The following is a 72,089-nucleotide window of genomic DNA, read 5'->3' on the forward strand; positions in this document are numbered from 1 at the left end:
AGCGGCCCGGACCGACATTACGCGTACGCTTACGCGAGACTGGTTCTAACGATGTGCTTTGCACACAGGTGGCTGGCGGGTGTCAGTTTCTCCAACTTTAGTTGAACCAAGTGTGGCTACGCCCGGTCCTTGCGAAGGTTAAAACAGCACCAACTTGACAAACTATCATTGTGGTTTTGATGCGTAGGTAAGAACGGTTCTTGCTAAGCCCGTAGCAGCCACGTAAAACTTGCAACAACAAAGTAGAGGACGTCTAACTTGTTTTTGCAGGGCATGTTGTGATGTGATATGGTCAAAACATGATGCTAAATTTTATTGTATGAGATGATCATGTTTTGTAACCGAGTTATCGGCAACTGGCAGGAGCCATATGGTTGTCGCTTTATTGTATGCAATGCAATTACGCTGTAATGCTTTACTTTATCACTAAGCGGTAGCGATAGTCGTGGAAGCATAAGATTGGCGAGACGACAACGATGCTACGATGGTGATCAAGGTGTCGCGCCGGTGACGATGGTGATCATGAAGGTGCTTCGGAGATGGAGATCACAAGCACAAGATGATGATGGCCATATCATATCACTTATATTGATTGCATGTGATGTTTATCTTTTATGCATCTTATCTTGCTTTGATTGACGGTAGCATTATAAGATGATCCCCCACTAAATTATCAAAGTATAAGTGTTCTCCCTGAGTATGCACCGTTGCGAAAGTTCTTCGTGCTGAGACACCACATGATGATCAGGTGTGATAGGCTCTACGTTCAAATACAACGGGTGCAAAACAGTTGCACACGCGGAATACTCAGGTTTAACTTGACGAGCCTAGCATATAACAGATATGGCCTGGGAACACGGAGACCGAAAGGTCGAGCGTGAATCATATAGTATATGATCAACATATTGATGTTCACCATTGATACTACTCCATCTCACGTGATGATCGGACATGATTTAGTTGATTTGGATCACGTGATCACTTAGAGGATTAGAGGGATATCTTTCTAAGTGGGAGTTCTTAAGTAATATGATTAATTGAACTTAAATTTATCATGAACTTAGTACCTGATAGTATCTTACTTGTCTATGTTTGATTGTAGATAGATGGCTCGTGCTGTTGTTCCATTGAATTTTAATGCGTTCCTTGAGAAAGCAAAGTTGAAAGATGATGGTAGCAATTACACGGACTGGGTCCGTAACTTGAGGATTATCCTCATTGCTGCACAGAAGAATTATGTCCTGGAAGCACCGCTAAGTGCCAAGCCTGCTGCAGGAGCGACACCAGATGTTATGAACGTCTGGCAGAGCAAAGCTGATGACTACTCGATAGTTCAGTGTGCCATGCTTTACGGCTTAGAACCGGGTGTTCAACGACGTTTTGAACGTCATGGAGCATATGAGATGTTCCAGGAGTTGAAGTTAATATTTCAAGAAAATGCCCGGATTGAGAGATATGAAGTCTCCAATAAGTTCTATAGCTGCAAGATGGAGGAGAATAGTTCTGTCAGTGAACATATACTCAAAATGTCTGGGTATCATAATCACTTGACTCAACTGGAGGTTAATCTTCCTGTTGATAGTGTCATTGACAGAGTTCTTCAATCACTGCCACCAAGCTACAAAAGCTTCGTGATGAACTATAATATGCAAGGGATGAATAAAACTATTCCTGAGCTCTTCGCGATGCTAAAAGCCGCGGAGGTAGAAATCAAGAAGGAGCATCAAGTGTTGATGGTCAATAAGACCACCAGTTTCAAGAAAAAGGGCAAAGGGAAGAACAAAGGGAACTTCAAGAAGAACAGCAAACAAGTTGTTGCTCAGGAGAAGAAGCCCAAGTCTGGACCTAAGCCTGAGACTGAGTGCTTCTACTGCAAGCAGACTGGTCACTGGAAGCGGAACTGCCCCAAGTATTTGGCGGATAAGAAGGATGGCAAAGTGAACAAAGGTATATGTGATATACATGTTATTGATGTGTGCCTTACTAATGCTCGCAGTAGCACCTGGGTATTTGATATTGGTTCTGTTGCTAACATTTGCAACTCGAAACAGGGGCTACGGATTAAGCGAAGATTGGCTAAGGACGAGGTGACGATGCGCGTGGGTAATGGTTCCAAAGTCGATGTGATCGCGGTCGGCACACTACCTCTACATCTACCTTCGGGATTAGTATTAGACCTAAATAATTGTTATTTGGTGCCAGCGTTGAGCATGAACACTATATCTGGATCTTGTTTGATGCGAGACGGTTATTCATTTAAATCAGAGAATAATGGTTGTTCTATTTATATGAGTAATATCTTTTATGGTCATGCACCCTTGAAGAGTGGTCTATTTTTGATGAATCTCGATAGTAGTGATACACATATTCATAATGTTGAAATCAAAAGATGCAGAGTTGATAATGATAGTGCAACTTATTTGTGGCACTGCCGTTTAGGTCATATCGGTGTAAAGCGCATGAAGAAACTCCATACTAATGGACTTTTGGAACTACTTGATTATGAATCACTTGGTACTTGCGAACCGTGTCTCATGGGTAAGATGACTAAAACGCCGTTCTCCGGTACTATGGAGAGAGCAACAGATTTTTTGGAAATCATACATACAAATGTATGTGGTCCAATGAATGTTGAGGCTCGTGGCGGATATCGTTATTTTCTCACCTTCACAGATGATTTAAGCAGATATGGGTATATCTACTTAATGAAACATAAGTCTGAAACATTTGAAAAGTTCAAAGAATTTTAGAGTGAAGTTGAAAATCATCGTAACAAGAAAATAAAGTTTCTACGATCTGATCGTGGAGGAGAATATTTGAGTTACGAGTTTGGTCTTGTAGCGACCAGGCCTCAAACGGTCTGATCTCTGTGCTCCGGTGTCATCCCTGGATCAGTAATGCTGACACCACACAGTACTCGGAGGATTTATAGCAGAATAGAAATCACACACTTATTACATCGAGTATCTCAAAAGAGAACTTATTACAATAAATATGGCTTAAGGACATTTAATAACGATAACAGCGGAAGGCTTGGAAGATAAGTGAGTCCATCAACTCCAACGGCATCACTGAGTATAGAACCACGACCTAAAAACTCCTTAATCCTCGTCTGAAAAGTCTGCAACATTAACGTTGCAGCCCGAAACGGGTCAGCACATGAAATATGCTGGCAAGGTAACACATAGAGAATAATGGAATGAAACAGCTATACTACATGCATATTTGGCTGGTGGAAAGCTCTATGGTTACTATTTTGCGAAAAGCCAATTTTTCCCTATTACAAAGGAATAAATTTAATTACTAACATGGTGGTTGTTAAACATTGAGAATGGTTGACAGTATTCTCAATCCCAATTAAGCATCATCATTAAAACCCAACAAAATTAATTTAGAGTAACATGTTGAGATTCACATGATAATCCAAGTACTAGATACTCAAGATGTCCATAATCGGGGACACGGCTAATCATGATTAGTTTATTACACTCTGCAGAGGTTTGCGCACTTTTCCCCACAAGACTCGATCGCCTCCGTTTGGTTTCTCGCACTACATGATGTTTGAGAAGACTGATGACCGAGACATAGTCTTTCCGAAGCGCTAGCACCTTACGATCGGGTCGACCGTACCACCTACATCCCCTAAATCTGCTAGTCTACCACTGTAAGAGTTCGCACAACTTAGTCAACTATGCTAGAGCCCATAATAGCTTGTGGCTGCACACGGAAGTTTCTAGTATGAATAGTCTCATGATCCCTTTGAGCCTGGGTGGCGGTCCAAAAGAAAACAGGCAAGTCCTGAAATACCCAGGTGCCTCAATCCACCCAGATGTGTGTTTAAGTTGCCACCTTAGATAAACCATTAATTAACAATCTCACATCTGTCATGGATATCACTCACCCAATCCACGTCTACTAGTATAGCATGGCATAACAAGCAAACGTAGAAGTAACTCCCAAAGGTTTGATAATAAACAGGTAATAGGGTCTACCTCATCTACTTCCCATCCCACAATTTAATTAGATCCTAATCATGCAATGTGTGAGGATAGATCTAATGCAATAAAACTGGGTAGTAGAAAAGGTATGATCAAAGTGTTACTTGCCTTGCTGATGATCCGGGAAACCTAACGATTCGAAGTAACAAGCGGCGCACTCCGGGTATTCTATCGCAGACAAACAAACAAGCATACAATAAGTACTCATCTAATGCATAGGTAAAACTCAAATAAGAGATCTAACCAGAAGGTTCAACTTAAGAACTCCGGTTGGCAAAAAGAATCAAATCGAACGAAGCAACGAAAGTCAAACGGCGAAAGAAAACAACTTCGTTCTAGTAATCTAGATCTATGGAAAATTTTACAGTAGCAAAATCTTGTTTAAGTTGGTTAAACCGATAGAGGGTTTCGAGACGAAACTCTAGGCGCTTGAATCACCTGATTCCGATAAACGAGCGAAAAGTTATACTAAAACGAAAATCGGATCAGGAATCGCGATCAGAAAAATCGCGGATTTAATCCGAGAAAAAGAAAAACTACGAACGCTCGCTAGAACGAACGGACGAACGCTCGCTATTTAAATAAACCGGACAAACCGATCTATTTAAAAAAACCAAAACTAAAAAAAACGACGAAAACCGATTTTTTTTAAACGATGGCACGGAAGTCGAGGCGGCGGCGAAATCCGGCGGGCGGCGGCGCGGCGGCGGCGGGCGGCGGCGCGGCGGCGGCTGGGGCGAGGTCGGGTGGCTGGGCTAGGGTTTCCCCCGGGTGGGCTGCCCCGGCTTATATACCCTAGTCGGGCCGGAGTCCTAGTCGGACACGGCCCGTTAGGTCGGTTCGTTTTTTTTAAATAATTCCGCTCGGAAGAAAAATAACAAGAAATACTAAACGGACTCCAAAGTTCCGAAATAAATTTTCACGGGCTTCTAAAATCAAGCCGCACAAGGTGAACATTTATTTGGGACCTAAATGCAATTTTGAAAAACGCACATTTTTCCTAAATTCAAATAAAACACCGAAAAACTCCGAAATAAAATCTTATTTGATTTTACTATTGAATCCTCAATATTTCTTTATTTTGGGAAAGTCATTTTATTCCCTCTCTCATATTTTTGTAATAGAAATAATTGATGATAAAATAAATAAAATCAAATGATCCTGTTCTCAAAATTTGAGAAAACTCAAATATGAAAATAACGAAATCCCCAACTCTCTCCGTGGGTCATTGAGTTGCGTAGAATTTCTAGGATCAACCAAAATGCAAAATAAAATATGATATGCATTGATGATCTAATGTATAACATTCCAAATTGAAAATTTGGGATGTTACAAACCTACCCCCCTTAAGATGAATCTCGCCCTTGAGATTCGGGTTGAATAGAAAATAGGTGAGGGTGGTCCTTGAGAAAATCTTCCTCTCGCTCCCAGGTGGCTTCATCCTCTGTGTGGTGGCTCCATTGAACTTTGCAAAACTTGATAACCTTATTGCGGGTAACTCAGCTGGCAATTCGAGGATCTTAACTGGTTTCTCCTTGTAGGTCAAATCGTTATCCAACTGAATTGTTTCCAATGGCACTGTGTCTCTCAAAGGTATGTCAGCCATCTCCGCATGACACTTCTTTAACTGAGAAACGTGGAACACATCATGAACTCCTGACAATCCTTCGGGCAATTCCAACTTGTAGGCCACTTCTCCCATACGTTCCAAAACTCTATATGGTCCTACAAATCGTGGCGCTAACTTCCCTTTAACTCCAAAACGCTTTGTTCCTCGAAGTGGAGATACTCGAAGATAAGCTCTATCTCCAACTTCGTAAACTGTCTCCTTACGTTTAGAATCTGCATAACTTTTCTGTCTGGACTGGGCTACCTGAGCCTATCGCGAATCAACTTCACCTTCTGTTCAGACTCTTTAATCAAGTCAGGTCCAAACAACTGGCGGTCTCCAACTTCGTCCCACGATAACGGTGTCCTGCACCTCCTTCCGTACAAAGCTTTGAAAGGGGCCATCTTTAAACTGGTTTGGTAACTATTGTTGTAAGAGAACTCTGCGTATGGCAAATTATCGTCCCAACTAGATCTGTAATCTAGCGCACAAGCTCTCAGCATATCCTCCAAAATCTGATTGACTCTCTCGGTCTGTCCATCTGTCTGTGGATGAAAAGCTGTATTGAATTCTAGCCTGGTACCCAAAGTTTCGTGCAACTGCTTCCAGAACTTTGAGGTAAACTGGGTTCCTCTATCTGATACGATACTCCTTGGGATTCCATGCAAACATAGGATCCTGGTCATGTATATCTTTGCCAACTTAGCACTGGTGTAAGTGGTCTTTACTGGGGTGAAATGAGCTACTTTCGTCAACCGATCAACTACAACCCAAATCGAGTCATAGCCTGAATGTGTTCTGGGCAATCCCGTGATAAAATCCATACCTAACTTATCCCACTTCCATTCGGGTATCGGCAATGGTTGCAACAATCCTGCTGGCTTCTGATGCTCTACCTTTACTCTCTGACATACGTCACAAATTGCTACATACTCCGCAATGTCCTTCTTCATTCCGGTCCACCAGAAAATATCCTTCAAATCCAAATACATCTTGGTATTTCCTAGGTGAATCGAATACGGTGAATCATGTGCCTCTTGCAAAATCAACTTCCTGATCTCCGGGTCATTGGGCACGTAAACGCGGTCTTCAAACCATAGGGTGTCGTGCTCATCCTCACGAAATCCTTTAGCTTTTCCTTTGCTCAGTTTCTCCTTTATAGCGGCAATCTCTTTGTCAGCTTTCTGAGCTTCTCTGATTCTATCCATCAAAGTTGAATGAATCTCCAATGCTGCTATGTAGCCTCTCGGAACTATTTCCAAACATAGTTCACAAAGATTTTCTGCTAACTCCTTGGGTATTTCTCCCGTCATTAACGTATTGACTTGGCTCTTATGGCTTAATGCGTCAGCTACTACATTAGCCTTTCCGGGGTGATAATGCAATTTCATATCATAATTCTTGATAAGCTCCAACCATCTCCTTTGTCTGAGATTCAACTCCTTCTGGGTGAAAATGTACTTCAAACTCTTATGATCCGTGTACACCTCACAATGATTTCCAATGAGGAAATGTCTCCATGTTTTCAATGCATGCACTACGGCTGCTAATTCCAAATCATGCATAGCATAATTCAACTCATGAGGTTTCAGTTGTCTTGAGGCATATGAAACAAATCTCCCTTCCGGCATAAGCACTGCTCCAAGTCCTTGACGTGAAGCGTCGCAATACACCTCATAATCTTTGGTCTGGTCTGGCAAAATCAACACTGGTGAGGTAACCAAATGTTTCTTCAACTCCTGGAAACTAGCCTCACATTCCTCTGTCCATATGAACTTGGTATATTTCTTCAGCAACTCCGTCATAGGCTTCGCAATCTTTGAGAAATTCTCAATAAATCTCCGGTAGTATCCTGCGAGTCCAAGAAAACTCCGAATCTCTCCAACTGTTGTTGGGGCTTCCCACTTGGTCATGGTATCAACTTTAGTGGGATCAACTGCTATACCTTCTCCATATATAACGTGTCCGAGGAATCCTACTTCCTTCAACCAAAACTCACATTTGCTGAACTTGGCGTATAATTGATGTTCTCTGAGCTTTCCATGTACCAAACGCAAATGCTTCTTATGTTCCTCTTCATTCATCGAATAAACCAGAATATCATCAATGAACACTACGACGAACTTATCCAAGAACTCCATAAACACTTTGTTCATCATGTTCATAAAATATGCGGGTGCGTTAGTCAGACCAAATGACATAACGGTATACTCATACAGCCCATACCTGGTGGTAAAAGCTGTCTTCAGAATATCCTGTTCTCGAATCTTCAACTGGTGGTATCCTGATCGCAGATCGATCTTGGAAAATACCTTAGCTCCTTGCAATCGATCAAACAGATCGTTGATCATTGGTAGTGGGTACTTGTTCTTGATCGTTACTTCATTCAATCCTCGATAATCAACAACCATCCTTAACGATCCCCTTCTTCTCCACTAGAAGTACTGGCGATCCCCAAGTCGAAGAACTTGGGCGAATATATCCCTTATCCAGTAACTCCTTAATCTGCTTCTTAATTTCCACCAAATCCTTTGTTGGCATCATATATGGTCTCTTTGATATTGGCCCTGTGCCTGGCAATAGCTCAATCAAAAACTCAATATCTCTATCCGGTGGCATGCCTGGCAACTCCTCTAGAAATACTTCAGGGAAATCCCTTACCACTGGTACTTCCTCCTGCACAACTCCTGTTAGGAAATTTACTTGAGTCCTCTTTGGCACATGCTGGGATACATACTTGATCCTTATCCCTTCTGGGGTGGTAAGCAAAATCGACTTACTAGCACATTCTATATTCCCTTCATACTTTGATAACCAATCCATGCCTAATATCACATCCAATCCTTGGGATTCCAATACTATTAGGTCTGAGGGAAAAACATAGTTACCAATCCTTAATGGTAACCGATCACACCATAGACTAGCCACATACTCTGCTCCGGGCGAGGTTACTAACATGGGTGACCTAAGGGCTTGGGTTGGTAGGTTATACTTATCCACAAATCCCCTTGAGATGTATGAATGCGATGCACCAGTATCAAAAAGAACGAGTGCAGTAAATGACTTAACCAAAAACTTACCTATTACTGCATCAGGCTGAGCTTCAACCTCCTCCATGCTAATGTGGTTCACTGTCCCCTGTTGAAAGGGTTTGGCTTCTTCCCAGAACTTCCATTGCCATTTTGGCCTTCAGGACATTCATTGGCATAATTCCAGTCTTCTGACACTTAAAGCAAGTGACTTGGCTTAGGTCCTTCTTGGCTGGGGTTGATGGGTTGGTGCGGTTCTGGCCGTTGCTTCCTCCATTGCCATTACCATTGTTGGTGCCATTGTGATTGTGCGAGCTACCTCCTCCATGGGTATGCTGAAAATGTCATCCCGGTCTAGGGGTAAAACGTGGCTTCTGCTGAGCTCCTGAATTGTACTTTCCTTGTCCATACTTCCTCTTGCGATTCTCAATTTGCTGCTGCTTCCCTTCAATCATAAGAGCATGATCTACCAACTCCTGGTAGTTGTTGAAAGTGGCTACCATCAACTGCATGCTCAACTCATCATTCAGTCCTTCCAGAAACTTCTCCTGCTTAGCTGCATCCGTAGCAACGTCATCTGGTGCATAACGTGCTAACTTACTAAATTCCTCCACATACTGGCCAACTGTCCTTCCTCCTTGGCGCAAGTTGTGAAACTCACGCTTCTTCATGGCCATAGCTCCTGCTGAAACATGGGCAGTACGAAAAGCCTACTGAAACTGATCCCATGTGACAGTGTCTACTGGGAAAGTGGCTGTGAAATTCTCCCACCATGATGCTGCGGGTCCTTCTAGCTGATGTGCGGCAAACTTCACCTTCTCCGCATCTGTGCATCCTGCTGTGGTCAACTCCCTAGCTGTCTTGCGGAGCCAATCATCTGCTACTATCGGCTCGGTGCTACTGGAAAACACCGGCGGATTCAGCCTAAGAAAACGGGCTAAGTGGTCAACAGGTGGTGGTGGTGGTGGTGGGTTGTTGTTGTTGTTCCCTTGATTCTGATTCTGGACTAGCAAATGCATCAATGTGTTCTGCTGCTGGATCAACTGGGTGAGCTCCGGTGGAAAGGCAAATCTGGGGTCACGTCTCGGAGGCATCTGAGGGTTTAGAAAAGATGAGATATAAGAATAGAGGGGGTCTAAAGAGAAAACACTACCCATATGCACATGAGGCAAAAGCAAACAATTCACTTCAATCAATCAAACAAGGCATACAATTGATCTAACTATCGCAAAAGTGCTCGGACTACTATATTTACATGGTGGACTACTACTAGTAATGGGGTGGTCTACTAGAAATATTCTTCGGTTGCAGACTCCATGATATCTGCTCCAGCTTCATCAACATAGTCATCATCGCTACTATATGGTTCCGAGCTGGTGCCGTCGATGATGATGTAGTCTTCCGGGCTAATCCCCTGGGGTTCTTCGTCTTCATCTACTGGCGTAGGGCCTCCCATAAATATTCCAATCTTCTTGATCAGGTCGTCATTCTTCTCCACCAATACTTCAATTTCCTCTTCATAATCTTCACGTGTAGCCTTTAGTTCTTCTTCCAGTTCCTTGATTCTTGTCTTAGCCTTCTTCAGATCTATCATGTCGGCGCACATCTGGTTCTCCTGTCGTCGAATGTGCTGATTTAACTCCTGGATAAAAGCTGCGATTGACCTATCCTTCCTAGTGCTGATCATCTCCCAGTGCTCATCTCGGCGCCCACAAATCTGGTAGATAGTATCCTTGAGATCCTTGCGGTAGACTTCTCTAATGCGTCCCATGGCGATGTGAGCTGCCATGCTCTTTCCTAGACTCCAAGTTGGTGCATCAAAAGAAAACTCTATGGGCTCAGTGACTGGCATGAACGTCCTTCCTGGAACTTGAACTTGAATCATCCAGCGCTCTTCTTCAGGTAAAGTGGCGTTGTAGGTTCCCGTGAAGCTTGGTACTCCTATGTTCAGGTATCTAGTGACTTCCTTCAAGTGTCGTCCAAAGGGTGTATCTTCATCCGGTTGTGTGAACTTGTTCCTTGCATCCGCCATCCTAAAGAGTAAAAAAGATGAGAAGTCGGAAGAGAAGAGAATGGATAGTGATCTAGGTCTCTAACTTAGTGGTCGTGTCCTACAGTCAGCGTGTGCTCTGATACCATCTTTGTAGCGACCAGACCTCAAACGGTCTGATCTCTGTGCTCCGGTGTCATCCCTGAATCAGTAATGCTAACACCACACAGTACTCGGAGGATTTATAGCAGAGTAGCAATCACACACTATTACATCGAGTGTCTCAAAAGAGAACTTATTACAATAAATATGGCTTAAGGCCATCTAATAACAATAACAGCGGAAGGCTTGGAAGATAAGTGAGTCCATCAACTTCAACGGCATCACTGAGTATAGAACCACGACCTAAAAACTCCTTAATCCTCATCTGAAAAGTCTACAACATTAACGTTGCAGCCCGAAACGGGTCAGCACATGGAATATGCTAGCAAGGTAACACATAGAGAATAATGGAATGAAACAGCTATACTACATGCATATTTGGCTGGTGGAAAGCTCTATGGTTACTGTTTTGTGAAAAGCCAATTTTTTCCTACTACAAAGGAATAAATTTAATTACTAACATGGTGGTTGTTAAACATTGAGAATGGTTGATAGCATTCTCAATCCCAATTAAGCATCATCATTAAAACCCAACAAAATTAATTTAGAGTAACATGTTGAGATTCACATGATAATCCAAGTACTAGATACTCAAGATGTCCATAACCGGGGACACGGCTAATCATGATTAGTTTATTACACTCTGCAGAGGTTTGCGCACTTTTTCCCACAAGACTCGATCGCCTCCGTTTGGTTTCTCGCACTACATGATGTTTGAGAAGACTGATGACCGAGACATAGTCTTTCAGAAGCGCTAGCACCTTACGATCGGGTAGACCGTACCACCTACATCCCCTAAATCTGCTAGTCTACCATTATAAGAGTTCGCACAACTTAGTCAACTATGCTAGAGCCCATAATAGCTTGTGGCTGCACACGGAAGTTTCTAGTATGAATAGTCTCATGATCCCTTTGAGCCTGGGTGGCGGTCCAAAAGAAAACAGGCAAGTCCTGGAATACCCAGGTGCCTCAATCCACCCAGATGTGTGTTTAAGTTGCCACCTTAGATAAACCATTAATTAACAATCTCACATCTGTCATGGATATCACTCACCCAATCCACGTCTACTAGCATAGCATGGCATAACAAGCAAACGTAGAAGTAACTCCCAAAGGTTTGATAATAAACAGGTAATAGGGTCTACCTCATCTACTTCCCATCCCACAATTTAATTAGATCCTAATCATGCAATGTGTGAGGATAGATCTAATGCAATAAAACTGGGTAGTAGAAAAGGTATGATCAAAATGTTACTTGCCTTGCTGATGATCCGGGAAACCTAACGATTCGAAGTAACAAGCGGCGCACTCCGGGTATTCTATCGTAGACAAACAAACAAGCATACAATAAGTACTCATCTAATGCACAGGTAAAACTCAAATAAGAGATCTAACCAGAAGGTTCAACTTAAGAACTCTGGTTGGCAAAAAGAATCAAATCGAACGAAGCAACGAAAGTCAAACAGCGAAAAAAAACAACTTCGTTCTAGTAATATGGATCTAGGGCAAATTTTACAGTAGCAAAATCTTGTTTAAGTTGGTTAAACGGATAGAGGGTTTCGAGACGAAACTCTAGGCGCTTGAATCGCCTGATTCCGATAAACGAGCGAAAAGTTATACTAAAATGAAAATCGAATCAGGAATCGCGATCAGAAAAATCGCGGATTTAATCCGAGAAAAAAGAAAAACTATGAACGCTCGCTAGAACGAACGAACGGACGAACGCTCGCTATTTAAATAAACTAGAAAAACCGATCTATTTAAAAAAACGAAACTAAAAAACCGACGAAAACCGATTTTTTTTAAACGATGGCACGGAAGTCGAGGCGGCGGCGAACCTCGGCGGCGAAATCCGGCGGGCGGCGGCGGCGGGCGGCGGCGGCGAGGCGGCGGCGCGGGTGGCGGCTGGGGCGGGGTCGGGTGGCTGGGCTAGGGTTTCCCCCGGGTGGGCTGCCCCGGCTTATATACCCTAGTCGGGCCGGAGTCCTAGTCAGACACGGCCCGTTAGGTCGGTTCGTTTTTTTTTAAATAATTCCGCTCGGAAGAAAAATAACAAGAAATACTAAACGGACTCCAAAAATTCCGAAATAAATTTTCACGGGCTTCTAAAATCAAGCCGCACAAGGTGAACATTTATTTGGGACCTAAATGCAATTTTGAAAAACGCACATTTTTCCTAAATTCAAATAAAACACCGAAAAACTCCGAAATAAAATCTTATTTGATTTTATTATTGAGTCCTCAATATTTCTTTATTTTGGGAAAGTCATTTTATTCCCTCTCCCATATTTTTGTAATAGAAATAATTGATGATAAAATAAATAAAATCAAATGATCCTATTCTCAAAATTTGAGAAAACTCAAATATGAAAATAACGAAATCCCCAACTCTCTCCGTGGGTCATTGAGTTGCGTAGAATTTCTAGGATCAACCAAAATACAAAATAAAATATGATATGCATTGATGATCTAATGTATAACATTCCAAATTGAAAATTTGGGATGTTACAGGTCTACATTTGAAACAATGCGGAATAGTTTCGCAACTCAAGCCACCCGGAACACCACAGCGTAATGGTGTGTCTGAACGTCGTAATCGTACTTTATTAGATATGGTGCGATCTATGATGTCTCTTACTGATTTACCGTTATCATTTTGGGGTTATGCTTTAGAGACGGCTGCATTCACGTTAAATAGGACACCATCGAAATCCGTTGAGACGACGCCTTATGAACTGTGGTTTGGCAAGAAACCAAAGTTGTCGTTTCTGAAAGTTTGGGGCTGCGATGCTTATGTGAAAAAGCTTCAACCTGGTAAGCTCGAACCCAAATCGGAGAAATGTGTCTTCATAGGATACCCAAAGGAGACTGTTGGGTACACCTTCTATCACAGGTCTGAAGGCAAAACTTTTGTTGCTAAATTCGGAGTTTTTCTAGAGAAGGAGTTTCTCTCGAAAGAAGTGAGTGGGAGAAAAGTACAAGTTGATGTGGTAATTGTACCTGCTCCCTTATTGGAAAGTAGTACATCACAGAAACCGGTTTCTGTGACACCTACACCAATTAGTGATGAAGCTAATGATAATGATCATGAAACTTCATATCAAGTTACTACCGAACCTCGTAGATCAACCAGAGTAAGATCCGCACCAGAGTGGTACGGTAATCATGTTCTGGAAGTCATGCTACTAGATCATGATGAACCTACGAACTATGAAGAAGCGATGGTGAGCCCAGATTCCGCAAAATGGCTAGAAGCCATGAAATCTGAGATGGGATCCGTGTATGAGAACAAAGTGTGGACTTTGGTTGACTTGCCCGTTGATCGGCAAGCAATTGAGAATAAATGGATCCTCAAGAAGAAGACTGACGCTGACGGCAATGTTACTGTCTACAAAGCTCGACTTGTTGCAAAAGGTTTTCGACAAGTTCAAGGGATTGACTACGATGAGACCTTCTCACCCGTAGCGATGCTTAAGTCTGTCCGAATCATGTTAGCAATTGCCGCATTTATGATTATGAAATTTGGAAAATGGATGTCAAAAATGCATTCCTAAATGGATTTCTGGAAGAAGAGTTGTATATGATGCAACCAGAAGGTTTTGTCGATCCAAAGGGAGCTAACAAAGTGTGCAAGCTCCAGCGATCCATTTATGGACTGGTGCAAGCCTCTCGGAGTTGGAATAAATGCTTTGATAGTGTGATCAAAGCATTTGGTTTTGTACAGACTTTTGGAGAAGCCTGTATTTACAAGAAAGTGAGTGGGAGCTCTGTAGCATTTCTGATATTATATGTGGATGGCATATTATTGATTGGAAATGATATAGAATTTCTGGATAGCATAAAGGGATACTTGAATAAGAGTTTTTCAATGAAATACCTTGGTGAAGCTGCTTACATATTGGGCATTAAGATCTATAGAGATAGATCAAGACGCTTAATTGGACTTTCACAAAGCACATACCTTGACAAGGTTTTGAAGAAGTTTAAAATGGATCAAGCAAAGAAAGGGTTCTTGCCTGTGTTACAAGGTGTGAAGTTGAGTAAGACTCAATGTCCGACCACCGCAGAAGATAGAGAGAAAATGAAAGATGTTCCCTATGCTTCAGCCATAGGCTCTATCATGTATGCAATGATGTGTACCAGACCTGATGTGTGCCTTGTTATAAGTCTAGCAGGGAGGTACCAAAGTAATCCAGGAGTGGATCACTGGACAATGGTCAAGAACATCCTGAAATACCTGAAAAGGACTAAGGATATGTTTCTCGTATATGGAGGTGACAAAGAGCTCATCGTAAATGGTTACGTTGATGCAAGCTTGACACTGATCCGGACGATTCTAAATTGCAAACGGGATACGTGTTTTTACTGAATGGTGGAGCTGTCAGTTGGTGTCGTTCTAAACAAAGCGTCGTGGCAGGATCTACATGTGAAGCGGAGTACATAGCTGCTTAGGAAGCAGCAAATGAAGGAGTCTGGATGAAGGAGTTCATATCCTATCTAGGTGTCATACCTAGTGCATCGGGTCCAATGAAAATCTTTTGTGACAATACTGGTGCAATTGCCTTGGCGAAGGAATCCAGATTTCACAAGAGAACCAAACACATCAAGAGACGCTTCAATTCCATTCGGGATTTAGTCCAAGTGGGAGACATAGAAATTTGCAAGATACATACGGATCTGAATGTTGCAGACCCGCTGACTAAGCCTCTTCCACGAGCAAAACATGATCAACACCAAGGCTCCACGGGTGTTAGAATCATTACTGTGTAATATATATTATTGACTCTAGTGCAAGTGGGAGACTGAAGGAAATATGCCCTAGAGGCAATAATAAAGTTATTATTTATTTCCTTATATCATGATAAATGTTTATTATTCATGCTAGAATTGTATTAACCGGAAACATAATACATGTGTGAATACATAGACAAAAACAGAGAGTCACTAGTATGCCTCTACTTGACTAGCTCGTTAATCAAAGATGGTTATGTTTCCTAACCATAGACATGAGTTGTCATTTGATTAACGGGATCACATCATTAGGAGAATGATGTGATTGACTTGACCCATTCAGTTAGCTTAGCACTTGATTGTTTAGTTTGTTGCTATTGCTTTCTTCATAACTTATACATGTTCCTATGACTATGAGATTATGCAACTCCCATTTACCGGGGGGACACTTTGTGTTCTACCAAACGTCACAACATAACTGGGTGATTATAAAGGTGCTCTACAGGTGTCTCCGAAGGTACTTGTTGGGTTGGCGTATTTCGAGATTAGGATTTGTCACTCTGATTGTCGGAGAGGTATCTCTGGGCACTCTCGGTAATGCACATCACTCAAGCCTTGCAAGCATTGCAACTAATAAGTTAGTTGCAGGATGATGTATTACGGAACGAGTAAAGAGACTTGCCGGTAATGAGATTGAAGTAGGTATTGAGATACCGACGGTCGAATCTCGGGCAAGTAACATACCGATGACAAAGGGAATAACGTATGTTGTTATGCGGTCTGACCGATAAAGATCTTCGTAGAATATGTAGGAGCCAATATGAGCATCCAGGTTCCGCTATTGGTTATTGACCGGAGAAGTGTCTCGGTCATGTCTACATAGTTCTCGAACCCGTAGGGTCCGCACGCTTAAAGTTCGGTGACGATCGTAATTAGGGTTTTTGTGTTTTGATGTACCGAAGGTTGTTTGGAGTCCCGGATGTGATCACGGACATGACGAGGAGTCTCGAAATGGTCGAGACATAAAGATTGATATGTTGGAAGCCTATATTTGGATATCAGAAACGTTCCGGGTGAAATCGGGATTTTACCGGAGTACCGGGGGGTTATCGGAACCCCCCCCCCCCGGGGGGGTTATTGGGCCTACATGGGCCATAAGGGAGAAGAGGAGGGCCGGCCAGGGCAGGCTGCGCGCCCCCTCCCCCCTAGTCCGAATAGGACAAGGAAGGGGGGCGGCGCCCCCCTTTCCTCTTTCTCCCTTCCTCCTTCCTTTTCCAACAAGGCAAGAGGGGGGGTCCTACTCCCGGTTGGAGTAGGACTCCTCCAGGCGCACCCATAGGGCCGGCCGCACCTCCCCCTCGAGGGACGTCACCGAGTTGAACGTGTGCAGAACTCGGAGGTGCCGTACGTTCGGTACTTGGATCGGTCGGATCGGGAAGACGTACGACTACTTCCTCTACGTTGTGTCAACACTTCCGTTGCCGGTCTACGAGGGTACGTAGACAACACTCTCCCCTCTCGTTGCTATGCATCACCATGATCTTGCCTGTGCGTAGGAATTTTTTTTGAAATTACTACGTTCCCCAACACCCGCATGAAGCGCCGTCGACGCCGGAGGAAGCTCCGGCCGCCACGCACGTCCTGCAATGTCCCCGAGTGCGGGATCCCAAGATCCGCCGCCACAAGGACCCACCATCTGGCCCGTCATCCCCAGCGAAGGGGACGCCGCCACCGCCATGTTCGGATCCAGGCCGGAGTCGCCGCCGCCTCCGCCAAGACCGGATCCGGGTTGGACGCCGCCGCCGCCATCGGCCACGCCCAACCCCACCTCCATCCTATGTCCATCTCACCCCGCACCACCACAAACGCCTCTAGCAGGGGCCCACTGCGCTGCCATGGATCGAGGAAGAGGCCGCACCTCCGCGGATCTGGCGCCCTCGCTGCCTTACAGCCAGGGAAGGAGGAGCAGCCCTCCGCCGCCGTCGCCGAACGTGCGGGCTCTGCCCGTTGGTGTCCTCGGCGACGATGGAGGGGGAGGAGGGATGGGATCGAGGCGGCTGGGGGCTAGGGTTCCCCCCCCCCCCCGATCGTCCTGGAGGGGCAAGCGACGAGGGGGTATGAGCGAGCGAGGGGTACCCTTTTTTCTTGCATCGAACATGTTTCCTTTTTTCCTTTTAGCATCGGATGTGTGTGCCTTTTTTCTTTTTCTTTTTCTTTTTCACAGAACATATTTTTCTTGAAAAAGATCTGATCTATTATAAATGCACATCGAAAATACAAAGCATCTCAAACATAATAAAAATTACATCAAGATTTCAAGAACACTGAACAATCACGACTACGGTCAGAACGAGTCGTCGACGCTCCCCTACCGGAGCCGGCTTGACCTTGTTGATGACAACTGGCAAGTCTTCGTGCATGTGCCCTTAAAGACCAGCGCCCTGGAGTCGCAGTCATCATCGATGAACCCTTGCATAGATCTGAAGTACCTGACATCAAATCTCGTCACATGACTAGAAACCCTAACCTCACTGATCCGAGGAGACGACAGGAATCTACGGAGCTCTGTTTACTACTTTCAAACGAATGGACTCGAGGAGGATCGAAACCCAGAAGACAAGCTAGAAGAAGAAGCGCCATCATCCCCGAGCACCGCACCAGCGAGGAATAAAAAAACCTAACCTAAATTGCTAACCAGAGAGAAGGCAGTGGGATTCCATTCCCAGCCACCGCCGTCGGAGCGGCAATCAGAGGGGAGGCAAATCCATGGGCTCGCCGGTGAAGCCTGGAGGGAAGAGTTTTCCCTAGCCGCCTAGGAATAGGGTAGGAAGCGAGAGGGAGTCGTCATCAAACATGTTTCTTAGGTGGGAGGGGATGCCAAATGGGGATACGGCCCTAGGCGACCGTTTGAATTTTCTCTATTATTACGGGATGGGTACAAAATATACCCCATAGTTAGAAATTTCAATAGATAGAGGTCGAGTTTTGCTCTCGTGCCAGCTTAGTCACAGCAAATGTTAAAAGAAACTAATAATAACTAGGGGCATGAAAAACTAGGGAAAGAATACAAATTCACTAATAAAGCTATGTGAATCCATTTTCCTTTCTCTTTGTTTAGATTTTTTTGTAATATTCATAAAATAATTTTATAAAATTTTGCTTTCCTGCAATTAATTTTGATATTGTTTGCTTTTTAGTTTCAACATGTAATCTTTCTGTGCAATTTTTGTTCAAACTAGTTGACTTAAGGGACTAAACTTTCCTATTAAGCAATAGTCGATACACCAAAAATATTATTATTTTCACTCATATAATAAAATGGTCTCTTACGTTATATTATTCATTTACTTATGATGAGTAGCCATAATTTTCTGCATGTTGCTTGAATTGCTAAAATGCCTTGTGTGCATGGTCTTTTGTAGTGTACATGTGCTAGGAACACATTTATCATTTCTGTGGAGCTCGCCTGAGAATGTATTTAACCATGAAACTTTACAAAACAAGTACAGTATGCATCCATAGATATGTGTATATATTTTTCCAGAACTTTTTGAAACCCCAAAAAAACAGATTTTTTTATTTTTTTCAAAAATCGGACTCGATGATATCGGGAGCCAAGTGCAGTTTCCCATATATCCACCATTACTATTTGCGCGATGCAATATACAAAATTAAATATATTGTTTGCATGCCCACACAATCTTAGGTTAGCCATAGCGCGAGTAACATAAGAGTAGGTACAATAGCATGCTTATAACTCGCTTACATGACGATTTGACTATGTGGAGAAGAGAGGTATAAAAAAGTAATAGGAGTGTGGGCTCTCATGCAAGAGTCCGGCTATACGTGTACTTTTAAAAAAAAGGCATACGCTCGACTTTATAAATAAAGCCACCAGGCAGAGTCCACATGCATGACAGCACCATAACAATACAATAAATGTGAAGAAGAGAAAAGGAAAAGGTTAAAAAAAATACTAATGTAATAGCCAACCTATGATACCTACATTGTTACCTGCATCACATATTAATAACATAGACTAGTGTCACGAAACTAATCTAAATTATTAGTGTCGTAGACCATTTGTAGAGTTACATGTAGCCGCATTCTCCCGCTTCGTTCTCTTTTCTCCACCCCACTAAAGAAATCAAGGTGGCGTCTCTTTACAGACAGCCTCATATCTTGACTTGTCCCTAAATGACATCCAAGGTATTTAAATAAAAGTTTATATCTACTACTGTACAATGCCTTGCTTTACCTTTCTTGCGTGCAACCAATTTGGGCATCCTTTCCAAGATGGCCCATGCCCCCATAATTATCATCAGTTGTTTAACATTTACAATAAACTAACCTATCTTACGATCCTAGCCAATCGGGGGGTATCTTTCCCCTTCCATTTCTTTGCTAATTTAAGGAAGTTGAGCAACTAAAGGAAAGACAAGTTGCAGAGGCACCAGCAGAAGACTCCTCTCCCCCTTCCTCTTCCTCTCACCCCCTCCAATCAGCCTATCTGGGAAACCTGGGAACTTTCTCCTTCCAGAGCTCCGGCAGCTAGATCCACCCAGCTTATCTATTTCCATCGCCCTCTTGCTCTGCACCGGGTAGCTTAGCTTGTCCTCTGCGTGTGGGAGGTAGTTGAAGATGGGGCGCGGCAAGATAGTGATCCGGCGGATCGACAACTCCACGAGCCGGCAGGTGACGTTCTCGAAGCGGAGGAACGGGATCTTCAAGAAGGCCAAGGAGCTGGGTATTCTCTGCGATGCCGAGGTCGGTCTCGTCATCTTCTCCAGCACCGGCCGCCTCTATGAGTACGCCAGCTCCAGGTCAATGGATTCCATTGCTTCAGTTTGCTTTCCCATTTTAGTAGAAATACGCGCTACTTTGATCATGAAAACTAGATGCTTGTTTTGTTGATTAGCTTCTGGTGCCTGTGATTTCACCTTTGAAAGCTTATTTAAATTTTTGAGAAAACTTTTCGAAAATATGTTTGTGCTTATCTGCAAAGGCCACCAACCATCAAGAGTACAGCTACAACATATGCGTACAGCGGCCTTGAGTAAGAAGAATACTATGGCAAATTGTTTCCTTTTAGGATCAGCTTAAAAAATTGCACATCTTTTCTTTATTCTATTTACCCTCTATCTAGCATCTTTATGTATTACTGTTCTCCATGCATTTCTAAGCTTGATCCTAGCTACACACTCAAATGAAGAGAATACGTATCTCCTCGTCAAAATGAAGTAATATAGATCTAGGGTTTTCTGGTATTATGCGGGAAACATGTTCACCTCAAACATCACATGAGTACAGTAATTGTTTGTAAATCACATAAGAGTCTGTTCTTATTGGTGTGTATGTGTTCTTTTTTGTGGGTCCTTATTGGTGTGTTGTTCGATCAAATTCTTGCAGCATGAAGTCAGTGATAGATCGATATGGCCGAGCCAAGGAGGAGCAGCAACTTGTTGCAAACCCCAACTCGGAGCTTAAGGTAAGCCTTGTAGACCTTAGATAAACAATTTTTCGTCATGTAAAGCTGCTGCTGTTTCCTACTGGTTCATTAGTTATATTGGTTTTCAGTAGTTTACCTCTTTACTACAATAATCCCCCCCCCCCCCTCTTTGCGCGTCAGTCTCACTAGTTACAACAAAGTAAAAGTTTTTAAACAGGCTCAGGAAACAAGTTAGATAAGACACAAACAGCAAGGTAAATTGTCTTTCTAGCATCCATAAACTGCATGCAAGAACAAGAGAGCAAATGCTGCTACAGTTAGGATGTAAATTCAGGGATCAAAATACTAAATTAAACTAAAAGGACGTTCATCAATATTCATGCATGTATGAGTTGGCAATGAGTTGGTGTCTACTGCGGTTAGTTTTATCTTTAATTTTCTTAGTGAATAGATGCAATGTGTACTTTTGCTTTTCATTTGTACAGAAGTGTTGTATGTGTGCGCGCGAGATAAGGTGTCTTGGTCATGCTGAGCGTTCAGCTATAACTACGATGCAAACGCCAGCTTAGGCATTATTTCGTTGGCGGTAGAGATTTATATATATATATAGTTAAGGAAGTTCAAAATGTGTGCACCCAGTACATTTGAAGAATGGGTAGTTATATAAGAAGCTCAGAATGTATGCGCGCAGTAGACAGTTTCAATAATGGGTAGTTATGTTACTTGTTCGTCACTACGGCCTTCATAATCATGTTGTGAATTACAACAACTAGCTAATTAAAGCGATAGAGGTAAATCAAATGGTACATAGTGCCACGGACCAAGTTCAACAGAATCGTGGGTATATACATAGCTATATGGAAAAAGGAAATATACAAAGTAAGGGACTTATTCCTTCTCAAGATTGCTTGAAATAGCTAGGGCGCCACTTCAAGCATGTCTAAACTGGACAGAGTTATAGCAAGTTAATTACGAGTCTGCTGAATAGTCAACAGTTGCTATGTTTGGACCATTATTGCATGTAGTAAGAATGATGTTTCATGCTACTTGGGTGTTCTGATTCCCTTTAGCGGAAAATTAGTACTAGATGCAAATCGTTGATGGCCAGGACATCTGGCTTGTTATTACATTTCTGAGGAATTGGAATTGGAGAATGTACTCCCTCCATTCCAATGAATAAGGTGTCATGCTTCCCAAAATTTAACTTTGACCATAAATTAGATTAATAATGTATATTTTTGTGACTTAAAAAATATACTATTAAAAACTTCTTTTCAATATGAATTCAACAGTATGCTCTTTATCACATATAATCCACATGTGGTTTGTCTAATTTATGGTCAAAGTTGAATTTTGAGATGTTGTGCGCCTTGTTCACTGGAATGGAGCGAGTAATTGTATAGGGAACTGGGCTTAGATCTAAGAAAAAGATGAGGTGACATTGTAATAAAGGATCAAAGAGGAGATTCTAGTACCATATTATGATGCAATGTCATAGCGCATCAAACGAGATAATGAAATAAGAAATACATCATATCCACAACTTTGTATTGGGATTTTTCAAAGGAATAAGTGAATTGGCAATATGATACTAGTGTATAATACTATCATATTTCATACACTAGTACCATGATGTTGTGCCTTGTGAGTGGCCTTAGCTCTCGGTTGATGGGTGTGGGAGTATATTGGTTGCGGTACTGAGCTCGAATGCTCTTTTGTTCGATCGAGATATCTGGTCTTCTTTTAAATTGATGCATACTCTTCTCTTTTCTTATAGAATCTCGTCAACATTGGTCAGGGAGCTTCCGTTGATTTTATTAAGACTAGTTTGGTTTATGAGGGAAACTAGACCAAAACCATACAAAAACGGTCGACTAGAGTGCAACCATGTAAAACCCTGACAATGGACAACGGTACTTAGCCTAGGCCTAAGGCACCAACCAATAGGAGACAATAGAAGAATATGCCGATTGGAGGCACTAACATCCCTTGAAGCGCACCTGCCAACCACAAGCTGGCATCCATGATCAAATGCAACATTTGCCCTGACAGATATCTTTGGGAACTCCTCCATGGTGACAGTGGGCGCTATTGTCGTCAGCATTGACCCACGTCGAGACAAGGGGTTCACCCAGAGTACTCGCAACCCCACTGGACCGAACCCCGGGGAAGGGTTTCAACCACGTCAGCCGCCACAACAGTTGTCCAGCCCCGGTTGGCCATGGTCAAATGGAGAAGGTGGGAGCTCTTCAACAAATGAACCCAAGGAGGAAGACATACAAGCGCCATCATGCTTGACGCTATAGTTCATTGGGACAAGGCTCTTGCCCATAACTTTTCATCCTTCCACCACATTTGCATTTAATGGCAAGCCCATGCCGGATAGATCGAAGAGTGCATCCTTGTTGCTATCACCACAACACCACATCATCTTGGAGACCAACATGTGTCGACTTACTTCCTACTTATGCCCATAAAAACAGAATAGCTGACATGTCGTGGCGAGATCTCATTTTCTGAGCATGTTTAGTCACTAGCATCCAAATATAACAAGATTGAGGTTGCTTGGTGATGAATCTCTTGCTATTGTGCTACAAAAGATAATCTCCTCCACACTCAAAACTCTCTCAAGAGGGGGCTTTGGATTGGAAAGTTGGAGTGGAAAGAAAGGAGGATGATTAGAGCTCAACGGAGTGGCTTGAAAAGTTGGTGTAGAAGTCCATTTGAACTCGGCATGAGGAGGAGTAGTTCTCTCGAAAAAATGGGCTTTGAATAAGTTGCTTCAAGTGAACTTATGGTACCAGTGGAGTATGTGTAGGCTCGACCCAAAAATGTGATTGTCGCGGACTTTTTAGCAAAGCTTGGAATCACCGAATAAAAGTAGAGGAGGTAACTTCCAAATAGTTCTGAGGGTCCGACCAAAAGTCGTTGAGAGGCTCCGATTGACCAATGGCTCACTTGCACATGCTTCTGGAAGACGTTTGAAAATTCCAATAGAAAACATTCACACATTTCAATGGTGGGTTGGGTTGAGAGTGCATCCTAATCTCACTCTAAGGCATGATTAATTAAGATTTTTGTGGCTACGACGTAGATCTTGCATGTGAATAATTTGGGAGATCAGTCAAGGTTACTTAATCCGCCGCAAAATCTATCTTCCCATCCTATCTCCAATTTACTCTTCATGTCCCATTAGCACAGCGGGTGCACATTCAATCTTTTTTAAACATTACAAAGAGCAACACCACGTACATATATATTTTACCAAAAATAATTATCAATCGTACTCGTCATTGGACTAGAGACCTCCATAGCCTCAAGAATGAATGACTTACATGGGAAACAGAAGACAAGAACAGAGTATGAATGAGATATACCATGATATTAACAATTAAGATATCTCAAAATAAATCCACATACAAACCAATAAATCGAACCAAAAGAGATTGGGCAGCCATGTATGGTCGATGGAGAACTTGATGTTGCTGATTTCGGTTCTCTGTCCATTTGTGTGGTGGTGAAATGGAGACTACATATATCTTGGTGGCAAGACTTCTATATGTTATCTCCCACTCTTCTCTCTCGTTGTTTGTTTGATTTTATATCTCAATGCAGAGACAGACAAAATTTGAAGTATTGGGGCACAAACCAAGGCAAGATAGCGTGGTCCTTGTATAATTGGACCATGACAACCAATTGGACCATAGATCAACTCTTTAGCTAGTGTGCCTGATGTGCCGCTTGTGACTTCTTCTTCTTGAGCTCCCTATGGGTGAATTAATTGATTGCCGTGTCTTCATGAGACATCAATTGTTGACATCTTAGGAATAAATGTACATAAAAAACTTATGTTATGAGATATAGTAATAAAAAGTAGATAAGGTGCAAAACCCCACATGAAAATATGCAAGGAAAATGCATATGTCAACATCCACCTACATGATTCATTGACATACCTCACTTATCCATTCATCTTCCTCACCTCTAACTGGCTAAATCATATTTGGATACCATTTTTGATAACATAAATGGCAATTCTTCATACCCACACACATCGCAACACCCTTGATACTGGTCCAAGTAAACTTAATCTTAGTGCCATTTCCGACCTTTGCCCTAATGATGATGAGCTAAACCTCATTCATTTCTTTTCTAGAATACTCAGCTCTTTTCTTCACTTAAAATGGTGTCTTCTTCCATTGGGTTTAGCTCACCGGCCAAGTAGCACTGCATATTCGGCCAGCCTGGAAGCCCAATATCCCAATGACAACCATCGATAAAATAGAAGATTCACTTATCTCTAGTCGTCATCTTTTTACGAACATATCAATCCTGTCACTCTTGAACCCTGGTGCCACCACTTTTTTCTCTAGCAAAGATCTAAATAATTACTTCAATGTAAAGTGTGCAAGACTTTGAATTTGTTGGAACATATGGAGTAGGAATACAACTCACTCTACTAAGACAGCAATCCTAAAAATACACCCAAGTGCATTCACTAGGCAAAATATGTTCTACACTAGTCAAGGTCGTCGATTAAACCTCCCATGTTTCTGAGCCTGAGATACAAGATACACACAATTATTTTCACATATGATTCTATATGTACATGTACATCCTTTAATTGTAGTGTATCCCACCCGGAAGATTTTTAATGAGGAGAGAAAACTACTTATTGTTTAAATTTGATAAAGAACATCCATAAAAGCTTGTGAATCGAAAGTTGTTGTGGTCAAGTTTTAATGTCTTATGAGATTACAATAAATATTCTAAAAATATACATAATATTATTTGGATGTACCAACTTAAGTGATCTAAAACCACAACAACTTAAATGGTCAAGTGAACTCTATGCGGTCTGGATTCGAGACAATGGCAAGAAAACAAGGAAAAGGTATAGTTTACTCATGCTTCACAAGTGCTACATTTGTATGAACTAGATGATACCCCGCACGTTGTTGCGGGAATATTTGCAATACATTTCGATGATAAGTGATTTCTATGGAACGTGAATAATGATACTACGAAAACTAAAATTGCAAATCCATATGCTTTATTGTGTTTGATTAATGTATTGTAAAATATCTAATATATGTTTGCATGTTGAGGTGGACATTTTCATGTGCATGAATGCATGTTGTGGTGGGCCTTTTGCCATGCATGTTGCTTGATGATGTGGCATACTTGCATGTTGAGAGAAATATGTTAGTGGGGGCTAGCTATTTAGATATAGAAGATAATCCATCATGGTGTTATCTTTTTGGCCCTTTTCGACTCTAGGGGTTCAAAAACCAAATCACTTAACCCCTAATTAGACTAATGTTTTAAGGTATATTACCCATGTGTCATTCATTGGACCAACTGAACTGTCACTTATCTTGTCTTCCCCATGTCACCTTAATGTCCTCATCTTGTCTTTACTTCACTTCTCTCCTCACATGTTCATATCAAATTCTCACTAGCAACTATGTTCCTCTCTAACACTATATGATACCAAAAAGAGATTGCATTGAGAATCACACTGATGAAAATATGGAGCAACCATGGCTTAATGCAGAATTATAGTGAAAATCGAAATGAAGAATGAGAGTCCTAGGGGATATTTTGTGGCTGGCGGAATTTCTATAGTTCATTATGTCATTCTCTGTGTGTGATAACAAGTCAGGAAAATGGTGATGCAGTAACATGGTTACCACGTGAATGATTTCATCTTCATATCCCACATTATGGTTAAGTAATATTTTTTTTGTTTTAGGGGTTAAATCAACCCAAGAAATAGTACGAGAGGTTGTCCAGATAAATGTGATACTTTAAGCAAACCAGTATACTTCTTTAAGAATAAATAAAAAATTTACCACTAACCTATGCAACGGCAAAATGATTTACCCAACATCACTTCTCAACAAAGTTTAATCATGCGGAATATTTTTATATGTCTCTTTTTAAGATGGTAGTGTAGGATCGATTAAGTATGTCTAGAGGGGATGAATAGACTACTAGGCAAAAAGGACTTTTTCCCAAATTTTAGTTTCCCTGGCGATTTTAACCTTTTTCTACGGCAGTCAATCAAGCACCCTATATATGCAAGTCTACAAGAGTATAGGGAGCAGAAAGTAAAGATATGCAAGTAGAATAAGAGTAGAGTTAGAAAAATGCAGACACTGGGTGGCTCAGCGAAGATTGTTCCTATGGTTCGGATAGTTAGCGCTATCCTACTCCATGTTGATGGAGGCTTCAATACAAGAAGGATTTAAGATCACGAAGATCAAGGTTGCGAGTTCCACTAAGGAACTAGCCCATGAGGAACAATAATCCACGAAGGCTCCACAAAGGATCAACCAACCTATGTCATCATGGCATACGTCCACGAATGACTGGCCTCGCTCGAGGTAGATCTTCATGAAGTATGCAATCTCCGCCTACAAACTTCATGGTTTCTTCATAATCTTGATCCCTAGCACCTACCTGATCTAGGAGGCACACACCTACAGAAGTAATAAGGTTGAGGTTGCTTGGTGATGAATCATTTGCTCTTGTGCTTCAAAATATAATATCTTCCACACACAAAATCTCTCAAGATTTGGCTTTTGGGTTGGAGAATTAGCTTGATGGTTGGAGTAGAAAGCCCTTTGAAATCAGCACAAGAAGGTGGAGTTCTCTCTCGGATCATAGGACATGAGTGGGGTTTGCTTGGAGTGAACTAATGGGATAGGTGGAGGTATATATAGGTTGGACCAAAAATATGATCATTACACCCACTTTAATACAGCTCAGAAGCTTTGAATAGACTTAAAGGTGCCAACTTTCAAGTGGCTGGGATGGTCTGACTGGATAACATCTAAAGGATTTGAGGAGACTACTGCATCTATGACACACTGTTTGTTACCACTTCAAAAATTCCGAGCAGGTGCATTCAAAAATTTCGAGAGGGCGACCGAAGGTTTTTCCAAATGTTTTGTTGGTTCCGAGTGGAGTACTTGGCAGCTCCGAAATGTTAGGGTTTGTAAAAGCTCCAGGGTGTAAAAGTTAGGCAAATATATAGGACAAAATAAAAGCTTTCAAGGGAATTGGAGTTTGACCTTTAAGAGAAAGAAACACATCTTAGCAACCACCTTCCTTTTATAGTATTAGTATGCCTATGGACTAAATGTGATCTTGGATCACTAAAATAGAAAGGCTAAGTCCTTGGCTTGTCCAACACTTATCTTCATGAGAATTTTGGGGGGGGGGGGGGGGGCACCTTTTATGTCATTTGTAACCTAAGGATACTCCTGAAATAAGCTAGTAAAAGCATTAGTTCCTTAAGATATGTTGACATTAATTAGCAAAATCCACCTAGAGGATTAGATGCACTTTAAGATATGTTGACATTAATTACCAAAATCCCACCAAAGGGATTAGATGCACTTTAAGGTAGATATCTTAGCTCACCTCTAGTGGTTTGCGCGGTAAGACATGAATCTCTCTCGGAATAACATCTCATTCTAGATTGAGAAAGAGACCACTAAATCACCAAAATAAGTATTTAAGGAACTGATATACAAACAAATCATCTATAGGCTAAGCTTGCTAAAATTTCGAATCAAGGATATCCTTGACTATGTTCTACACACATTGTAAAATTTTGACAAGGGTGTTCCTTTGAAGTATGGTACACTCTCAAGTTTATGTCTAAATCAAGTCTACCCTAGACAGCGGTTGTGTCCCTTTATATATTTCTATACAACCATCTTAAACAAATGAGCCAAAAGCCTCATACAAAGCACGTTGGTCGTACCACTTGCCCTCTTATCCTCTTCCCAAGTTTTCTATGACTTTGTTCTATCCTTAGAAGAATAATCAGTTGAACGGTGTGTAGTTAGCAATGGTAATTATTGGTTGACTGGTGCAACACTGTGGTTAAACTATATTAAGCTAAAAGAACATGATCCAAGTTGCACCTTAATCATGTTCAGTTCTTAAATAAATTTCAAACTCAACATCCCAATGCACCTCTTCTCCATCAATTTCTAAAACTTCATCCTCGTTCTTATCATCTCCGTGGCCACTCAATTCTAGTTTGAGAATTGTTCTGGATTTTCCAGAGATTTACAACTCATGTAATATCAATCACGAGTTTATCAAGAAGTATCTTTCTCATATGAAGGTTACACAAGCATTGTGGGTTATACTCCTATGTGCATTTGTCACTATCTTCGAAATAACAGTCATGCCAATGGTTTATAATATTCACATATCTAGTTTTAGGAACATATTGGCAAACTCTTTACATGCCCATAATTTTTTGTGCGAAAAAATATCATCAAAGATGTCGAACCCTTAACCCGTGTTTATTTTCATATCCTTGAGTTCAGATTTCAATACTTCCTTCGGTCTAGACCAACCTTCTTGATGTCTCCTCTAGTCAACATCTTCTTTTAGTGAAACCAATTGATATCTATGCGTCAGTATAGCAAACACTCTCAACAATAGAATTTTATTCCATATGTATGATATCAAGAGTAAAAAGAAGCTGCACATGGCCCCAATTTCCAAAGAAAATGCAACTTACACTAGAACATGTGTTTTAGTCCCTCTCCACAAAGCCGAAACAGGGCTCCTGAAAGTGAGCTTTTTTCTAGAGAAACTCACTAAGAATCTCATTAGGGATTGGGGCATACTTCTCATCTAACATCAAATCTTTGATAACTCCAAGGACATCTCAGAGCCAAAGATTAAGAGCTAAGGAGGCAGCCTCATCCATAACATTGCGTATATACTAGTAGGGCCTCCGAGCAATTGGACCGTGGGTGCGAATGAGCCAAAACCGTGAACACATGGTCAATATTGGGGTTTCAAATTCATCATCATGAATAGCAGAATGACATACCCACTGTATCACCCACGCTGTCGCCAAAACCTTTCCCAAGTCGTCCTAATTTAGCACCACCAATAACCAAAAAATTGCCATAGCCGGGCATCCCTTGAACAGTTCATCAGTGAGTGCTACAAATACCCAAACTTTGCCGGATCTTTACTTTCCAAATCACTGGCGAACTTTTTATTCTTCTACCACATGCAAGTGGCCCAAGCAGCTCGTTCTTAATTGCAGTGATTATACAGTAACACGACCACACAAAGAATCATCCAATTTTCTAATGACGTGTGACCCAAAATTCTCTTGTACTCAACTCAATGAAATATCTAGCATTGCCTCCTTATATTTCTATCATTAAAATTGTTGATCTAGTAGCTTCACCTCCATCAATCATTAGATCCATCTATCAACTCCCAGAAGGGTTTAGTGACTTTCAGAACATCAGCCTAAGATCAATTCTATAGAGATCTAGTTCTCTCTCCAAATCAACATACCACCGGCCTACTCAAACCTCTTAGGGCAGCTCATTCAAAGGATTTTCAGAGGAAATTTAAAGGATTGGAATACTTAATGCTTTGCTCTGGATGTGATACAGTAAAACAAACCAAAATCTTGTAGGATTCAAATGGACATGATATTGCAATTGTGTGTTTCTCATATTCTTGTGTTTTTAGAATCATGTGAATTAATCTCAACAGAGGCGTTAGACTGGGCAGACGGCTTAGTGTATCACTTGTAGGCATAAGAAAATCTCAAGCAACATAGATTTGCAAATACCCTTTTTTGGCAAATCGTGCTGGCTCATCATACAGACTCAGGAGGCCCATCATCAGCCGAACTAAAAAGTGATAGCAGTTCGTCCATGTAAATTGGGAAAAGGCCCTTAAATTCAGGATCCAGCTCCGGACTTTTCACCTCAAACTGACTATTGTTGCAACGTCTCAGACAGGAAAATTGTGAGCTAACACCACCACCGATGACCAACCGCTGACCAAATGGAAAAGACTCTTTAAATCTTAATGAACCCCTGTTGAATGGCATGGATATTGTGCCAACACCCAGTGTTGAGCCAACTGCTTCAACTTGCAATCAGAGGTTGAAAACGCCTTCATAGAACAAAATGTATTGGCAGACTGGTATTCTTGACTACAAACAAATTGTAGGGTTTAGCAAAGCCAGATTAGAACTCTAAACAGATGACAGATATAAACACTACTAATCAAATCCAAGCTGACCAAAATGGCCTTGCGGCGGTGCACCTGATGAAACTAGTTTGTGAGCATCAAGCTGAACTGCAATTTACTTGACTATTGAAGCTTATTGAGGTGAACCTAAGATTGTGCTGTCTGCAGCACCGTTTGTTTTACATTTAAATGGCCCATCAGATTAACTACAGAACTAAACATCAAAGCTCAACTAGAATGGTATCAACCAACACGAGTGTATTTCTCACTAAGTTAGCTCGTCGTCCCTTCGCTAAATTCTGCAGTTACAGAACAACCTTGAGGATTATAGGCTGCAAGACGATGCAAATATTGGCCAAAGAAGAAACAGCAAACGGGGTAGGAATTCTCATGTAGGAAACCATTTGAAAAGAGCTCTTGTGCATACAGCTCCTATCCGAATCCTAATCTCCTTTGAACCTCGGACAGAAAATCAAATATGTAAGACCAACATAACAGAACTTCTCAGAAGGAATAATGGAAGCTAAGGAAACATGTACCTGTGCCCATCTTCTGAAAAGGATCCACAACACATACAAATCCTTCAGTCTATATTGAAACTTGTGAGATGAACCCCAAATGACAGTTCTGAATCAAACTGAGACAAACTGAGACCTTCTACTGCCACACGAAATCTTCTTCCAGCAGGATAATAACGAGTTTCCAGACCTGTTCTGCCTCTAGCTCATACTTCTTTAGAAGCTCACATGCTAAGAGGTTAATTTGCCTCACAGAAGCATTTGAGAGAATTAGAGATGGCATAAGACAACAAATCATGTGGGGTGTATAAATATATGTTCAACCTGATATCACCAAGTCACTTTTTTTGGGTGCACCTTGACAGTCATTGGAGTGAAGTACCCAAAGGAAACAAAACCAAAGGTTTCCCACTTGCATTATATTTTATCCTATAACCTATTTGTCCTCTCAACATTTATTGTATGAATTATACCCAGTCAAATAAAGTTGCAGATATTACCATGTGATTCAGTACTTTCATGACACTGATAGTGATAGGGCAATCATGCTTTTCTATGCACCATGTCTATTTTAATACTTTTGGCAAACCTGATGTGGCATTACTTAACTGTAAGTTCAAATTCCATAGTTCTGGCAAAGGGAGGCAGCAAGCTTGAGACAACAACTGCACAACTTGCAAGAAAATCATCGGTATGGCCCGAAAACCTGAAAATTCTCCGTATTTATTTATCAGAAATTTGTCAAATTTATAAGAGTACCGCGCTATCAGCACAAGTGTACACCATCCAGCAACTACAATCTTTAAATCTGCTATAAAAGAAACTTAATTCTTTCAAGAAAATAATTCATGATACTCAATTACGAAGGATACAAAACTCAAAATGCACAACAGAGTCCATGCATTAATAGCTATTCACTGTGTAGAATATTTAATTTTGTGACAAATTATTGCATTCGAAAGCAGATAGCCTTTGGATGTAAAGATGAAACTTGGTTTCATAGACAATAAGCCAAACGCACAAGAGTACAATATTTTCTGTGGGAACTAGGTATGCTGACTCCACAGAACAATCCTCTGTTTATGTGGGTGTCAGTTTTGACTTCTAGAAATGAAAGAAATATAAAGGTGAAATTAAGTTAGTAATTTCCCATGCAAACCAATGACCAGTTCAAAAAACTTCAGCTATTTACTGTTACTGTCAGAGCACTCTGGTTTGTCAAACCCCCACCCAGCAGAAAATCAACAGTTGCATTCTACAGAAGCCTAATCCGTAAGACCGTAACTACCTGAAAAAGATAAAACTTACACAGATCCACTCCCTCCGTCCCATAATATAAGAGTGTTGTTTACACTAGTGTAGTGTCAAAAACGCTCTTATATCATGGGACGGAGGGAGTAATAAATTGAAATACAACATTTCACTAATTCACAGTTGGATCAGAGGCTATGGAAATATTCTGAAATGTTCCCTATATACATTCAGTCAAAACACGCGCAACATTGTTTAATTGCAGGCAGTTGATGGGACAAGATCTTTCTGGAATGGGTGTCAAGGAACTGCAGGCTCTAGAAAATCAACTGGAAATAAGTCTGCGTTGCATCCGGACAAAAAAGGTCAACATGCAAAACACTTGTTATATATACACATCACAGGTTCCTCCAAAAAGACTAACAGAGGAGCACTAATGTTTCTTTCAGGACCAAATCTTGATTGATGAGATTCATGAACTGAATCACAAGGTACTACAACATTTACCAGCCTGAAACGTATGAAATATTTCAACAAACTGACTATTGATTTATTTGCAGGGGAGTCTTGTCCACCAAGAAAACATGGAATTATACAAAAAGATTAACCTAATTCGTCAAGAAAATGTTGAGTTACAGAAAAAGGTATTGAATTAATCATGATAGTTGAAATCACACGAATGATTTCCATGATTGACTTTTGTTTAATTCTCTATTCAGCTCTCTGAGACGGAGGCAGTGACTGAAGTTAACCGAAATTCAAGAACTCCATACAATTTTGCAGTTGTTGAAGATGCCAATGTTTCTGTTGATCTTGAACTCAATTCCCCGCAGCAACAAAATGATGTTGAGCATACTGCGCCCCCTAAACTAGGGTACATGTTTGTTTTTTTCTGCACGGGATCTATTGACTCTTTTCTCAGCTCTTTATAAGTTTCAATCACAAATTTCTTTGATTATGACTTACATTAAATCTTGCAGATTGCAACTACATCCATGACGATCGTGGGGTATGGGATTACTCTTGTTGTTATTATTATCAAGGGATACAATTCAGAGCAGCCAGAATACTATTGGTTGTAAAGAACCTAAACCCATAGCAAGACATAAGTGGTTCACATGTGACGACCGATTGATAAACGGTAGTGTAAATCTGTTACAAATAAAATGTACTCCATGGAAGGATTAATCTGTTGTGCAAATGGTTGTATTAGAACAATTTAACACATTCTGTGAGTTTATTCAACTGCATGAGCAGCTAGCTTACTGACAAAAGGTGTGAAGTGTGGATTGAGCAAAATTCAGTTACCGCTTTTTTCTGCCATCATTCTTAGAAAGTTCTGTGGTGTGTAACAGGGTTTACATTTCTCCATTTCTAAGTATGCCACTGCTTGCATGTTCGCAAAGGCTAATAAAAAGTATCACTCGGGCACAGAGAAATTAACTGGAAATAAATACTATGGCAAGAGAGCCACTATAGCTTAGCTAACAGGTGGAAATACTTTGTCCGTTCATACATCACGGTAAACAAAGATTGTTGGTTACCAATATTCACCTGATTAGCTAAAGGATTAATAGCAAAATAATGATATATCCTGGAACTCTATGCCATGGGTCCCTATAGCTCTGGATACATAACGCGTATCTTTTTTATCAAAATTTCAAACTTTCACCACAAGCTTCTTCTACGATCTTTTGTTAATAGTTAGAAATCACAATCATAAGGAACTACTTCAGAATACAAATCAAATGCTACAAATGTTGCATCAAGTAACCCACATATCATTGTACTATAGTTCTTGGTCAACGCATAAACTTCGACAATTAAAATACACCTAATAATACCTGAGGGGAGTAAACATTACCGCCACATCAATATTATGAATTCATGAATAACAGGAACAAATTTATCTATAAGTTCATATTAAATACTTCCTCTGTAAACAAATATAAGAGTGTTTAGATCACTACTTTAGTAATCTAAACGCTCTTATATTTCTTTATGGAGGGAGTACAAAATTTGTTCCTCAATACTCCAGGACTGCTTCAACCATTTCCGCATTAAAATAGCTTCAAGTAAGTCAGGTTCTCGGGTGTACAATACACACATATCTGTCAGCAGCATTTGTGATTCACATGCAGATAAAGCAGCTCCAGATCAACTGAATTTATCATACCCGGAATTCTTATCTTTATAGATTGATTTCAACAATGTTTCGACAAATCATGTTAATTTGAGCAAACTGCACGAGCACTAAGGTCTACTACAAAGTACCGATACATATCTATTAAAAATGATCTGTGGACAAATATAAATATATACAGAAATCTATGTCATTTTCTCATGAATATAAAGTATCTTGTGCAACTTGTGATTTTCTTGTTGTCATCTGCATGCAGATAAAGCAGCTCTAAACCAATTAAATTTTTATATCCTGGATTCAAATATTTCTATAGATGACTTTCAGCAAATGTTAAGAAAAACATGTGAATCTGAGCAACGGGGAAACTCAGAAAGAAAGTTAGGACGCATTATCTAATTACATAGTAAGAATGAGTGATATATATGTCATTTTCTCATGAATAATAGAAAGAGTATGTATTTGTACAACTTACGATTTTCTTGCAAATTATGCAGTTGCTGTCTCTAGCTTGCCGCCTCCACTTGCAGAAACTAGCACAAAAGGAAATAAATAATTTAGATCAAAAGCGGACTTGAAGTGAAGTAAATGGTACTGCTATTGTTGGTGATAAGCTGCAGAGCCCCGACAACAATGGTTCTACGAAGTATCAGGCTTGTTGCCTAGCAAACGAGATGATGTTCAAAGGGAAAGTGGAACTCGTCTCGATGCAGTATAGAGTATATTTCGAAAGGGAATATTAAATATATTAGTATCCAATCGGAATGTGCTTTACGTAGTTGCGTCGCTACCAGATATCATGTTGAACAAGGAGAGAAAATGATGGGGAGAAATAGTGGAAGTGGCAAAGGTTTTGTGTGAGCAGAGGGACTTGATCTCTAACAAATTTGTAGATTTAGCCAGTATTTCTAGGGCCAACAGCTATCCGTATACATCCAATGTTACATGACAGTATAGAGCACAATTTCATTAAGTCAAAGCTATATTCAGCACAGGGAAACCAAAACACCAAAATTCTCAACTGCCAAGGAGAGATGGTGGGAAGAGTTAAAAACTAGTTGATGTTCAAACTTCACCTCATCGTACCAATACTACAAGCAACAATCTCTTTCTTAGTCCATTCAACAAACGATAGGACAGAAATAACATCTAACAGCATTCTGATTCTGTTGGTGCTCTTCACAACAGACAAAGGTTGTCCAGCCCCAGGTTAATACCACTGATAACACAAATATTTCCTGGACATCATTGAGTTACCAAATCCTGAAGAAATTTACATCCATAAAGTGTTATAACAGCTTAGCCAACTCACATATACTCCTGAAAAGAGAGCACGTTGAATAAAAGGACGGTCGTTCAGGGTGTGACTCATATCCCAGTCCTATTTGAATTTGAGCTAGGAGCCCTACATTAATAAGGAGTTCTACTTGCTGCGGAAGGAGGACACGCAAGGAACAATAATTTAGCAACCACACCCAAGGACAGAGCAAGGAAGAAACAATTGTCAGGGCTTGAGAGGATAAGAGGTTATGTTCTTTAGGATTAGATTCTTGTGTGGGGCTGGGGTAAGAATCAGTTAGGCCTCTTTTGGTTCATAGGATAGGATTATCGTAGGAATAGGAATTTTGTAGGAAATGAGATGACATGTATCTCAAATCCTATGAGTAGGAATAGGAAACGAGATGTCATTTGGTTGACACCAAAGGAATTTTTCCATTGAGTCTAGGCTCATTTTTATTTTCCTATAAAATGTGGAGGATAGGAACCAATCCTATGTAGGAATAAGAATCCATTCCTATGAACCAAAGGGCTCTAAGGAAAAAAATCCTATAAGAAATCCTATCCTCTAGAATTCCTATGAAATTCCTCCAAACCAAAGGAGGCCTTAGTTTTAAAAGGTTTGAGAGGGACAGTCCTTGTATTCTTTTGAGGCTGTGCTTTGAGAATGTGCAGTTAGCTTTGCTAAAGCTTTTCTCTCTTGCGTGATTGTTCACCATAGTTTTATACTACAACATGATGCTTGACACGTTGCGGATTTTTACACTCTACAGAGCTAAAAGAGATCTAATTAAGCACTAAAAGACATGTTTTTGGGAAGCTACCCTAACTACTATTGCTAAAAACATTTGCTCACATGCTTGATGGCCAAGTATAAGCTAAGGCAGCTCAGCTCTAGTTTCTTATCTGAACAGTATACGGTTTCTTCAGAGGTAATACAGAACTGTTTAGAATAGCCTTCAAGAAAGGACAAGCACCTTTGGCTCTCGGGTGTATATGCATCTGATATGAAAAAGTAATTTAGTAATTGCGAAAAAAAAAGTTCAACAAATTTGAAACATCTTTGGAAACAAACTTGACATTCTGTTGTACTCATATAAAAAGTTTGGTTCATGCCTGTAAAGGAATTCTGTTGTACTCATATAAAAGTTCCGTCAGGGATTGACTTTCATGGTATTCTGGATGGGAAAAAAACTAAACAACACTATATACAAGTTACTATTCACACATTTTGTCCTCAAATTTTTTATTTATGTTTTCCCTGAAGACGACACTTGTTTTTCTTCGTGAAACTTTTTATACTAGTACAACAGAGGAGGTGTTTGTTTCGGGGAGAAATCCACGTTACTTGTTTACGGTGTAATCGGAAGACGTTACACGTGTTTGTTTCATATAAGCTGTAATCGGCTGCCTCCGTAAACGGGTACATGCTATCTCTCGATCGATACCACCCGCACCCCTACGTAAATGGTTCCGTTACCGCAACTTCTCCTCCCATGATCCCCTCCTCCTCCTCGACCAGCGTCGCCACCTCCCAAAAGAACCTAGCGCCGTCGCAGTCGAGCTGGCTCCTCCCGTCTCTAATGGCCGGAGAGTAACCGGACGTGCTCCTTCTCCTCTTTTCGCAGCCCCGTCTCCTGGTAGCCATCACCGCCTCAGCTCGTCCTTGTCGGCAGAATGTTCGCTGCAAGGTACAGGCTCCTTCCCCCCCCCCCCTATATCCTCTCCTCAGTCCTCCGTCCTCCTCCCTTGTCTGCTCTCCTTCCCATCCCTTGTCTGCTCTTCTTCTTTTTCAGCCACCGGCCATGAGAACCCCGAAGAAGACACCCTAACTCAATTCCTTTACAGGCATGAACCAAACAAAACAGTGATTTATCCATTACATCCCCGTTAACAGCGTAATCTATTTACGTTACCATTCTCTAATCCAAACACCTCCAGAAGGTCAAGTTTGTTTTTAAAAAAGTTTCAGAATTTTTTGACTTTTTTCGCAAATACTATTTTTTTCCCATATCAGGTGCATATACACCCAAGGGCCAAGGGGTATTTCCCCTTCAAGAACTAGAAAACAAACAGGAAAGTACCTGTTAATATAACCTGCTCCTGGAAGAAGCTTTGGTTAAGGCAGACCAGTAGAAGCCTCTCTACAAACCAATGTAATCATTTGGTTCTGTTGCGGAGTCTGAACTTCAATAAATGACACTGAGCCTCGGCCAACTCAAGTGGATTTGTACTAATTATTGCATATCGAACACAGAAATGTCAAAACACCAATGACAGCTACTAAGCGTGCAAATTGCAATGTTTGAATACAGAGCACGCCAACCCCACAAACCACAATTTCCACAAAAGATGTTGGTCAAATCACAAAGGAGGACCAGTGTTGTATTTTCCTTTCCAAATGGTGAAAATTAATATATTTTGGCAGTAGCATGAAACATGCAACGGATCATGATGTTTAGTGAAACAATTCGTCCTTACACATGCTTTAAATTTTAGTGAAACAATCCAGTTCTCCAGTGACCATTTTATATGCCAAACCTCCACCATTGCAATAATAATTGCCTTCTCAAAATCTGAAGCTATTGCATAAACGCATAGTTGCTACAAAAGCACTGAAGACGTTCTAAAAACCTGGTTTAAACTGACTGAGTAAGCCATCCAAAGAAATACAATTGCGATATTTCTGCAGTTGCTCTTCATTGAATTGTACATTCACAGCCGAGAAGGGTACGCTGAATTTTAGTGGCATATAGGAGCATAACCCGTGGCATACTTATACATGAACTATGCATGAAGAGCATGCAAACCAAATACAAATAGGGTATTACAACCCAAAGCTTGTGGAACCATCACAAATAGGAACAAATGATGTGCAAATTATAATCCACTATTTGCAAAACAAAAATACTCATCCTCCTCCATTTCTGGTCATTATACTTGAGATGTCCACGGTTATTGTTCACAAAATCCAGAATCATGAAACAACAAACTACAACACAGCTTAAGTTTCTGATACTACATCTATGGCTCTCAGCGCTCACAACATGATAACATATAGGGGTGCCACTACCGAAAGCATGGCATCCCTAGAATCAAGGAAAACTGTGACACCCACCAACAACAATGCAGAACTCGAAGGGCATCTCCAACATTGCGGCACAAATTACAACATCAAGCGCGACAACTAAATAAATCTCCTAAGATTGAATCCTCGCAATGCAAAAACTCAGCAACGCCGGTTCTAGTATCACTTTCAGTGCCCAAAATTAAATAAATAAAAACATCTAGCCCAGCCTGCACCTGCGTCTGGATCAAGCAAGGAGCTCGTAATTTTATGCTAAGAGGTTAGCCAATCGAAGTTTTAACACGGGAGATAACAAAAACTACACAGAGCTGCACATGCATACAATTAACTCAGCAGCTACACTCGATTACCTAGGAGGGAAACAAAATCACGCAGAGTAACTGGGAGATGGTAATAGATTTTTCACCTGAAACGCCGACGCTGAGCTTGAAACCCTAGACGGGTAGACGCCAAAATCAATCAACGCCAAAGCAACCAGAAGGGATGGGAGCCGTGGTGAGCAATGATATGGACAAATGGTGAGCCGGCGGCGACTACGATTTGGGAGGGGAGACCATGCACCAGCTGCACAGATGCAACAGCAAGCGGCAGCTGGCTACTGTACAAGGCAGGGCCATGGAAATCGATCTCTCCAATCCGACACCGAGAGGAACGAGGCGGGCCAGCGGGCACCAGCCGGGGCACGGCGAGGCGAGGCGAGGCGAGGGATTTGAGCTGGATTTTGGTCGGATCGATTGATGCGGGTGCAAGCGACGGGGCGGTGGCGCTCTCGTAGGGCGGAAGGTGGAGGCGGATTCGGTCGGAGGGGAGAGCAAGTGGGGCCCTAAGCTCTTTGGGAAAGTAAAATATGCGGCGGACGAGCGGTGCCTCGCCCGGCCACGTCGCCCCGACGCCATTTTCAAGGGGCGGTGCTTCGCGCACCCCGACAGGTGTACCTCCGCCACTGCCGATCGGAGGCAGCCATTGGGAGGCGACGCCGGCTGCGCTCTGCGGGGTGTCGCCGGAACCGGGCAAGTGGGGCATGTGGGTCACTTTGCCTGTCCGCGGTTGGTGATGCGGCTCGTGGTGGAACTGGCGCCGTTGGATGCGGAAGGGAAGGGTTGCGATCCTCCGTGCGGGCGACACCTGTCCCCGCGTGCGCTTGTCGGGTCCGACCGGATGGCAAGGGATGAATCGGGTCAGGGAATTTACGCCTTTCTAGCGAGGGTGGTTTGGTTAGTTTATTCATTGTATCGGATGTATCGGAAGTATCTCGAAAAGTTGCAACTTGCAACAAAATCCCAATCCATGATTAGGACATCTCCAAGGCTAGCCCCATTTTGCCCTCATTTGTCCGCATCACATAGTTCGGACAATTTTGACATCCAACGAACTGTTTTATTTGGATTCGTATGTGTTGGACGGTCTACAATCCAGCTCCAAATTAAGTTGAGAATAGGGGAGTTTGGACTATCTGTCATGTCGGTCTAACAGTCCGGCCTCACTTGTTTCTTTTTACTTCTTCGTTGAGCCCCGTCCCCCTTCTCAACCAGGTTTCCCATCGAACCCCTTCGCTTTCCAATGGAGGGTTTGCTGTCAACTAAAAGTGCAACTAATCTCTGGATGGTTTTAATAATTCACAGCAACATATAAATCATCAAACTAATGCCTATTAAAAGAATATTTCAGGAAAGTTCAATATAGATATGGTAATGTGATGTGAATGTGAATCCCTCAAATGCAAAGGACAAAGCATTGGCAAAAGTTTCAAAGACTCTACAGTTTTTGTTAAGTGATTAGAGATCACATTGAGTCCATAAAAAAACCAATACTTTTAAAAGGGGAGGGGTTTTGATCATGAATCATTTGCTCAAGTGTTCAGAGATATTATCCAAAACCTCAACCACACCCTCGTATTCCTATCTGTCCAAAACCCTAAAGTCAATCTCGGTCCCACCAATACACATCTACCCGGACCCACCGAGATACACTTGACAGAGTCGTTGCCTAAACCCTAGCAACTCAGTCTCACCGAGATGATATTCGGTCTCACCGAAGTGCGCTTGCTAACCTTCTGTAACCTATCAATTTCATCTCGGAATTTCCTAGTGGTTTCGATCAGTGTCATCGAAGTGTGGAAAGTGCTTAGGTCATCACCCATTGGTCCCTCTGAGTTGTTTCATCTGGTCTCACCGAAAAGCCTAAAGTTTAAACCTTTTCACTAGTCGGTCTCATCAAGTGGTTCCACCCGGTCCCACCGAGTTGTGCATAAAGGTGTATAATGGTTAGATTTTTGGTGATGGTTATATATACCCTACTCATTCCACCTACTCTTAGAGAGAGCAAGCAGGACGAAACTACCACTTCCCATATCCATTTTCTGAGAGAGAACCACCTACACATGTGTTAAAATCAAGGAGACTCCACTCCAACTTCGGACCCTTGATTTCTAGCCCCCTCAAGTTGCTTTCCACTTCAACCCTTCTCCTATTACCATGCGAAATCTATGAGAGAATGATTGAGTGTTGAGGAGATTATCTTTTGAAGTGCAAGAGGGAAGAGTTTATCATCAACAACAACATCTATTACCTTTTGGAGAGTGGTGTCTCCTAGATTGGCTAGGAGTCGCATGGGAGCCTCCAAATCTTGTGGAGTTGAACCAAGGAATTTGTAAGGGCAGATAGATCGCCTACTTTGTGAAAATCTACCCTGAGTGAGGCTAGTCCTTCATAGACGGGAGTCATGATGGCATAGGCAAGGTTGCTTCTTCGTGGAACACTAGATGATACCCCGCGCGTTGTTGCGGGATATTAGTGTGCAATACTGTGGATATTGATGAGGTAAACTTTTGGAGGGCGGATAAGAGATAAAAAATAAAATGAATTTTATCACTGCGGTAGGATATTTTTGCGGTCGCGCAAACCAAAATTGAAATATTTATCAGAAGTACTTACATATTAGTTATATATGAAGGAAATATGCCCTGGAGGCAATAATAAAGTTATTATTTATTTCCATATTTCATGATAAATGTTTATTATTCATGCTAGAATTGTATTAACCGGAAACATAATACATGTGTGAATACATAGACAAACATAGTGTCACTAGTATGCCTCTACTTGACTAGCTCGTTAATCAAAGATGGTTAAGTTTCCTAACCATAGACATGAGTTGTCATTTGATTAACGGGATCACATCATTAGGAGAATGATGTGATTGACTTGACCCATTCCGTTAGCTTAGCACTTGATCGTTTAGTATGTTGCTATTGCTTTCTTCATGATTTACACATGTTCCTATGACTATGAGATTATGCAACTCCCGTTTACCGGAGGAACACTTTGTGTGCTACCAAACGTCACAACGTAAGTGGGTGATTATAAAGGTGCTCTATAGGTGCCTCTGAAGGTACTTATTGAGTTGGCGTATTTCGAGATTAGGATTTGTCACTCCGATTGTCGGAGAGGTATCTCTGGGCCCACTCGGTAATACACATCACTATAAGCCTTGCAAGCATTGTAACTAATGAATTAGTTGCGGGATGATGTATTACCGAACGAGTAAAGAGACTTTCCGGTAACGAGATTGAACTAGGTATTGAGATAACCGACGATCGAATCTCGGGCAAGTAACATACCGATGACAAAGGGAACAACGTATGTTGTTATGCAGTTTGATCGATAAAGATCTTCGTAGAATATGTAGGAGCCAATATGAGCATCCAGTTTCCGCTATTGGTTATTGACCGGAGACGTGTCTCGGTCATGTCTACATAGTTCTCGAACCCGTAGGGTCCGCACGCTTAAAGTTTCGGTGACGATTGTATTATGAGTTTTTGTGTCTTAATTTACCGAAGGTAGTTCAGAGTCCCGGATGAGATCGGGGACATGACGAAGAGTCTCGAAATGGTCGAGATGTAAAGATCGATATATTGGACGACTATATTCGGACATCGAAAAGGTTCCGAGTGATTCGGGTATTTTTTGGAGTACCGGAGAGTTACGGGAATTCGTCGGGGAGTATATGGGCCTTATTGGGCTTTAGGGGAAAGAGAGAGGAGAGGTTGCGCGCCCCCCTAATGCTTAGTCCGAATTGGACTAGGGGGAGGGGCGGCGCCCCCTCCTTCCTTCTCTTCTCTTTTCCCTTTCCTTCTCTCCTACTCCTACTACTTGGAAGGGCTCCTAGTTCTACTAGGAAAGGGGGAATCCTACTCCTTGTGGGAGTAGGACTCCCCTAGGGCACGCCATAGAGAGGGTCGGCCCTCCCCCTCCTCCACTCCTTTATATACGGGGAGGGGGCACCCCTCGGAGACACAACAATTGATCATTGATCTTTTAGCAGTGTGCGGTGCCCCCCTCCATCATAATTCACCTCGGTCATATCGTAGCGGTGCTTAGGCGAAGCCCTGCATCGATAGCATCATCATCACCGTCATCACGCCGTCGTGCTGACGGAACTCTCCCTCGAAGCTCTGCTGGATCGGAGTTCGTAGGACGTCATCGAGCTGAACGTGTGCTGAACTCGGAGGTGCCGTGTGTTCGGTACTTGGATCGGTCGAATCGTGAAGACGTACGACTACATCAACCGTGTTGTGCTAACGCTTCCCTTTCGATCTATGAGGGTACGTAGACACACTCTTCCCTCTCGTTGCTATGCATCACCATGATCCTGAGTGTGCGTAGGAAATTTTTTGAAATTACTACGTTCCCCAATAGTGGCATCCGAGCCAGGTTATTGCGTAGATGTTATATGCACGAGTAGAACACAAGTGAGTTGTGGGCGATACAAGTCATACTGCTTACCAGCATGTCATACTTTGGTTCGGCGGTATTATTGGATGAAGCGGCCCGGATCGACATTACGCGTACGCTTACGCGAGACTGGTTCTACCGACGTGCTTTGCACACAGGTGGCTGGCGGGTGTCAGTTTCTCCAAATTTAGTTGAACCGAGTGTGGCTACGCCCGGTCCTTGAGAAGGTTAAAATAGCACTAACTTGATGAACTATCGCTGTGGTTTTGATGCGTAGGTAAGAACGGTTCTTGCTAAGCCCGTAGCAACCATGTAAAACTTGCAACAACAAAGTAGAGGACGTCTAACTTGTTTTTGCAGGGCATGTTGTGATGTGATATGGTCGAGACGTGATGAGATATAAATTGTTGTATGAGATGATCATGTTTTGTTAAAGTTATCGGCAACTGGCAGAAGCCTCATGGTTGTCTCTTTATTGCATAAGATGCAAGCGACATACAATTGCTGTACTTTATCGCTATGCGATAGCAATAGTTGCGAGAGCAATAGTTGGCGAGACGACCATATGACAACACGTTGATAGAGATCAAGATGATGGAGATCATGGTTTCATGCCGGTGACGATAGAAATCATGACAGTACTTTGGAGATGGAGATCAAAGGCGCAAAATGATCATGGCCATATTATGTCACATATTTTGATTACATGTGATGTTTATCTTTTATGCTTCTTATTTTTCTTAGTACGGCGGTAGCATTATAAGATGATCTCTCACTAAATTTCAAGGTATAAGTGTTTTCCCTGAGTATGCACCGTTGCGAAAGTTCTTCGTGCTGAGACACCACGTGATGATCGGGTGTGATAAGCTCTACGTTCAAATACAACGGGTGCAAGACAGTTTTGCACACGCGGAATACTCAGGTTAAACTTGACGAGCCTAGCATATGCAGATATGGCCTCGGAACACTGGAGACCGAAAGGTCGAGCGTGAATCATATAGTAGATATGATCAACATAGTGATGTTCACCATTGAAAACTACTCCATATCACGTGATGATCGGACATGGTTTAGTTGATTTGGATCACGTGGTCATTTGGATGACTAGAGGGATGTCATCTAAGTGGGAGTTCTTAAGTAATATGATTAATTAAACTTTAATTTATCATGAACTTAGTCCTGGTAGTATTAGCATATCTATGTTGTAGATCAATAGATCGCGTTTAGCTCCCCTGTTTTATTTTTTATATGTTCCTAGAGAAAAATAAGTTGAAAGATGTTAGTAGCAAAGATGCGGACTAGCTCCGTAATCTGAGGTTTATCCTCATTGCTGCACAGAAGAATTATGTCCTTGATGCACCGCTAGGTGACAGACCGATTGTGCTTTACGGCTTAGAATCGGGCTTCAAAGACGTTTTTAAAACGCCACGGAGCATATAAGATGTTCCAAGAGTTGAAATTGGTATTTCATACTCATGCCCGTGTCGAAATGTATGAGACCTCTGACATTACTTTGCGTACAAGATGGAGGAGAATAGCTCAACCAGTAAGCATGTGCTCAGATTGTCTGAGTACTACAATCACTTGAATCGAGTGGGATTTAATCTTCTAGATAAGATAGTGATTGACAAACTTCTCTAGTCACTATCACCAAGTTACTAGAACTTCATGATGAACTATAATATGCAAGGGATAACGGAAATGATTCCCAAGCTCTTCGTGATGCTGAAATCGACGAAGGTAGAAATCAAGAAAAGCATCAAGTGTTGATGGTTGACAAGACCACTAGTTTCAAGAAAAGGGCAAAGGGAAGAAGGGGAAATTCAAGAAGAACGGCAAGCAAGTTGCTTCTCAAGTGAAGAAGCCCAAGTCTAGACCTAAGCCTGAGACTAAGTGCTTCTACTACAAAGGGACTGGTCACTGGAAGCAGAACTGCCCCAAGTATTTAGCGGATAAGAAGGATGGCAAAGTGAACAAAGGTATATTTGATATACATGTTATTGATGTGTACTTTACTAGTGTTTATAGCAACACCTTAGTATTTGATACTAGTTCAGTTGCTAAAGATTAGTAACTCGAAATAGGAGTTGCAAAATAAACAGAGACTAGTTAAGGGCGAGGTGACGATGTGTGTTGGAAGTGGTTCCAAGATTGATATGATCATCATCGCACACTCCCTATACTTTCGGGATTGGTGTTGAACCTAAATAAATGTTATTTGGTGTTTGCGTTAAGCATGAATATGATTTGATCATGTTATTGCAATACAGTTATTCATTTAAAGTTAGAGATTAATTGTTGTTCTGTTTACATGACTAAAACCTTCAATGATCATACACCCAAGGTGAATGGTTTATTGAATCTCGATTGTAGTGATACACATATTCATAATATTGAAGCCAAAAGATGCAAAGTTAATAATGATAGTGCAACTTGTTTGTGGCACTGCCGTTTAGGTCATATTGGTGTAAAGCGCATGAAGAAAAACCATGATGATGGGCTTTTGGAATCACTTGATTATGAATCAGTTGATGCTTGTGAACCATGCCTCATGGGCAAAGATGACTAAGACTCCGTTCTCCAGAACAATGGAGTGAGCAACTGACTTATTGGATATAATACATACTGATGTATGAGGTCCGATGAGTGTTGAGGCTCGCGGCGGGTATCGTTATTTTCTGACCTTCACAGATGATTTGAGCAGATATGGGTGCATCTACTTGAAGAAATATAAGTCTGAAACATTTGAAAAGTTCAAAGAATTTCAGAGTGAAGTGGAAAATCATCGTAACAAGAAAATAAAGTTTCTACGATCTGATCGCAGAGGTGAATATTTGAGTTACGAGTTTGGTCTTCAATTAAAACAATGTGGAATAGTTTCACAAACTCATGCCACCTGGAACACCACAGCGTAATGGTGTGTCCGAACGTCATAACCGTACTTTATTGGATATAGTACAATCTATGATGTCTCTTACCGATTTATCACTATCGTTTTGGGGTTATGCATTAGAGACAGCTGCATTCACGTTAAATAGGGCACCATCTAAATCCGTTGAGACGACACCTTATGAACTATGGTTTGGCAAGAAACCAAAGTTGTCGTTTCTGAAAGTTTGGGGCTGCGATGCTTATGTGAAAAAGCTTCAACCTGATAAGCTCGAACCCAAATCGGAGAAATGTGTCTTCATACGATACCCAAAGGAAACTGTTGGGTACACCTTCTATCATAGATCTGAAGGCAAGACATTCGTTGCTAAGAATGGATCCTTTCTATAGAAGGAGTTTTTCTCGAAAGAAGTGAGTGGGAGGAAATTAGAACTTGATGAGGTAACTGTACCTGCTCCCTTATTGGAAAGTAGTTCATCATAGAAATCTGTTCCTGTGACTCCTACACCAATTAGTGAGGAAGCCAATGATGTTGATCATATAACTTCAGATCAAGTTACTACCGAACCTCGTAGGTCAACCAGAGTGAGATCCGCACCAGTGTGGTACGGTAATCCTCGCTACAAAAAAAATACACTTCCGTGATGATACGTGTTTGTCACAGTAGGTCGCTTTTTTGTCATGCATGTACATCCATGACAAATTTATGATAGAATCAAGATAGTCATACCTGTGCTGTCGTAGAAGTGTTCCATGACATCACCAAAATTATCATCACGGAAGTGTCCACTTCCATGACGATAAATCACGCGTCACAGAAGTGCTTTCGTCAAGGGTGACCGACATGTGGCATCCACCGTAACGGAACGCCGTTAAGCTATCGGGTCGGGTTTTGGATCCGATAACCCGTTAAAAGCCCCGACCAATGGGGATTTTCCATGTGTAAAATCATCATTGGCTGGAGGAAACACGTGTCGGCTCATCGTTGGGACATATGTCAACCACTCATTGGACGGAAGGCGCCTATGATACGTCGACACGTGGCACGGCCCAACAGAGGCCCATTCCTGTGAAAAGGCCGGCCCGTTTGACTTGGTCAAAAGCTGGCGGGCCGGCCCATGGAAAGCCTGTTAATGGCTCGAATATAGCCCATTTACAGCCCGCTAACCCAAGGCCCGTTACACCCTATCCGAATTAGGCCCAGTAGCGTCATCTGGGCCATCCAATATGATTCCAGCCCGTTTTCACTTCTGGCCCATGTATGGCCCATGACGTCTTTCGGCCCATATGAGGCCCTATGTAACTCTTGGCCTACCAACGGCCCGTGGAGAAACTGGGCCATAATGAACAGTGTATTACTTTACACCCATTAACGGCCCGTGGTGAAACTGGCCCGTAATGAACAGTGTATCACTTTATACCCATTAACGACCCGTTATTCCGTTGGGTCGTTTCCAGCCCATGTTATCTTTCGGCCTTCTCAGAGCCCATTTATTCTTGGGCTCATTTCCAGCATTCATTTACTTACGGCCCGTTACTGTCATTTTCTGCTTGTGGGCCAAATTCAGGCCGTGGTTACAGTCGGCCCGTTTGTGGTCCGTTAATACGTTGGGCTGATTTCATAGCGTCATCAAATACGGCCTATTAACGATGGCCCGTTATGGTCGGCCCATGAACGGACGATTCCAACTCTAGCCCGTTTACGGCCATAATGTGGTCTGTTTGGCCCATGTTTGGCCAATCGATTATACGGCCCATATAAGGCCCATTGATAATACGACCCGTAGAAGGCCCATTATTTCTGCGGCCTGTAGAAGGCCCATTGTTTCTACGGCCCGTAGAAGGCCCACTGTTTCTACGGCCAGTAGGAGGCCCAGTGTCACTACAGTAAATATTAGCCCATGGTTATTGTGGCCTAGTTTTAAAAAATAGGTTATTGCAGCCACTAGCTAACCGCAGAAAAAGAACTGCAATGACTACAAGCAAACAAATAAACAAGACAACAAGGAAATAAATAAGCAAGCAACTAACGCTAGGCTATCACGGCTATTACACATATTACATCCACTGGGCATCAAAGTTCGCCACCAGTGCAAATATAGGGAACAAAGCAGCATATCATATACACTGGTTGTCAAAGTTGGCGACCAGCGCAAATAAACGCTGCAGCAAAACAAATCCAGAACTGAAACCACTTCAGAAGATCTCAAGAAACAATATCCTGGGTACCCATAATGCTGGCAAGATGCTTAGCAAGCTTATTAACTTTCTCTTGTTTGGCGCTTAAATCCTCCAACACTTGCTGTTGCACCAGAAAATATGCATCTGAATTCTGCAGGGACTTCCTCAGTCCTTCAGCTTCCTGTCGCAGCACATCTGATCAATGTATTTCAACTTGAAGTTGAGACTCAAGAAGACGAACTGATTCAGGCAGCGAGTTCGAAGAGCTTGTGCCAGCAGTAGTGGCCAGTAACTCAAACACTACATCAAGACAGGACTTTTGGGTTCCCTCACTGTCGTCAAGATAGTTTTTATCAGCTTTCTTGGAGACCAACAGGGATGTCTCACTATCTTGAACCTCATCTGCATTACTTCCTTTACCATTGGATAACACGGTACTGTTCTCCAATATTTTGTCCACATTCTAAAAGAGAAACAAGCAGACACATCACATGTTTACCATGTTCTATATGAAACTCATTTTGGTAAATGAGTTCAGTAGTAAAGTGGACAGGATAACAGCATGAAACAAACATATATCTATGTACCGTCGTCACTTTATGGTCTATACCATTCTAGTTTTTGTTGCCAAATCAAGATAGAGACACATTTCAAATAATATTTGTTCAAGACAAAGCAGAATAGACAGAATATAAGTGTGGGTAACTATAGAGCAATAACAACACTTGTAATGTGCATGCCATGAGAACATAATTGTTTATTCAATTAAAACTGAAATCAACATAGAGCAGATTACAACATCAAAACAGTTAAAGAAACAGGTTTAAAACATACCTGTTGCACCATTGGAGTTTCAATTCCATCCTTCAAATTTGAAAATAGTTGGTATGAGTAAATATAGTCATGCAAGAGCAAAGGCGTATGAACCATAGCTACAAAACCTGACCTGAGAACAAATCTTCTTCTCCTTTAAGCATTGAGTTGGGATTCGGAGTGGTGGTCCTCGTGCTTTGGGCACTGCAGTTCCCTTACTAACTGCTCGTGTTTGGGTGCTCTGTGGTGGAGACGGTGCTGTGTCAACTAGAACTGGGTTACTATCTACCGGGGTTGGGGTTAGAAGGGGTGTAGCTGGTTCTCTGTCCAACTGGGTAGGGGTACAATCTGCGAGAGCCTGGGTTATGTGTGGTGGATCTGGTCCTTGGGCAAGTACAACTGTGGTTCTATCTGCATCAACTGGTAGCACTATCTTTTCTGAAGACCGTGTTGTTACTCCCTTAGATACTGCCATCACGCTCTGCAATTCAAATGGCTGATAAACAAGAAAAGTAATTGAAAGTATAGACATTGTATGATAGATAGGTGCAATGGATAGTGGGGAATAAAAGAGGGCATGCAATAATTCATATTTATGTTGTCTAACCAAACATGATAGCATGACACAATTTCACATATATGATGGCTAACTAAACAGGATAGCATGACACAATTTCACATTATGATGGCTAACTAAAAAAGATGGAAAGACATAGTTCAAAATATGAGACTATGTAAACAGGATGACATGACATAACTATATAATGTGTTTATTAAATAGGTTGGCATGCCATAATTCACATACATTCACGGATAGAATGCCATAATTCAAAATATGATGACTGTAAACACTAAATAGGATGAGATGATATAACTATATGATGTCTTTATTAAATGGGTTGCCATGCCATAATTCAGATAGATGATGTGTATGTACTATGTAAACATGATGGCATGATATAATTCAAATATATGATTTATATAGTAAGCAAGTAAGCAGATGGCAATCCATATATGATGTAAAAACTAAGCAATGCAAGACAACATGCATGACATGGGTAATATAACCCTGCCAAGTTTGAGCATAGACCTCAGGGGGAAAATAGGACTGGTCATCAGTCTCTGAATCCTCCTCTGAGGAGCTCTCTGTAACCAGCAAGATGTCTGCTTTAGCAGGTAGCATTGTCTGCTCTGAATACCTTGTTTTCACTCCAGATACTTCCATCACCGCTTCAAATGGCTGATGCACAGGAAGAGTAGTTGAATATACAAACGTTGTCGCCAAATGGAACACGTAATACAAAAAATGATAGCATGATATAATTCACATACATGATGATTGGCTAAACAGCACGGCATTGCATAATTCACATATATAATGCCTTTGCAACAAGATAGCATTGTATAATTCACATATATAATGTCTTGCAACAAGATGGCAATGCATAATTCACATATATGGTAATTAGACACTGAACAGGTGGCATTCACACAACGCATGTCTAAACTAATCAAATGACATAGTGATGCGAGACACCATACGCACGATATGAGCAACATAACCCTGCCAAGTTAGAGTATACACCTCGGGGGGGGAGGGAATAGGACTGGTCATCTGTCTCTGAATCCTCCTTTGAGGAGCTATCCGTAACCAGCGAGATATGCGCTTCGTCAGATATCATAGTCTGCTCTGAAGACCTTGTTTTCACTCCAGAATTTGCCATCACCGTGTCAAATGGCTGATGCACACGAAGAGCAGTTGAATGTAATAACAGTGTTGACAAATGTAATATGTAACGGAAAAAAAGGATGGCCTGATATAATTTACATATAAGATGACTGGCTAAGCAGGATGGCATTGCAAAATTCACATATATGATGCCTGGCTAAACAAGATGGCGTTGCATAATTCACATAAACGATGAATAAACTAAACAGATGGCATTCGCACAAAGGATGTCTAAACTAAGAAGATGACATATTTGATGTATAAAGTAAGCAATGCAAGACATTGTATGCATGATATAACCAACATCAGCATGCCAAGTTAGAGCGAAGACCTCAGGGGGTAAATAGGAGTTGTCTTCTCCTTCTGAATCCCCCTCAGAACAGATATCTTCCTCTTGATTACAATCTAAAATGCATGGAGGGGGGCTGCCTTTGCGCCTACCATGGAGCGACGTCTGCATGAAATTTTATTGCCACACAAGGCTCGTCTCTTTTGCTCTACATGTTCAGTTCCATTGTTTACAATAACTGTCATGCATAGGAATAAAACATAGTGAGATTATGTAAGGAGTGCATGCAGAAATCCAGAGTGATGGTAGCAACCTATGGCTAGACCCAAAACCAATAATAGCACGCAGATAATGGCTTCAGTTAAAAAATACAGATAATGGCTTCTTTACTATTTGTTTCCCACCCAACATGAAACTCATAGTAGACACCGGAGATTAACTAGATAGTAGATAGATACTATTGATAGCGGCCCCGATATGTACCCCACAACCATTTAAAAACTCAAGTTTGACCATTAGTTTGGAGCTGATTCAGAGTCTAATCGGTGAACAAGACGATAAAGTAGCATGTAATATTAAGCGATGCATAACGTAAGCAGACACGAAAGAGTGCGACCTCTCTTGCGGACCCGTGTAGTCCTCGAGGTCATCTGCTCGGTTGATGATGGTAGTGTAGTTTTCATGGCTGCCAGCGGCGGGGAAGAAGATCTGAGGCGGCGAAAGACAGTCTGGAGATCGGATCCCTGCTGTGCTGGACCCTTCTGTCATTGGAGCAGCTGAGCTGGGGTGGACGACGGCGCAGCAGGAGCGGGACAAACCATGCAAGGTTTTCTTTGACAACTATCTGTAAGAGAAGTAATTTTGTAAGGGCTCGTTTGAATTGGAGGATTACAACAATGCAGGGATAGGAAATAGACAGGAATAGGATAGGAATGCACGTGCAAAACAGAGAATTTAAAAACACAGGATTTCTGCCAATCTGAGTGTTTGATTCACAACAATTGGAAGATCACAGGATGCAAAGAAGCATGATGAGATTAAGTCAAACCACAGGAAATTGTACGGTTATAATGCTATTATGCTACTATCTCTTAGTCTTGTGCTTCATGAATAGGAATTTGAAAAGGAGGACAAGTGAAAATTAAAATTCCTATGTTTTTTCTTTCAAGGAGACACTAAAGGAACACATCCGTGTGCTCAGTGGACAATATATATAACATGTAGAGTAAAAAAGAGATGCAACAAGTGTACAACCTCTTTGGCGAAGCCATGTCGATCTCAGCGTGATTGGGTTGGACGGTGAGTATGCTCCGGCTGACTTGGCTATCGGAGGAGGGGAAGAAGATCTTAGGCGTCTGGAGATGGAGCCCGAGGTACTGCTCCGCTGTGATGGAGGGTTTCATCGTTGGAGCAGCTCCGGTGAGTTGTACGACGCCGAGGCTGAAGCAGGACAAGAGAGACAACGAACAACGTTAACCTGAGTGGAATTCTAATAGCATCTCCAATACATGACGTAAAATACATAACCACAAAGTGCTAGATGTAAAATACATCAGCCACTCATCTCTGAACTTAACTATCGAAACTGAATTTAACTGTCGAAACTGAACTTAACTGTTGAAATTGAACTTAACTCTCGAAACTGAATTTTGCTGTCGAAACTGAATTTTGCTGTCGAAACTGGACACACTAGCAAGGTGAGGCTACACGTCGGTCGACTGACTTTTTCATCTCTGGTCAGTCGATTTTGCAGCCGTTGGATACGAAATCAAGGGCTTGCGGTTCATCTTCAACCTCCACCCCCCTGAGCCGGCCAAACAGCAGCCCCCCGCCACCCACGGTGCGCCGCCCCGCCCGCCCCGAAAACACTCCCCACCGCCGGTCCGCCGCCGCCCCGACCATCCCTCTAGGCCCCCCCCATGCCGAGCTTTTTCTCCAGCGATCCCCACGCCACCGCCCCGCCAACGCCCCGCCACCGCCGCGACCACCGCCCCCATCCTGAACCCTAAGATAGATAGTGGGGTACCTCTCCGGCGAGCCCCCCTTCCCGCTGCAGCTGGTTCTTCCTTCACCCCGGTGGCATCGGAGTGAAGTGTAGCTAAATCGGAGCAGCATCACAAGCAAGAGCAAAGAGCGAGAGCAAGAAAAATAGCAAGAGCAGACCAGGCAGGGGACCGAGAGCAATAGCAGAGCAGCAGCGCGAGCGGGAGCTAAAGCAGCAGCAGGTCCTACTGATGTGGACGTCGCCGCCGAGGGAGAGACACCATGGAGGAAGTGGCCGACGATGCCGCCGTGGATGGAGCCGTGCCGTGTCGGCTCAGGACCGAGCGCCGGCAGCACTGTGAGATCGAATCAAGAAGAAAATGCGGCGATTAGTGTACAACCTCTTTGGTGGCGCCGATTAGGCCGCAGCTTCATCTGAGGAAACGGTGATGATGATGCTCTTCCGGTGGTGCAGGTGAAGACGGCGGTGTGGGAATGGAGGTGGCGCGAAAGACGAGGGGAACATCGGGGCAGCTCCTTGGAGGTGGAGGACGGGGTGGCTGAACCGGCGGGACGATGAGATCAACGACGGATCCTCATCCGGTACGGTGGATGAGGGACGTCGAGGTGTTGCTGTGGACGACGTCGTCGGGGAAGAGGCTCCGGCTGGGTGGTGGACGGAGCAGGGTGTGGGGTTTCGTCGCGGGTTTTCGCGTCCTCGGTGTACGAATGGGTGGGCGGATGGGATGGCAGTGGGGAACCATGGCTTAGAGACGCACTTGTCCGAAATGTGGGGTAAGTTATGAAAGTACCCCCACCGATTTGAGGCGGTTCTTTCGGTTCAGGGGTACCACGGGCATTTCGCGTGTCGGGATTTCACAGGAGGTGGGAGTTTTCGCGCGCGTTGTAATTTCGGAATAGCAAGGCGCGGGTTGAGATGGAGGGAGTTGTCGGAGCACAACAAGACAAAGATAAATCTTAAATATTTCGGGCTAACAAGGCGCGGGTTGAAATTTCTGGACAAACCTAACGTGTACTATACCAAATCAATGCGCCCTACAAATGTCATTCAAAACTTTGAATTCATGTTATGTTCAATTAAAATATTTCGCTACGTGTATAATGCATGCAACCTACTACTCAAATGAACGTTTTAGTGCATTCCAAACGTATATACTACCGCTTCAATATGAACTAAATTTGAATTCGTTTCTCTATTTGAATAAGATCTACGGTAATGATTGTTGTGAAGTCAAAGCATTTGAATTCGTTTCTCTGTTTTAATAAGATCTACAATCATCATTATTGTCAAGTTAAACCATCGTTTGTGTATTATCTTCACAGCACACCACATGATTAGTCTCGAGTTACATATGAACTATGTGTACTATATGAACTCGAACTAGATTTTTTGAATCCACTTTATTTTGATTTCAAATCACATTACATTTCTAGCTCTAGCTAGATCTTCATAATCTAAACCATGTCTCATATGTATAATGTGTTTATCACATTATGTATGGTGCCCCGCCCCCTATGCCTATAAGTATTTAGATGTGAGTTGCAAACACCATACATTATCACAAATTCAAATAAAATGTGAGAATGTTCGATATATAGTATTTTTTAGATTGTTTGATATTTAGTTGTAAGCTGCAAACGCCACACATTATCACAAATTCAAATAAAATGTGAGATTGTTTGATGTATAGTATGGTTTAGATTGTTCGGCATTTAGCTGTGAGTTGCAAACACCATGCATTATCACATTATGGTATAACATGTGCACAGCACGTGTATCACTGCTATATTCATGCATGCAATGTTTAAAACACTATGATCTCCTATTCAAATATATGAATCCGCTTTCATATCAAATTATGATCTTTGTTAGTCTCTTACACCCACACAATCCTCTAACCTTTGTAGCTACCACTAACTTCCTCTCGTGCATGCACACGCCCTCCTCACCCTCCCCCTCCCTCGGCATTCTATCCACCGGGCACATTCATTTTTTTAGGTCGTTCTCCCAGAGTCTCCACAACTCCTTTCCGACACACACCGATTGATAAACCTCTCCAGCGATGCCTGCCCACAACATACAAACACACCTTCAATCTCCTCCTTTATGTGTCCTTGCCTCGTGTCTCTCATACAGTCAGACACACATGTAAACTCTCGCCCCTCTTTTCATCGCTCTCTCACAACCGCACACTCCTCCCCCTATCTAGCTAGTAGTTGGGCCTCTCGCACCACCTCCTAGCTCCATTCTCTCTGTCTATCCGTCTCGCTGGGCCTTATTAGCCTCTAACAAATGGACGTACACCGACCGATCTCTCGCTATACATATAGCTAGCTAGGTCCTTATAACTCGTTTTTACCCACACGTCAATCGATCTACCTCATTAGTTGTGTCTCTCCCTTCCTCCGACAAACTACAATTGATCTACCGATCTAGTTAGGTTTGCTTACCAAACACATGGTTCCCCTTCATCATCCATGGATGCGTCCCGACAGATCTATCACGCACAGGCACACACAGAAACACATCCCCACTCTTATTGATAACATTGCAGTTCCACCCTCAGTTTGTCTAGTAGGCCTCTCCCACCATCTTCGAGAAGCAACTCCATCACCCATCCAGCACTCTACCCCTCTCCCTCCCTCTCCCTCCCCCTCTCTCTCCTCTATCTCTCTCCCATCATATTTCCCGTCCTTCAGTTATGTATGGATGTCGACCGATCTCCCTCAAGACATAGCTGGGTCTCTCCTTCTCAACACATATACGAGTCGTTCTACCTCTATAGGTAGGCCTCTGCCTACCCCTCCCACCACCCCTCCCCCCCACACACCGATACATCGAGCACTCTAGTCATGTCTCCCTGCCACACACAAACTTGACGTGTGCCCTCTAACGTTCCGGTAGGCCAGTCGCCCTATATCTTTGACTTGTACACACACACACACACAATTTCGATGGCTCTCTTCATCGATCTCGCACCCACCCACTTGATCCTCTCTTCGACTCTATCGATAGCTATGACCCCTCCCTCTCTTCTCGTGGATTGCCCGACCCTCTATGTATGATATGGATAGGCCTCCATTTCACACACATTGCATGCAAAATTTTGTTTGAGATGTCATCGACACATATTCCCACAAATAATTCACGAAATCAACCCCCACCCCACCCCACCCCAAAACAAAAAACACTCATGAACGCGGTTTGTATCTCTCACACACACCCACGTAGGTGGGGAACGTGCACGAAGATAAGAGGTGCATGCACGGCGCACGTACTCCCGTCTCTTTCCCAACCACACCCGCGCGAGTACACGGTGGAGCTCATTTCTGTATGAAAAAGGCAGCCCACATGGTAATTTGGCACATGTACTGGTTGTCCACTTGGTGGAGGGAGGATCTTCTACCACGGGTGAACAAACAAATTGCGACTTGATGTGTTATGTTAAAAAAAGAGGCAAACCATGTGGGGCCTACCTTAGAGGCAAGGCTCTATACACTGGAGTACTTTTGATGTGTCCGTCAACTCGCAGAATGGGGAGAAGCTTGCTTAGTACGCCGTCTCCCCACGCCCACGGGCGCGGTGGCTCGCAGGATGAGGTGAAGCTTGCTTACTACGCCTTACGCCCGCTCCCTCGGCCATGCGCACGGTGGTTCGCAGGACAAGGAGAAAAATTTACTACTCCCTCCGTTTACTCCTCGTCCCTACTACCTTGGTTATAGAGATTATATCATATTGTTTGGAATATATATGTCCTTTAGTAGATTTCAATATGAACTACTAGTACATACTCCAAACACTGATGTATATAGATGTATTTTAGAGTGTAGATTCACTCATTTTGCTCCGTACGTAGCACTCTCCCTCGCCCCTCGACCCTTGCCCACGTGGTGGACGTGCAGCAATTCATTCGGTCTCATATAGCCAGAATGATATATACTGCACTACCATTATTGCTCGACTTCCCGAAGAGGCGAAGAGCCAATCGCAAGGTCAATATTTTGGAGATGCCAAGCGCAAGGTTATAGGAGAACGAGTAGTAGGTGCCGCGTCATTTATAAATAAAGTTTTTTTTCTTCAGTGGCACGTACGAAATATGATAGGTTCATATGGAGAGAAAAGGAGTACATAGTCAGGATGGGCCAGCCTACACGGTTGCTTGCTGGGGTTGCTCTCTTCACACTCTCTCGCACAAAACGACTGTGGCCACATCTCTAACATCCCGGCGGATCACGTCCGCTTGGGGAAGGGGTGGATGCTTAGTGTAGATGCGGTGGCCGTCGCCGACGGTGAAAACCCACTGTCGGCACGTCCCGATCAGGGGTCCCTGCCGTTTTCTCTCACAAAGCCGGTGAGGTTGCCTTCGTCCCTTGCTCACTGCCGCGACGTGGGCAGTTGCCGCCTCCCGCCGCCCTCCTCAAGGTTGAGCTACGTCCCTCAGGTACAACTCCCTTTATAGCCGGCTTGCACCACTGCTCCAGCTGCCCACATCACTCCCTGTGGATATTTCTCTACTTCTTTGCCCCGCACATACCTCTACTGGCTTCTATGTACTGTATTTGTGATGAGTTTATGTCTCATCAACTAGTCCCAGTAATCTTATTCTAATCGCGCTTGTTCAATTTCTTTGCCACAGGGATGCTCATCTCGATTTTGGTGAAACTGCACAAAATGATTCGATGGTCAAAAGGTTGCAAACTTCATTTATTAGGAAGCTCGAACGTTGCCAGCAAATTGAAGCCTGGTCAGGGTTCACGGTTCAAGGGCTAGGGACTGCATGGATCGTTTTTTTCTTTAGCTGCCTCTGTTCCAAAATAAGTGTCAACTTTAGTAGTAGTACAACTTTGTACTAAAGTTTGCACAAAGTTGAGAAACTTATTTTGGAACGGAGGGAGTACATATTTGCTATGATCTGTCAATCATTGAGATGCAATAGCATGCATGTTAGTCTCCTTTATATTTGATGAAATGTTGCAACGGGCAACCTTGGACGCAAGATACATGTAACAGAAGCTGGAAGCTTCATAGCATTGTACAAATTTATCTCGCTGATAAATTACAATACGTACTATACTAGTACTTCCTCCGTTCCTAAATATAAGTCTCTATAGAGATTCACCATGAACCACATGCGGATGTATATAGATGCATTTTAAGTGTAGATTCATTCATTTTGTTCCGTATGTAGTGGAATCTCTACAAAGACTTATATCTACTAGTAATAGCTAGCCCCCACTACTAGGAATTCTCTATCCTCTCCTTGAGCCACGTCATCAAAATTGATGTAGCCATTAGATGAAGTAAATCAGTCCATAATAGCCGTCTGATCTTGACGTTGAGAGGCTCCGCACCAAGCCACATGCAAGCATGCAGAAATACCGTGCCACATGCATGTGAGTGGGTTTTAAATCACATCAACATGTTTGCATGCAAGAATGCACCGGTAGCATGCATGTAAGTGAGCTTTTAAGTCCCATTAACATGTCAAAAAGAAAAATATAATCCCATTATGCAGTAGGAGTTCAGGAGTTGGCTGATCTTTTTTCCTTACATGGGATGATCTAAATGATGATGGGAGTTTATTTAGTTTGTCTACCACATTTGTCATGCGGTTATAGAGTTTTTTTTTGTTCTATGAAATCGATAATTTTGCGCACAGAGATATACCGCTGTTCCGCGCCAACGCGCAGGGACTCATCTAGTAATATTTAGGAACAGAGGGAGTACCATGTAAAGAGTTAGGTGTCGCACGGTGATAGTAGTGTGAGGTGGGCCATGTAATCACTGAGCCTGCGTGTTTTCACTGCTCTTGCACGCCTCCGCTGTAAGAATGGAGAAAATTGTAATCTAGTAGTAGTAGTAGTAGTATACCTCCTTTCGCCGAAAGCGTGGGACATCCAGCAGTCCTACTACCTCAGTAATAAAGACCAATGAGCCGTCAAATCACATAGACCCAGCAGTAAGTTGGACGGACGAAGCAACCATCACTCTTGCGCTAGTGAGAGGTCGCGTCCGCTCTGCCCGGGCATGAATGCGGCATCGATTCTTTGGAGCGGTGCTGACCGTTTCAGGCGGGAAGCGCGCGCGGGCGATGGAGGGGCTTTGGGTGGGCCAGGCTGGTCAGGAGCGGGCGTGGCAGCTGTCCGCATGTCCCTACCGGACACGCCCGGAAACGAGAGGATGCACCAACTCTCGCGGCTAAAATCGTACACTACACAACATCTCTCTGTAGGAGTAGGTCGATCTGTCGCTCTCTCTAACACACAGATGGTGTTAAACACACACACACACACACCCACCCACGCACGCACCTTGGTCCCGTTGCACCTTCTAACGTGACTTATTACACCTAGACGGAGGGAGTAGTAAGTATACGAGATACAGTGGCACACTGACTTAAGTCGAATACAAGTGGCCAAAATTTGTGTGCATGTTATAATAAGGATTCACTTAAATTAATACGTGAGCAAACAAAGGGATCAGTTGGACAGTGTTCCCGAGCAGTAGCGAGATGTGTGAGGTAAGATACACTGCTGGCGCTTTTAATTTTTCTTATTAATTTGTTTGTTTCACCCTCTGACTGGTGGGACCCAACGTACTACGTGGAGAGAGGTAAGGTGACTAAGGCTGCATTATTTCTGCACCACTGTGGATAGTCTTACCACCAAAGCCACATGACACGATTATGATTGAAATCCCAATGACTCCCACACAAAAAAAACACGGCATGCTTGTCACACGAATGCAGGAATGTATAAAAGGTTATTTCCCTCTCGCTGAACATAACGGGAGGGTTGTGTAGCTGGTTAGCTTGTTCGTTCACTCTCTCGCCCTCTCCCGCTGGAGCCTCAGCACTTGTAGTTCCTCTCTTCACACTCTCTCGCCCTCTCCAGATCTAAACAAGACTTCATTGGCCTCTCTCTCCCCTCACTGCTGCTCAAAGAGCTGGCAGGATCTGTCCTCTAGGAAGGGAAGGAGGCTTAACGCTGTCGCCGTCGGCGAGGGACTACCGGCGCAGCTGTTCACTTTCCACCCAGCGGTGGCGCGGGAGGGCCTCCGACCCCTTCTTCTTCGCCGCCATCCCGTCGCCCACCGAACCACGCCCCAAGAACCTTAAGGTACAATTTACTTACTCCACATGCATTGCTCTAGCTGCATGTATACCATGAATCTAGGACGTGGTTCAAAGAGGAAAGGAGTGGGGGAAAGTAGTGGGAAAAGTTGTATATAACATGAATCTAGGATGTGGTTCAAAGAGGAAATGAAGGGGGAAAGTTGTATAGCATTAATCTAGGACGTGGTTCAAAGAGGAAAGGAATGGGGGAAACTAGTGGGGAAAGTTGTATCGCATAAATCTAGGACGTGGTTCAAAGAGGAAAGGAAGGGGCGAAAGTACTAGTTCAAAAAGGAAAGGAAGGGACAAGGTTGTAGAGTTTGAGCAGGACTAGATTTACTGCACTCACATAGGGAAAGGCGTCTAAAGATAACAAAACTGGGACCAACACAAATATGCTCCTTGGTTGCTTGTTCTTTGTTGCAACAGATTGTGCATGACCACAGTACATCGGTAGATGCACATGGTGCTGGTGCATCCACTGTTCTGTGCAACTCATTAGCTGTTGTTAATCTAAGGCCCTGTTTGGTTAAAAACTCCCTAGTCCCTACCTGCTGGGTTCCAGGGACTAAACATGGACTAGAGGTTATGAAATGACATGCTAAAAGACCATGTTACCCCTAGTAATGAACTAATAGAGACAAGGTGCGATGCGTGGCAGGGCAACTGTTGGAAAAAGTCCAAAAAAGACTCCCTCGGGGTCCTCTTTCTTTAGTCCCAAATGCCCCCTTTTAGTCCCTAAAAGTCCCTCCTCTTTGGTTTAGATGGGACTGACACAGAGTTTTTTTAGTCCCTACACCAAAATGTCCCTGTAAACAAACACCCTCTAATAATGCCACTGGAAAATTGATGCAATGCCACAGTTAAAAGCAAATTACATGTTTAACGAATTTTATTGTTAATATAATCTCTATGTTAATATTAATCAATGCCACCGTTTGAGAAATGCTACTGTCTTGCTTTCTTTCCCATTTAGATAAGGTAGATGCTTCTTTTTGTTGGCTTCTGTGTCATCCACCATTATTGACCACTAATTGTTTCCTTTGCACCTTTGTGTAAACAGGGTTATCTGCTTCACCTTGTTGCCATTGTGACCTTTTGTGGCAATGCACAAAACACTTTTGTTTTAAGAGTGTTTTGTGCAGTTCAACCATAATGTCACACCGACAACGTTGCTTGATTGCTTGATCTTAGTGGAACTGCACAAGAGGAGATCTTACTTCCTATCCGTTAAGGCGAATTTGGTTCAGATCTTCTTCTTGTGAGTTGTTTGAATTCCGCATCATGAGAGGTCAGTACTAGCCTTCTTTCACATGATTCTGCAGTGTGCATTCATATGTTGTGCTACTTGTACGATAATGTTGCTTGATTTTAGTGAACTGCACAAATGGAGACAAGACTTCCAATCTGTATGTGCACCGTAATATCCCATTGAGGTAAGATAAGGATATTTCACAACTGCTGGCCTGTATTTTGCCACTTTCATCAGAAAATTAATTTTAGTACTATACTTGTGCTCCCTAATTGACATGCCAAATCTTACATTGAAGGCGAAGCTTGTTTGTTATTGAACCAAGTGATGAAGGGGAAGAACAAGGGGAAGAAAAACAAAAATCAACTCCCGGTGCTGTCATGAAAAAGTGGTATTGTCCTTGAGAAGTGCTTCATCTGTGCTGTTTTAAATATTTCCTTTCCTTTTTTCGAGAAAACAGTGATGCTAGAATTTAGTAGTCCTCTTGTCTTTGCACAATAGGATCATCTTCCTCTGAAGAAGAATATGGAGTACGTGAAGTGACTAGTTCCGATTATGCTAGGATGAAGAAGCCCTGTCTATCTTATCATCAAAAGGAGCAGTTGAAGGATGGTTACATTACTCCCCACAAGACCAAACTAACTTCAGCTTAGAAGGACTGACAAAATCTCCATTTTTTTTGCTGTGATGCGCGAGTACAATGTTGTTCTAGGATTCTTTCTAGTGAGTACCATTTTTCTAAAAGTGTCCTCTACATGGACCATGTATGTGCCTGTTGAAACTGTCAATTCATAGTACAGTTTGCTCTATACTAATCACTTTTTTGTATTTGTGCAAATAGGGGTGCTCAGCTTGATTTCAATGGGAACTGCACAAAATGTTCATGAATACATCGAATCATTCATTTCCACCACAAGAAAGGAGGTGCCGATAAGTTCAAGGCGTTGCAACATATAAGGGCGAAATCATACAAGCTACGCGCGAATTTGGTTGATTTTGGTGGAACTGCACAAAAAGAACAGCTGGTTTATTTAGCACGAGGTGCCATGTCAATGTCCAAACTGATGGCAAGCCCTGCCCATTCCACAATCGTAGGCATTTGATATTTTGGAATGGGACAACCTTGTCAAATTTTGCTCATTGATTTTAGCAAGACATGCGTTTGATATTTTCGAATGGGACCCCCTTGCTGTCAGCAGCATCGATCAATTTTTTATTTATTCTTTAGTTGTGAAGTAAATATTGCCTCTGACATGTGAGTCGCTGAGATGCATAATCATCGATTGTTTTGAATGTTCTCTATGAATTGCCAGGCCTGTGTGTTTGATTGCAATGTACAGAAACGCTAAAAACCTGCTCAAACTCTTTGTACTCCTTTTGTTCCTTTTTACTTCGCACATTGTGAAAGTGCATACTTTTTTGTATAAGATTGGTCAAAGTAGAGATACTTTGACTGCAGACAGAACTTGTATGCAGACTAGAAAGGACCGGAGGGAGTACATGTGAAACTGCTGCAAACGAGGTGATCACCCTGGGAATAATGCTAGTACATATTGTTTTGCATGTTCATCCAATGCCAGTGATACAGGAATTCGAACTAATCGAAATAAATTCATTCATACACGGTCGGATTTCATATAAACACGCCAGATTTCATTACATTTCATACATTCTTCAACTAAAAAGGGGTGCGCTGGAGGTATAATAATTAACCGAAGCTACCCACCTGTGTCCCGCTGAGCCGAACAGAAGCTTTAGTGACTTAACTGCAGGTGCAGTTGCGTAACTGACATGTGGCCTGTTGGGCCCACGTGTCAGTCATCCAACTGCACCAGCAGTTAAGTAGAAGCAGCGTTATTCTCCAGCAGAACTCCCCGACTCCACGTCACCGCCAAGAAGCTAACCGGCCGTTAATGGTCAACCCGCCTAGCTTGGCTTCAACAGGAGGGTAGCAGCGGTGGCCTTACTTGGACCCGAGCGGCGGCGACCTACCGTTTTCTGTGTGGCGCGGCCTCGTTGGCAGCGGGGCGGGGCCTCGACGGAGCTGGCGATGTCCTCTATCTTGTTGCCGGCGGGCGGCGCCTCAGCGGAGCGGTGGAAATCCTCCCCCGTGTTGCCGGCAGGGTGGGGCCTCGGCTGAGCTGGCGATGTCCTCTGCCTCGTTGTTGGCGGGGCGGGGCCTCGGCGGAGCCGGCGTTGTCCTCTGCCTCGTTGTTGGCGCCGCGGGGCCTCGACGGAGTAGGGCCTCGTCGACGCCAGCGGAGCGGGGACTCGTCGGAGCTGGCATTGTCCTCTGCCTCGTCCTCGGTCTTGCCAAACAGCGCCTCGCCCGCTTCATCGCCCTCTTTGCTAGCCTCTTTGTAGGCGGCCGCAGCCTCCGCCACCTGCATGCGCTCCTGCCAGCGCTCGAGGCAGCCCTTGCGGGCGGAGCGGTACGAGTTGAGCAGCGCCTCCTGCTCCGCACGCTCCGCGGCGATCTGCTTCTCCACCTGCAGATGCTCCTGGAGGAGATGGTGGTTGTAGGCGGCGTCGGCCTGCGCCTCCCGGAACTGCTCCTGACGCATCTGCCTCACACTGTCCATATATTGGGCACGAGCCTCGCCGATGGTCATGGTGCAATGCACCGGCGAGGATGGCGCGGAGGAGGGGGTTGGCGCCGGATCGTCGACTATCATGTTCTCCATTGGGATGTCGTCGTCCTCCGGCTTCCTGCCGGCCAGCCGGTCGGCAGCAATGGCTGCCATCTCCTTGTGGTCCGTCGTCTGCCCGTCCCGAAGAGCGCTGGAGCGCGAGGAAGCCATGGTGGGTAGTAGTGGTGTGGACAGGATAAAGGGAACAAATGCGGATGACTGCGGCTATGGCCGGCGCAGCAGTTTATATAGCAATGGTGGGCGGGCGGAGGGACGGACGTGTGGCGCCGGAGTAGCCGCCTCGGCAACCACGTATCATTAATGTGGGCGGTAGATGGACGGACGGACGACACTTGTGTCGTTTGAAGGCGGAGCAATCGCCTGCACTGGGAAGCGGGGCGGGCGACGCTGACTGTTTCGGGCGGAAAGCGCGCATGCGAGGAGATGACTTTACTTGGAGAGGATGACAATGAGGACCCACCAGGTCCATAGCCTCACGTACGCAAGTGCCTCCTTATTATATATATATGTATAAAACTATACTCCCTCCGTCTAGGTGAATAAGTCGTATTAGAAGGCACATCACGACCTAGGTGCAAGCAGATTGGTGGAAAAGAAGAATATTTCTCTCTTCTAAACACAACATTTAATCACAGTAGTTAAGAGGATGCCTTATTAGCTACCCATGCAGGCCATCGTAATTCATAGCATGTAAAGCGCTTTTATTTCTTGCCTAATAACCGCATGGACGTGCTGCATGCATTGGTCCTTGCTCGAGCAAAAAAAAGGGAGGAAAGGGGTTTCCATGGGAGACAACGAGGCAGAGGTGGAAGCGCTCGCTGAAGTTATTTATTTTGCTTCCCCCTAGTTTCCTGACATCACAGTCCCACACCATTGTCAACCTATGTAGTACTAGTCAATAAACGAGAGAATTGCACAAGAAGCGGCCGACAGCTGGGACCAAGCAGCTCGAGCAGTATTTGTGTTTTTAAGGTGTGAGCACTACAGAGTTTTTCGATGTTTAGCCCAGATATTAATTTTTCTCCTCTGAACAACAACGAAAACATCGCTGCAAGTATTAACTGGGCGGGCTGTGGCCCGTCTAGCCCAGGCTAGATATCCATCCCAGATATTAATTTTTTTCAAGCTGAAAATGGCTAGCCCAGCTATACTCTTTTTAGGAATACCCAGGCAAGGTCAAGTTGTTATTCTCCGCCCCGCTGGGCTGCAAATCTTTCCTAGGAGGGATGCATTAGGCTTAACAAGAAAATGGGCTTTAAGAAATAATAAATGGGATGTAATTATAAAAACTGGGCAGTAATTATAAAAAATGCACCAAACACGTGATTAATTTATAAAATATTATTTTTGGATATTGAAAATTTTAATTTCATTAATTGTTGCGAGCGCAATGTTTCATTGGATTTTTACGTAATATAAATTTATATTGAAATTGTATTTTATCTGACTAGAAATTTCGGGATAAAAATATTTCGGATCCCATCAAAATGTGGGAAATTTTATTGAATTCTGTTTTGAACGGTTGGTTGAAATGGGCTGTACTTTTAACAAACTGTAAATGGGCTGTAGTAAATTCCATCAGAATTCAAAAATGGGCTACACATTCTTACAAATCTCAAATGGGCTATAAGTTCTCTGCCACACACTTCTGGCCTTACTAAGTTGACGCGTCCCCTAAAAAATCAGAGTTGACGCGTATGAAAGGCTTTGTCAACTTATAGTCAACACACGGTTCTAGCAGCAGTGGCCGTTGGATGTCCATCCAACAGATGTCGTGCTTCTTCAATCTTGGATATTCTAGCTTCACCCGCCCAAAAAATGATTCCTCCCCCTAACATCTGGGGTGCACCGTTTCGGAAGCTGACCTATGGGCCTACTAAGTTGACGTACCAAGGGCTTTGTCAACTTAGTCAATATAAACGATTCTAGCTGCAGTGACCGTACGATGTCCATCCAATGGCCGTAGTGCTTCTTCAACCTCTGGTCTTCTTACTCCAGCCGCCCAAAGCAGCGCCGGTCATGCCGCCTGCTCCTGCCTCCCGTGGCCGGCTGTGCTGCTGTGGGGGCCTCACGGCCCCTACTATTCCCACCGCTGGCCAGACCCTGCGGTGACGGCAGCCTCACACCGCAGCCGAACGAGTGAACCCTCATACTCCTCTCCACGTGGGCATCCACTGCCGCGTCTTCACCGGCTCCGCGTCGTCCCCTTCCTAGGCCTCGCCGTCGTCCACCACCCTGGTGCTCTCGACGTGGCGTGGTCAACATGGAAGGAACGACTTCCATCGGACATGGACTGTACGTGGAGAGGCTGACAGCTGGGTCCACGGCGGCAGCAAGGAAGTGCCTCCTTATTATGTGGAAAATAATGATTCCTCCACCTGATAGCAGGGACCCACCGGACGGGCCACCAGTATTTTGCGAAAAAATCATTTCCCCCTGACTGTTGGGATCCACCGGACGGGCCACCGTATTTCGCGAAAAAAACGTTCCCCCCGTTGTCAGCTCGGACCCACCGGAAGTGCCTCCTTATTACACACAAAAAAATGAATACTCTCCCGGCTAGCTGGGACCCACCTTGCTGGGAGGCTGACTTGTGGGCCTACTAAGTTGACGGGGACGAAGGGCTTTGTCAACTTAGTCAATATGAACAATTCTAACTCCAGTGACCGTACGATGTCCATCCAATGGCCGTAGTGCTTCTTCAACCTCTGGTCTTCTTGCTCCAGCCGCCCAAAGCAGCGCCGGTCATGCCGCATGCTCCTGCCTCCCGTGACTGGCTGTGCTGCCGCAGAGGCCTCACCGCCCCTACTGTTCCCATCGCTGGCTAGGCCCTGCGCAGACGGCATCCTCACATCGCAGCCGAACCAGTGAACCCTCGTAGTCCTCTCCGCGCGGGCTTCCACTGCCACGTCGTCCCCTTCCTAGGCCTCGCCGTCGCCCACCGACGTGGTGCTCTTCACGCGGTGTGGTCAACGTGGTCAAGGAACTACTTCCATCGGAAGAGTACTGTACGTGGAGAGGCTGACAGCTGGGTCCACGGCCACAACACAGTTTTTTTGTGATTTGCCAAGTAAGTCGCTTTGTCAGGCCTGTTGGGCTGCAAATGTTTCAAGACGAGGAGAGCTTTCATTCGGCTGGCCGAGAAAATGGCCCATCAGTAATGAGAAATGGGCTGTACATTTTTAAAACACATCAAACCGGCAATTAGTTTCAAATATCTTTTTTTTCATTTCAAGATTTTAAATTACATTAATTTTTATGCATGGAGAATTAGTTGGATTTTATATTGATATACATTTATTTTTAAAATCAGTTTGAATGTGAGTCGAAATTTCGGGATTAAAAAACAGTTCGGACCGCACCGAAATATGCAAAATTTTGTATAATTTTTTAACCGTTGCCACAATATGGGCTGTAATGCTAACAAAAAGAATATGGGCTCCAAAAAAAACCTTAAGAATTAGCAAATGGGCTGTAAATTATTAGAAATAATGGCAGATGGGCTGTATGCTATTTTCCACAGATTTGAGGCTTTCCTAAAAAAAGGTTGACGCACAAGCACTGACTGTTGGATGTCCATCCAACGGCCGTCGTGCTTCTTCAATCTCTGCTCTTCCTGCTCCAGCCGCTCAAACAAGCGCCTGCGGGACTGCCTGCTCCCTCCTCCTCGCGGCCGGCTGTGCTGCCGCGCATGCCTCACCGCCCGACCGTACTCCCATCGCTGTCCTAGCCATCCCTCTACACACCCACACCTGCTGTTATTCTCCGGCGACGGCAGACGAACCAGTAAACCCTCGTACAGTCGTACTCCCCTCCGCATGGGAAACAACTGCCGAGTCTTCCCTGCCTCCGTGTCGTCCCCTTCCTAGGCCTCGCCGTCGTCCACCGCCCTGGTGCTCTCGGCACGGCGTGGTCAACGTGGTCAAGGAACGACTTCCATCGGACGTGGACTGCACATAGAGAGGTTGACAGCTGGGTCCACGGCCGCAGCAAGGAAGTGCCTCCTTATTACACGGAAAATAATGATTCCTCCACCTGACAGCTGGGACCCACCGGACGGGCCACTGTATTTCGCGAAAAAACGTTTCCCCCTGACTGCTGGGACCCACCAGCTACATATTCGCACGCAAGGACATGCGTCCAGGCAAAAAAAAATGATTCGCCCGCTGACTGCTGGGACCCACCAGCTACATCTTCACAGGCAAGGAAGTGACTGACAGTCGGGACCCACCTGGTCGAAGCGTATGTAGCGTTGTCATTCTGGTCGCGAATGTGTACGTACATACTGGTCGATGTAGAGGCGCGCACGTGTCGTAGTAGAGGCGCGCACATGTCGTAGTAGAGGCGCGCACGTAGCATGTACACGTACATACAGTAGCCGGGGTGCAAGAAATAAAATATGGCCACACATGTGTACATACGGGCGGGGTCTCGAACGCCTACTCGCGCATACGTACGGCCAGAGCTCGTGTACATTGCTGGGTCGGAACGGAGAAACAACGTCGTCGTCGTGTTCATGGGGAGGCAACGGAATGTGTCGTGTTCATGGGGATGCAACGCAACGCGTGGGAGCCAACCGGCTGGGTCAGAACAGAATGCGTGGTCGTGTTCATCGGGAGGGCTTGGACGGAACAGGCGATGGAAACGAGGCCTGGCATACCGCACCACGGAGGAAATGGACCTTCTACGTTCGGAACGGGGTCCTGTTGATCGGGAGGGGCCTGGCGTACCGTAAAACGGAGGAAACGGACCTCCTACGGTCGAAACGGGGGTCCTGTTGATCGGGAGGGGTGTGGCGTACCGCAAAACGGACGAAACGGACTTGTGTTGGAGCGCTACGGTCGAAACGGGGGTCCTGTTCATCGGGAGGGGTGTGGCGTACCGCAAAACGGGACTCCACGGGATACTGTTCATCTCCACCGTCGATCCCCTCTAGCCTCCACGAGCTACTGTTCATCCACCGTCGACCTCCTCCAGCCTCCACCTGCGACTGTTCATCCACGGGCTCCTGTTCATCCAGCCTCCACCATGCGCTACTCCATCGGCTACTATTTAACCAGCCCTCTCCACGGGCTCCTGTTCAACCACCCCTCCACGGGCTACTGTTCATCCTGCCCTCCATCGTCTACTGTTCATCGTGCCCTCCACGGGGTGGTCCTGTTCATCCAGCCCTCCATGGGGTCCTGTTCATACAGCCCTAACCGGCTCGATCGATCGGGGTCCTGTTCATCCAGAGGCAACACCACGGGGTCCTGTTCATCCACCCCCACCAGGAACTGTTCATCCAACCCCCCCCCAACGCTCACTGTTCATCCAGAGGCAGCATCGACCGGCTTCAGTTAGCAGCAGTAGCGAAGGAATCGCTCGATCGGGTTCAGTTAACAGCCATCGATCGATCGCTCGGGTTCAGTAACACGTAGCCTGCAGTGCAATCGCTCGGGTTCAGTTAGAGCCCAATGCCTCGCTTGGGTTCAGTTAGAGCCAACGCCTCGCACACACGCGCGTAAGTGTACGAGAGAAACGCGCATCGCTCGGCCCCCGACCTCCCACCGTAACCGGGAACTCCCCGAAATTTTCCTCCCCCTCGCTTCTACCACGGTTTTTTCCGTCATGGAGGGCCCAAAGAATGTCATGCACCCGCGTCTCCGGCCCGCCCAAGACGAAAAGCCCATTTTCTGTCATGATTTTTTGTCATAGAAGTAGGAGCCCACCACATCTATGATGATACCGGGTTTTGTCACAATTATCGTCATAGGAGTGTCATATGTATGACAGAAAAAATTTCATTCGGCCCAAAATGTCACAGATGTGTCTTTTTTTGTAGTGCAAGGTGCCGAAATAGGGCTCTAGGTCGGATCTCGTGGTTCTGGAACTTGTGGAAGCTGGAATTGTGTTTTGTCGACTCCCCTAGGATTTCTGGAATATTTGGGTATTTATAGAGCTGAGAGGCAGTGGAGAGGGGGCCTGTGTGTTGGGAAACGTAGCATCCAATTTCAAAAAAATTCCTACGCTCACACAAGATCTATCTAGGAGATGCATAGCAACGAGAGGGGGAGAGTGTGTCCATGTACCCTCGTAGACCAAAAGCAGAAGCGTTTGATAACGTGGTTGATGTAGTCGAACTTCTTCTCGTTTCGACCGATCAAGAACCGAATGTACGACACCTCTGAGTTCTACACACGTTCAACTCGATGATGTGCCTCGAACTCTTGATCGAGCAAAGTGTCGAGGGAGAGTACCGGCAGCACGACGGCATGGTGACGGTGATGGTGAAGTGATCCGCGCACGGCTTCACCTAAGCACTATGAAGATATGATCGGAGGCGTAAACTGTGGAGGGGGGCGCCGCACACAGCTAATGATACATCTCCATCGTATCTACTTTTCCTAATGCTGACTCTAATTTGCATGATTTGAATGAAACTAACCCGGACTGACGTTGTTTTCAGCAGAACTACCATGGTGTTGTTTTTGTGCAGAAATAAAAATTCTTGGATTAGAATGAAACTTTGTGAGGATTTTTTATACAATAGAAGAGAATTTCTGGAGCCAAGAACCACCGGAGGGGGCACCTGGGTGGGCACTACACATCAGGGCGCGTCTGCCCCCCTAGGCGCGCCTAGGTGGGTTGTCCCCACCTGGTGGCCCTGCAGACCCTGAAACCGATGCTATAAAATCCTATTTTTTCATAAAAATGAGAGAGGAAGAATTATCTCGTTTCATGATATGGAGCCGCCATCACCTCCTATTCTTCATCGGGAGGCCAGATCTAGAGTCCGTTTGGGGCTCCAGAGAGAGGGATCTTCCATCTTCGTCATCACCAACCCTCCTCCATCGCCAATTACATGATGCTCTCCACCGGGAGTGAGTAATTCCTTCATAGGCTCGTTGGTCGGTGAGGCGTTGGATGAGATTCATCATGTAATCGAGTTAGTTTTGTTAGGGCTTGATCCCTAGTATCCACTATGTTATGAGATTGATGTTGCTGTGACTTTGCTATGCTTAATGCTTGACACTTTGGGCCCGGGTGCCATGATTTCAGATCTGAACTGTTTATGTTATCACCATTATATCTATGTTCTAGATCCGATCTTGCAAGTTATAGTCACCTACTACGTGTTATGATCCGGCAACCCCGGAGTGACAATAG

At 43.5% G+C, this 72,089-nt stretch overlaps 1 protein-coding gene and 1 pseudogene across 2 annotated transcripts; one reads left to right on the forward strand and one right to left on the reverse strand.

The window, feature by feature from the left end:
- Nucleotides 1-19,954: 19,954 nt before the first annotated feature.
- Nucleotides 19,955-34,052, forward strand: LOC125538588 (MADS-box transcription factor 27-like). 2 transcript variants are annotated; one of them, XM_048701854.1, is made up of 8 exons: nucleotides 19,955-20,342; nucleotides 20,929-21,007; nucleotides 32,157-32,218; nucleotides 33,044-33,143; nucleotides 33,228-33,269; nucleotides 33,339-33,422; nucleotides 33,498-33,652; nucleotides 33,759-34,052. In XM_048701854.1, the coding sequence occupies exons 1-8, from the start codon at nucleotides 20,161-20,163 to the stop codon at nucleotides 33,775-33,777; spliced, it is 723 nt and encodes a 240-aa protein (XP_048557811.1). In that variant the 5' UTR covers nucleotides 19,955-20,160; the 3' UTR covers nucleotides 33,778-34,052. The 2 variants fall into 2 exon arrangements, with proteins under 2 accessions (XP_048557811.1, XP_048557810.1); XM_048701853.1 differs by having other exon boundaries at nucleotides 33,498-34,052.
- LOC125538590 lies at nucleotides 29,471-40,263 on the reverse strand (annotated as a pseudogene).
- Nucleotides 40,264-72,089: the final 31,826 nt, after the last annotated feature.

This window comes from Triticum urartu, chromosome 2 (assembly GCF_003073215.2).
Source record: "Triticum urartu cultivar G1812 chromosome 2, Tu2.1, whole genome shotgun sequence".
Taxonomy (NCBI): domain Eukaryota; kingdom Viridiplantae; phylum Streptophyta; class Magnoliopsida; order Poales; family Poaceae; genus Triticum; species Triticum urartu.

What these genes read in the sequence shown, in the direction of transcription:
- LOC125538588 (XM_048701853.1), top strand. Translation starts at nt 20,161, where the DNA reads ATGGGGCGCGGCAAGATAGTGATCCGGCGGATCGACAACTCCACGAGC. An exon ending in ACCCCAACTCGGAGCTTAAG is followed by an intron (nt 21,008 to 32,156) that starts GTAAGCCTTGTA and finishes CAAATTCCATAG; the next exon opens with TTCTGGCAAAGGGAGGCAGC. An exon ending in ATGTTGAGTTACAGAAAAAG is followed by an intron (nt 33,423 to 33,497) that starts GTATTGAATTAA and finishes TTCTCTATTCAG; the next exon opens with CTCTCTGAGACGGAGGCAGT.